Here is a 72,089-nt window from a genome sequence, read left to right as displayed (position 1 = left end):
AAACTTATCTGGGCCACAAAAGTTTTGGATCAAGCTGATGTTTGTGTTTTCCCTTCATCTATGTCTGTGTAGCCTTGTGAACAGGTTTGATGACAAATAAACATCACCGCGGACCCTTCATCAATGGACCACATTATCCCCAATGTTTCCATATTATGGTCCACTTGAGCTTTGGATGTGCTTCAATTTCGGCTTAATACCTTAAAATAAGATGGAAAAAGTAGATGAGTGGTGTGGATAAGACACAAGCATCATATGTGGGCTCCAAGGAGTTTATTCATTATGCCATGGTGCACTGAGTTACTTAGTATGTGACGACTCTAAATTTTTTATAAGCTTATGAACTGAAATTAATACTTAAAATTTTAATTTTTAAATTAAAAATAAAAATAAATTAATAGTTGGTTGGTAGAGACACTCTTGGTTGATAAAGAGGTCCTCATGCCACCGAAAAGAAAGGACTTCATACCTCGTATGAAAATGGCTCTTCTTTTAAGAGGATTCATAAGAAAATTCTCTCTATAAAACCCTAGAGAGAAAGAGACAGAATTTAGGGAGCTTGTATCTGGTAAGTTTATGATCCATTTTTCCTTTTTGTTTATGTTATTAGTGTCGGTGTGGATTAACTGCATGGTCATTGCATTGGTCCGTAGAGAAATCTCAGGAAGAGATGATTTGAAATTCAGATATGGGTTAAAGTTTTTCTTATAGAAATCAGTGTGGTCTTACTTGAGGGCCTTAGATCTGATTGATATAGATCATTTGATCCTAAGGGCCAACGGACCCTAATTTTCAAATAAATCTGACCATAGGTTGGATTTCGTTGATCAGATCTAACCATAAATATTGGTTTACACCCTAGATTCTAAGATGGTGATCGGATGGATCGAATCTGATCTCCACTATTCATGCATATTCTAGATAGATCTAACTTGATATCTAAAAAGTGTGGGTGGATCTGACCACTTGATGGGCCATAACATGCTTACATCTAAAAGTTGATATCATAAATGGTTTGAATCTAAGTGATTTATTAACTCATTCTCAATTTGGGATTTTGTAAGTCAATGGGTTGTTTAGATCTGTCCCTTATGATCAGAGAATCATTTAAAATAAGAAATCTCAGAAAAGTAAAAAGTTGTAACGATTCGAATCATCCGAACTTCGTGCAACATCACCAACTCAATCGATCGACCGACCGTTTCAATTTATCGAAGGAGGCAAAAATAGTCCGGAGACTAAAATAGGATTTTTTTTATTTTGTTTGATCAAACGGAAGGACTGCTCAATCAATCAAAAACAACACAAAAGTATCTAGCAACCAAAGTCCAAAATTCGAAACAAGATCGACCGATCGATAAGGTAGTTCAATCAATCGAATGTACAGTTCGATCGATCTAACAAGCGAAGTCGATCGATCGTAGGGGGGACAAAAAAGTGTCCAGAGATTTGTGTCGAATTAATCTCGATCAATTAAAGTGGATTTCAATCGAACATCGATCGATTGAAGGGATCATTAATCAATCGACAATCCGCCGGATTATATTGTTCGATTGGAACTTCGATGTTTTAATTGATTTAAATTAGTAGTAACCCTTTCATCATTTGAAGACATTGGAATGGTTAGAGCACTTTGGTTAATCAAGCGGACCTCACATGGAAAGATAACTATTTATATATGTTGTAGGTAAGAACTAAAAGAATTCAAAATCTGACGATTGGATTCTCCATGTGGGCGGCCCTGAGTTAGGATTTAATCAACCAAAGGTGAGCTAATCATAAAAGTTTAGATAAATATAAACAATGAATTAATTGAGCTATGTATTTAGGTGACTGTAAATTGATTGATCTCGAGGTAACATCTCAGAATCCACGGCACCAGATTTCAAGTGAGTGATCCCAACATTTTTCCTATCCGTTGTGATTAAAGTAGTTATATGATTGTTGTATTAATTATGATTCCTTGTATTGAATATTTTACTAAATTTAATTATAATTGAAATATGCTACTATATATCTGGCAATTGTTAACGCAATGCATCAATCATTTTCATGCACCCCACGCCATGCATAGCATACCTGCACCGACTCCTGAGGGTATGGAAGACTTGTAGGTACTCACATTACTATATGACTTAGGAAACCATCCTTGGATGCCCACAATATATATAAGGCTACCAAAATGGTGGAAGCCTACCCCGGAAGGGAGATGGGGGTTGACGAAATCCAACTCAAGTAAATGGATTGATCAACCCACTTGATGCATTCACGCATTCATGCATCTCATAACATTCATGCATTTATATTTTAATTATGATGTGCATAAACTATATGGGTTTACTCACTAGGCCTGACCAGCTAACGTTATATTGATGGAAAAACTATATAGATTTAGTAGAAGATGAAATAATTACGCAATTTTCAGGACATAAGGTTGAAGTAGTGGATGATCCACAAGGACGATGGCCCTATCTTAAAGAAGATAAGCTAAATAAGCTAAATCACTAGCTTATCAGGCTAAATTTATGTTATTTTCTTTAATAATATTTATGAGTCGATTTTAGTTGAGTAGTTAAGAATTTTAAACATTTTAAAGTATTCGTTTAGACAATAGTTTAATAAAATCCCAAATGGTTAGGTTGTAGTAAGATGTGTAGTTCATGGTAAATGTTATAGACATGTAAGACTGAATGATTGTAAAATTTTTTAATGGTTGATGTATGTGAATGGTTGTAATAATTGAATGTGAAATGTTGTGTTGAATATTTGAGTTGTGAATATAGAGTACATTTAAACTAAGCATCTGGAAAACAATATGAATATATTGTTTTAATATACTCGATGTACGAGTAATAATCCGTAACTCGAGTCAAAGGAGTGCACATTTTGTATCCGAATTGTGGGGCATGACATAGTACGCAATCCATGTTTTGTTTGTAGTCGTGCACCTTACACCTATTCACTTGGTGTACATGTAACTCAAACTATGCCATTAAAATACTAGGTTCTAATTTGCATATGTGTTTATGTCTTATCTGACTATGTCAACTCTAGTAAGACATATAATGTTGCGTCAGATCTAACGACACATATGATGCCATGTGATAGCGAAATTTCAATAACAAAAAAAATATAAGATCTTATTGGATATTCTAATAGTCGAATTTGATCAAAATTCAAAAAGTTATGAGTAGCCCAAAAATGATAAGCTCAATTGGCTACCACTATCATGGGGATGCGTGTCACATATATTGCTCGTGTTAGTGCCTTGGTTTGTTAATAATGTGAGTTTATGTGACTTGAGTTGGTCAAGCCCTCGTTGAAACATTAGAAGACAATTGACGACTTAATGACTTGCAACATAAATGCTTAAAGACACAGGTAAATTGAGGTTTCTTGGTGAACTTAGTCTTAGACCCTCTTAGTTCTAAAACAACCTACCTCAATTTACTAAAATTCAAATACAAAAATCTTATTATATCATCTCAAGCCTTAGGAATCAATATTATTTTGACCATCAATGTTTTTAGAGAGCTAGAGGTTCTATAGATCCGATTGCAGATTCGACTGTATATCAAATTGAAAATACTATAATTGAATTGAAAGTCAAATTGACAACTATAGATCAAATTAAAAATATTGTAGTCATATTGAAAGTCAAATCGACAACAATAGATCGAATTAAAAATATTATAACCAAATTGACTTGAATCGATGGACTATTGATCGAATCAAAAGTTGACTTGAAAGTGGCTAATCTGTCCAGTGAGCAAAATGATTAAATCAAGAATTGTTCGATTGAATTGAAGGTGCGCTCAATCGAATTGAAATTAGCCATTTTAAATCTATTTGAACTTTTTCTCTATAAAAGGGACATCCAGATCTTTGTAAGGATGATAATTTTTTTGATGATTTAGAAGCCTTAGTATAGTCCATCGCCGAATGGGCTTACCCTATGAGAATTAGTAAATAAAAATTCATTATTAACTCCGAGTTTAGGTTTAATGTAGGTGAATTTTGATTCTAACCTTGGATTGTGGGATTAGGGTTTGCTTTTTCCCCAAACTCTTAATTTTCAGTTGTATGAGACGTCGTTCAGTAGTGAGATTACGATTGGAGCACTTGAACCTAAATATCTTGACCACGATAAAGTGAAGATTTGCCCTTCAGGTTTTTCTCAATATTCTAATTGATGTTTGCTTTATATATAATTGGTTGCATATTTCTCCCATTAAGCATGTGTAGGTTTTATTGATAGACTTAGATGATAATATATTGGGAATTATTTTTCTTTGACAAAGTAATTAAGCACCATGTTTTATGATTGTTAGACATTATTTAGATTAGTCATCTATCAATTTTATAGATTGTTACATGGCTTGATTATTGTTATTATGAACTATGTATATATGTGTGTGTATAATTATCCACCACTTTTAGGAAGTAATCATATGTCTTGATGGTCGTTTCTAGGAATCATGCATATGTGGAATAGGTTGATACTTTTATCAATATTGCACATGGATTAATCGTTATATTTATGAAGTTATTCAAGTGTATTTAATTGTTACCTTTACGAATTGTAGGAAGGAAGATTTAGATTAGCAACCCTATTTTACGGTTGAAAATTTCTCATTTTGATATTTTGTTCCCCGTGGAGGCCCGTTGTTGTTTTTTCATGGGATTTTCTTGACCTAAGTTGCATTTAATTTAATCTCTTTTTATGTTGGAATGTTATTAATCTAAAGAATTTCTTACATTATTTAATAATCATAAATTAAGTTATTTATAATTAGGATTAGTGGCAGTAGGATAAATGCATCTAAGGTGTGTAGATTTTACTAAGTGCCTAACCTATGCGGGTGTACTTTTCTCTATACTTTACCAGTTGGTTAAGCACTATGAGCATCGCACACCGACTAAATGCGTATCTCCAACCCAGGATGGTGAGTTGGTTGAATTATTTGTAAGATATGTTGTTTGTAATTGATTGCTTATAAACTAGGCGTTTATAACTTAGCTTAATAGTAGTTGGACAGATTCATCTAAGGCATGAGAATTTTACTGGATGCCTAATTAATACGGGCGTATTTTTCTCTCTATTTTACCAACCAGTTAGCCACTATAGGCGTCGCATACTGTCGAAACGCACATCTCCAACTTAGAATTTAGTGGGTTAGCTTGCCATAACTTAAGTAGTTAGTGATCGATGATGTACATATGAGTCATATGGATTTTACTAAACTCCTAACTTGTATTGATGTACTTTTGAACATTTTATCGACTAATTAGTTTACTATGGACACCTTTTTTCTGTTGTAGATTTTATCGAATGGCTAGTCAGTACGAACATACTTTTTCGTACTTTACTGGCAGATTAGCGATTAAGGGTCGTTGCATGCCATATAAATGTACGCCATCAACCATGAGTCTGGTTCTCACACCTTATGTACTAGATAAGACTCGCCATAGGTGATCATATGCTATTTTGTTTCATTACAATTCATATGTGAATGATAGGTATGAATTATGTATTGAAAGTTTCTATTTTAATCATAACTATGTTTAGCTATTATATCGTGTGTTAATCTTGGGAGTATTTCTTCATTATGTAGGCCTCTGACACTTTTCATTTGACATATGCATGAATCTTAAGAGTCTAAAGAGGCTTTGGGGCATAACTTAGGGCCAAGCAGGGAGCCGATAATGGTGGAGTTTTCTTTGTGTTAGTTTATATTACGTATATTTTGTTTAAGATGGTGGTGTATCCCCAACTGAGGGATTTAGACCTAATTACATTTTGGATGTTTAACTTGATACTCTCTAGTTTAGTAATTTATGCCCACCTTTTGTTACCATTGTATTGTTATATGCGACTTTTATTTTAAATTGTGAGTTTGGTCACTAGATTGACTACTCATGCACGGAGGTGATGCTCTCACGTGCATCTCTATTTAATGTTCGCACTCCAACCTTAAGATTTGGGCCTTGTTGCTCAGGTGCCTGGGATTGGGGCATGACAAGTGCGCTCTAAGTCATGCGCTCATTGTAGCCAATTAAGTTTTCTCCAAGTAGTCCGATGAGTTTTGAGTCATTGATTCATTGAATCATAAATACATCGGGCCTCATTGTATTCTTGAAGGGTAGTTTACACCTTATGCAAAGTGTCCTCATAAAATCGAGCAAAGTGGCTTGATGACTTAAATGACTGGAAAGGGAAGAGATGCAATGAAATTTCTTCAGCTATATCTAGACGGTATAGGAATTATGAACTAAGCTTAAAAAATGGATTCTATGAGCATGTCGGTCGAAGAAACTGTAATGAAAGCCATTTGTAGAGGAGTTTAAAGATGAGAGATTAAAGGGATGAAGAGCCCAAACAGTTATTTGTAAACCAATCTCTATGAGATAACTCTGCTGTCATGCCCCAAATTCGAAAACTGGGTCTACAAAATTCCTGATCGTCGAATCCGGTGCTGACAGCCTCCATAGTACCACATTCTCAACTTCCAGCGGCATATGCCAGATTCCGATCCTGGGATCCTACAAGGAGGATTTTCAACGTACATTTGTCTCATAAGAAGCATAACTACAAGTATACCTAAATCACAAAAGCAACATCATCATCACAGATCCACTAATATAAACATTTGAATACAGTGTTAAAAGGGAATACATATATCGAAAATTAAAACTCTAAAAGTCCGCTGCATGCTCCAAGCTTGACGTTGCTGCGACCTAACGCCACCTGCACGCATCTATCATGCATAAGCTTCTAGAAAGCTTAGAGGGTGGTGAAAGTGTGTATGCAAGGTAAGTGCCAAGTAAGCAATATTAAAGTAATCAGAGTAAGCGAAAATACTAACAAGTCCATAAATCATACAATATCAGAGTACGCAATACAAATAAGTTATGCAAATGAGGAGTCATAGAGAGCTAAATATTAGATGCAGAGGGTACAGTGCAATATATAAATCCTGTTAAGTTCGTCTAGGCCATATAAGTATAGAAAACATAACAACCCAAAATGTCATATGCCTACGGATACAATATGCGATGTGAATGAAATGACCAAGCTGGAGTGTGAGGTTGGGATGATAGTACGTAGTATCACAGGCTACGGGGTCCATCACAAGGGACTTCTATCCAAACCAGTCTCATACCTAAAATTGGATAGTCAGACTCAATGTGGTAAAATCCTGATCTCAAGTTAGTCGCGCACCTAACCAAAATCCTGACCATGCGAAGGTACACATAACAAATAGCTGCGCACCACCAGCCCGAGTAGATAGTAAATGAATGAGTATGCAATTCCTGCTCAATAAGTCCACATATCAGTACGGTTCCTCTCTAAAAAATTACCGGGGTCTATTACACTCCAAACCAGATTGTCGCCTCATTGCGCAACAAGGTGAGTGGAAGAGACCTTACTATCCGCCTGTCAATATCGGGCCCGGCTCATCGATTACGGAACCATTCCTCGAGCTGGTCAGACTCAGCCTAGCATTGCCCCCTCCTCTCGGGCAGGTAAGGTCGTATCCCCTTCCAACCGACCACGACATAGTGGGAGACGCGGCCTAACGGTATACAGCTCTCATGCGCTCATGCATCCACTCGTTCTAGACGTTGGAACAACTTATGGAACCAAGAGGGTTCTGAAACTTTCACCCAGGGATATTTATAACACCCCATGTAAAACAGATTTTCGGTATCCCATTTAGCCATCTACGATATGCCTGTGAAGGCTACGACCCTAAAGTCGCTAGGGCGTATAGTAATCGTAACACATAATGCAAGATACATGAGTTATACAATCCAGTCATGCATCAATCATGTGCATACCGTGCCTCATGTGAGACAATCTCCGCCCATCAAGGAGTCTCATAACAACCAGTACTATGGCATATGCAATGGTCAATCATATCTTATAACAAACATGTAGATGATGCGTATAGACATGTATCATGATGTTATACTGTCACATACTCATAATCGGTATCAATAACCAGCATCGACAATCGACCTCAACAATGTGGACATTTAACCAGCATTGCCCCCAAGGAATGACCCACATGGAGCCTAACATATAGTGGACCCATGGCCTCACACAAGGGCCAAATATACAATATAATGGGCCTCACTCAAGAGCTTAATATACATCACGATGGGCCTTTCACATGGGCCTAACATACATCACAATGGGCTCCATCGCCTGGCCCTCAAATGCATCACAATGGGCCTCAAATACACCAATTAGTAGAGGGAAGCAACACGACCAATAGTTGTGAACGAGCTCAGCCACGGATGACTGAGCGCGAGCTCCGTAGCCAACTCGACCATCAGCCGTGAGTGGTGACATCGACCACCGAGGGTTCCAACCTCAGAGTTCAGACCTCAGACATCAAGTTTAATTATCAGCATTGTTGGGGAAGACCTCGACCGACCTCAACTAGTGACTCAGAGATCCATCAATCGACCTCGACCTCCTTAGATACCGACCACTAGGAAATTCCTTTCTTATATGGAAAGGGTGCCTTCCCATGATTTTCCCTGAGAATCCTGCCCAAACAATCACAAGGAGATCCCTTCTGCGATACGATCTAGTGGGTATGACCAGATTACAGCATCAACAGCGACAATCAGAATCAAAATCGACAATCAAAATCGGCCTCGACAATCAGAATCGGAATCAGCCTCAACAATCGATCTTGACAATCGGAATCGGCCTCAACAATCGGCCTCGACAATCAGAATCGGCCTCGACAATCGAAATCGACCTCGATAATCGTCTTCGACAATCGGAATCGAAATTGGCCTTAACAATCGACCTCGAATACATCAAAAGGGCCACGCGTCATGTGCCCAATACATATCACAATGGACTTTGTCCATAGGCCACGAATACATCACAATGGGCCTTGTCCATAGGCCTCGAATACATCATAATGGGCCTGACCCATGGGCCTCAGATTTAAGCTGGTGGGCCTCATCATATGGGCCTTAAATATAAGGTAGGTGGGCCCCATTATATCGGCCTTAAATATAAGGCAAGTGGGCCCCATCATATGGGCCTCAAAATACAAGGCAAGTGGGCCTTATCACATGGGCCTTAAAATATAAGGCAAGTGGACCCTATCACATGGGCCAAAATACAAATAGGTGGGCCTCGCACATGGGCCAAAAATACGTCATAATGGGCCTCATGGATGGGTCGCACCAATGGGCCTCAAATGGGCTTGGACCATATCAAAAATCATTTCAATAGTTGTAGGTGTAACATGTGTATCACTGTACACTATCATTCCATGGGGCACATGGCCCACTAATGCTGATCGGCACTATCTAATCATTATCCAGCACCGTCAAGCACAATCTAGATGGTGTGGATGAAATAAATACATCATGGTGTGGCCCACATGGCAAAACAGGTGGACGGCTTAGATGTATCACATACATCAGTGCTGGGTCCCACCCGTCCAGCGTACTGGATGGCGTGGCAAAGCCCATACATCACAGTGGCCCCACATAATTGGATGGACAGTAGAGATACAACACATGCATCATCTGGTGGGGTCGTACCTGGCACACTAGTTAGATGGGCGGCAGGGATACAACACAAGCATCATCTGGTGGGAATCCATGACGTGTCCATTGGATGGATGGTCTGGACAACATATCTGTTGCACCATCCAGCAACTGGACAGTGCAGATAGGATCATACATCATGGTGCGGTCCACGTAGTGGCCCACCAATATAGTACCATTAATATAATATATATATATATATATATATATATATATTATATAATATAATATTATATATTATATACCTACACAATGGCAGGACGCTGCCCATACTCACCGTCCAGATCCATCTGGACGGTGCAGATTTCATATTAAAGGTGGGTCCCACGTGAGAGTGGCCCACCATAAAATTATATTAATATATATATTATACATATATTTATATATATATAATTAATATATATATATATATCATATATTATATATCCACTCCAGTGTCCAGATGGATGGCCTGGACGGTTGGATACAATACTTACATCATACAGGTCACCACCATTCAGATGATGGACGGTGTTGATCATTCATTCAATAGTAGGTCCCACCGTCCATACAGCTAGACGGCATGAATATAAAACACATTAATCAAGGTGGGTCCCACCTGCCCACACATGTGGGGTGGGCCCACACCTCAAAACAAATGGTGGCATGGATATAAACCACATAAATCAACGGTGTGTACCACCGTCCAGCGTTGCTAGAAGGTGGATACAACACATACTTTAGGTGGGTCCCACATCCGGACAACTGAGATTTGAATCTGCTTCATGGAGTAGATGGCGTGGATCAGACCACCCATCATGATCCAGGCCCACAGAACTTGCATGCATCAATACAGCAGCTATCCAGTTGCTGGACTGCTGCCCCAGCGCCCAGTAGATAGACGGCTCAAATAAAACACATTCATCATGGTCAGGAGTTCCACAGACCTGCTGACGTCAATACACAGCTACGCAGCTGGTGAGGTGGCCAGGTCCACCGTCCAAATGGATGTCTGGACAAAAGTGGTGGGTCCCACCGGATGGACGGACGGCATGGCAGAAACAAATACATAAAGGTGGCCCCTGCCTAGCACCATCCAAATGGACGGTGCAGATAGAATACATATATCTCAGTGGCCCCTACATGCTGCACTCAGCACATTATTAAGGTGGGCCCCACGTCCCATGTATGGACGAGGTGGATAACATATAAGCATCAAAGTGCGTCCCACTTGGATGGGGTCCACCGTTAGACGGACGGTGTTGATAAAACCCATACATCAGTGGTCGGCCCTACCCAGCACGTCCAATTGGACGACTGGATGGTATGGATACATCCTAGTGGACCGCACAATCATCACACAAAAAAGGAGAGAGAGAGAGAGGGAGAAAGAGAGATCAGATGGTAGAGGGACCCCGCCACTATGGGCCTCTCTATACAATGCATACATCAAGTGGGTCCCACCATATGTGGGCCCTCAAATAATAAAATCACCCACCTCAAGATCTCTTCTTCCTTCTTCCATCAACACGTTTTATAGCTCCAAAGAATGTGATCCAACGGTTGAGATAAGGCATAAAGGGTGGGATTAGATGGTAGGAAGGTGGGCCACACTAGATTCTCCATGGAAGCCATGGACGTTGGGTGCTTGGCTTGCTTGGGAGAATGAGAGAGATGAGAGAGAGAGAGAGAGAGGTTGTAAGAGAGAGAGGGGTGGGTGAGTGATGGGGTGTGATGGGTGATGGATATATACTTGGCTGTAAGAGAGAGTTGACTTTGGAGAGGGTGTTGTACTTGACTTTTGATGTGTGATGTGATAGTTGATTAATGGGATGTGATGTGATTGATTTGAAAGATTGTCTTAGCTTTGCAAATGCACGACGTTTTCCTCGAACTGAATGCGGGTCCAAATCTTCTGGCCTGAGTATCGCCTCGGCGCATAATACGTAGCATTGGAACCGCGGCGACGATACTAGGGTATAAGTCTCGGGTTGAGCCGACTCTGGAATACGAGACACGACTCAAGGTTGGTGTAACTGCCGATAACAGATCGCGGGTCGTCGGAATTCGACCGGGAGAACCGCGAAAGTCTACGGAACGGTATGTACTAGGATACGGGTCTTACACCTGCATTTAATGTAATGTGGTCATAAATAATGGTTGCATGGTGACATTTGGGAACCATCTCTTCGAATGCTTACACAAGACAATAAGTTCTAACTAGTATATGTATTTATTACTGGTAATAATTAATACTTCAAAAGAAAGTAGAAGAATTTGGCTATAATGCTTGGCCTAATCCACAAAAGATGGTTTGAATGTCGAAATACAAATAAGGCTGAAAAAATGACTTTCTTTTTTATTGAAGTAAATGGTTATTTATAAGTAAATAAAGACATATGCGAAGAAATCATATAGTCTAATTTGGCCAATTTTGAAGTGCTTTATAGCGTGAGTAGTATTCAACAATTATTTCTTCTACTTCCAGCCTGTGCAAAATCCACTGAGGCAGTTCTTCTTTCTCTTGTTCAAGATAAATTCACACATCTCTTAAGGACAAATCCCCACAATCGATGGAAGTACATGCTCGGCATGACACGTGGATAAGTGTGGCAAAAATAATATAATGATAGAAACGTCATTTAAATCCTAACAAATGAGACACATGACACATAATCGAGCAATTAATGCAATATCACTTTTTTTTTATCATCATTTACTGAATAAAAAGAAATGTGAGTGAGGGGCAGTATTTATGTTGAAATCTGATGGGCTAGATCAACAATGTAGAATGAGCCACGTAGCGCAGAAGATATTCAGGAAGCACGCGCCAAAGATATGATTGACAGATCATTTTTGCATATTTGTTTTAATATTTAAATGATCTTTGGATAAGGTTAAGTAACCGTCAAAGCCAAGTTAGCGCCGAAGCATGATCTGGACGTCCAACAAAGACAATATCATGATCAAGAAATGATAACTGCTCTTTCCCATCTGGTTACCTACGATGGTGCCACGTAGATAAGCAATTGCTCTCAACTCTATCCAGAGAAAGCTATAAATAATGGAAGCATATTCAACGAGAATGATCAACTCCTCAATCTAGAAAACAAATCAATCTAGCGCAACGTTGTGTATCTTAGGTTAAATTACCCACCACTCATCAGTAATGGAACCTTAGCATAAGTTAGTTCTAATCCGTCCCCATGCATATGCCGGACCGACTTTTAATCGGTGTAGCCTGTAGTTATAATTCTCTTCCATCTATGCCCATGAATTGGATCTGAAGGAAGAACTTAATTTTAAGACCCTTCTACATACACTCATATACTGGGCTATAATTGTAGTATTCAATTTTTACCCTAATATCTCTTATCAGCACACTACTCTAAGAAGTACTATACAGCTCTTAGTGAGATCGATGACTTTGTTTTTGTCATGCCTCAAATTTCGGGTGTAGAGTGTGCACCTTCATACTCGAGTTTTAATTCGTAACTCATATACAAAGTGTACTAACTTCATTTGTTGATCGATTTAATTAGAGGTGGGAATTATGTTCATTCTAGGTTCCACCCAAGTCTGTAAATTCCAATCACACACACATAACACTTATTACCAATCAACCGGGCATATATAAATCTCCATGACCATTTAAATAATGTAAATCTTAAACATCATTCATTTATTATAACATCTTACTATAAATATGTTTATTCCAAACTCACAATATCTTAATTAAATAAACTTAAACAATCGCTCAAAAACCCATAATCAATACCAATATACATTGTCCACCAACTAAACTATCCTAGTAAATTAATTAAATACTCAAGAATGATCTAATGTTGTCACGGGTCGTGTTCAGATTTAGTAACTCCTTCCGGTTCCCGTGCCACGTCATCTGCTAACAGCTCATTTATATGATTTTTCCATAAATAAAAAGGTAAGGTGGCCAAGCTTAGTGAAATTAACCTAGTATGGTTCATATACATAACAATTAAAAATAGTACAAAATACTGAATATAAAAATAAATGCACATGATCTACGAATGCGCAAGATGGGGACAACATCCATCCAATTGGATTGGAAATCGTCAACCTCCATCCATTTGTTGGGTAGGCTTCCACCTTTCGGTGGGTATAAGCATAGCTTGCATCTAGTAATGATCTACTATGATCAACGTTTCTTTTAAAGAGGGCCTCTGGGATTGACCATGCGATATGCGGATGCGATTGATGATGTATGGATTCATCATTTCATAGTTGTTCATATATACTTATTTAAATTCAAATGTAAGCATTTGATTTCATCATATTTGTAGAAATTACATGTGGAAACATAATTTAACATGCGACACAGTCTCATATATCATCATCAGTTAAATTATAACAATACTCTAGTTAACACATCAATTAATCCATACATTGATTATTCAACACATCATTCAATCAATTATACAATAATTTTATTTTAATTTCCATTAACACGAGACATGTTTAGTTGCTGACCATAGTCCAGTAGTAAAGAATCCACAAGATGATTTGATGGATTTAAATTTGAAAATCTTAACAATCATACAACCATATTATTGTTTGATCCAACTACATCACATAGTGGGTCCCACCTTTGATTTAACACCCTAGGTAGTCAATCACTATGCAACCACCCTTAATGATCACATAATTGAAGTTTACATATATGGTATATTCATTTGATTCAGTTATTAAAGTTCAGATTTTGTCCAGACACATGTTGATTGATACGGTTGATCGATCGGTAATGACCAAGGATGCCTAGATCAATCGAACTTCAAATCGACGTGTTTTTGTTTAAGGCAAATAGGTCACTGGACAAAATTTGACACCTTTGGTCGATTGATCGATCAATGATATACATATAAGCCCAAAAATTTTAAAATTTTCTTTTATTAAGGGGTTTAGGGTCCATGTAGCTACAATGGACAGATTTACACTCATTAAAGACCCCTCATTGGTTAATAATCAGAGAAGGCCTATAGACTGTTAATCTAAATCATTCATATGCTTATTTACATTTAGATTTCTGAAATTGAATAACAAAGGATTGATCAAATTAACATGGTCCATTAATTTTGATTAATTAGATTAGATAATTGGGGATCTTGATATAGTTTGATTCCAATAATTGCTTTGACCAAATGGCCTAATTAAATCATGCATGGACCTGATTTTTTGTGGCATCTAATGGTTAGAGTGGATTTTCAAGGCTCGTTAGAGTGGAGCCCGTAAAAATCAAGGGTGGATGCATATCCCAATTATTTTCATTGGCATGGGCCACTTTATTCACAAATTAGCCTAATTTTTTTTCCTGTGGGCCCAACATGGGATTATACATCTAATGCTCGGTGTCAGTCTCACACACATATCACAGTGAGACCCGTTAAAAGTTGAAAGGTTGAAGTCTGTCAAGCAATTATTGATTTGGAGAAAAGTGTTACATTGTTGAGAATAGATGAGGAGTGCATCAGGTGTTACTCGAGTAACATAGCGGTGGGTGCATCTTTGACCATAGGCCTTGACTTGATATATGTGCTGTATATCCCCACCATCCATTAATTTTTACAAATCATTTTAGTGGATGGTCCAAAAAATGAAGTTGTGGGATCCCGATCCTTTTTAACACCGCTCATACACACATGCGTTCCAACCTACACTGTTGATAGACCGTTCACCACATCCTAGTATACCTAGCAACCCCAACCGAGTGATTTATCCTGGATGACCTTGAAACCTTCAACATGTGAACAACGTCGTCATTGTAGTCGCAATGGTGAAAACCGTGTGTTAATCTAACACTTCGCTAATGAGATACGTCCTAATAAATACACTGCCCAAATTGTATATCTTGTAATACAAGCAACCTTTGTTGTACTAGGCCCATTGGACTTAAGCCCATGTAGGTATAAATCCGACTTTCTAGAATAAAAAAATTATCACAAGATATGACAAGCACTACATGACAAATGAAGAGCTGTCATATATGACACAATGTACTATAAGACAAAAAAAAAGGTTCTACCCCAAAATCTATCATCAGTCCTCTCTCATGCCTTAAAAACTAATCATGTCCCACGTCCACCTCATCCTATACTTGCATCCAATGCATGCATTGTTTTGTGTCACATTACTTCAAACAACTAATTAAAACACTCCACTTTATCATCCATCATGCATCACCTACAACCCATAATCCTTATCCATCTACTAGCCAGATTTCATCCACCTTAGCCAATGCATACTTAGCACCATTCACCTCATTTATCCACTACCCAGAGCATACACTACCTTCCACCTCACTTTTAACACCAATAAGACCCCCCAAATTTGTCACATCATCTTGCTACCTCAACCCTCATTCTCTATGAAAGAGTATGGGCTCTCTTACACTTATATTTTTGTTACACTTAGAAAATTTCTAAAATTTTGAGAGAGAGATATAGAGATTGAGAGAGAGTGGGGCTAAGGTGTGGCCCATCATCAAACCTAAAGAGAGTGGACTGCTCATCATCATCCAACTGTCTATCCATTTGAGATGAGTCTACACCTCCTCCTTCCCTCATCATTCTCTTCCTTTCCCTGTGTGCATGTATGGCTGGACATGGTGGTCAGCAAGGTGACCCATGTTGATATGGTCCATCAAGATGAACATTATATACACACCCTTCATTTGTAATCTCGTTTTCTTATCTGGATAACAACTTGTAAAAATTGTATAAAATCAACTCTGTTAATATCAAAAGTAAAACTTTGTGATAATATGTATTACCCTATGAGGTAACTCTGGACCGAATTTTGTAGCTATTTGACAGTCCGATCTCCTTTAGTATCAATTTTACTTGGTTGTTATCCAGTAGCGCACAGATGGTCTTGATTTATAATTTTTAAAAAAAGAACTATTTTTGTCCCTTTATTGAACCTAATAAAAATATATATTCAATTGAGTTCATAATAAATCGAAGTAGCTTTCTAACATGTGGGATATTTATTCACATGTATAAGTATTAGAATATCCCACCACTTCATCAAAAATGGCCCACAAGTGTTTGGAGAGTGGGTCCAAAGTTGTGGTGGATCCCATTGGTGAGAACTATTTGATTTTTGTGTTTTGATCCAACTTTGGGCCTCTATGGTGGACCCCACGCATAACATATGAGTGGGCCACCACTTAGAACTTTTAATTTATACCAATGAATAAAAAATAGTATTTTACTTGGGCCATGTAGGACCCCACATGATCGGAGAGCGAATCTCAAAATGGAGTCAGGCATAGCTATGCAAAAAATTGAAATGCACATTTGGCCTTACGCCAAAAATTATGTATGCTCAATCAGCGGGTTCCACCTTGTGAGTTTTGAAGTCCACAAATAGGACTAGCAAGGGCACCTGAAGGTATGCCAAAAGGTGGCCCTATACGATGGGCGTACTCAAAATCGGGACAAAACTATTTCTGCACTGTATTTCCTGCACAATTTCTCCAAGCACTTATGTTTGCGCCATCACAATAAATTGTATACATTCAACCAATGAGACCTGCCTTATGAATTTTTAAAGCCCATACATAAAACTACTAGATGGATATTTTCTTTCACCAGATGTGAGCTCCACATGATCATTGAACTGACTCAAAAATGGCCTGAAGCTACTTTTCACTGAAGATCTGTTTGACATAAAATTCATGTAAGGCCACATCAGTGGGATCCGCCACCTTCCCATATCAGTTAATGCAGCATCTAAACCCTGAAAATGAACTCCTAGGTGTTGATGGGCCCAAAACCTTAAGTGGGGCGTTTAGTGTGGGCTATGTTATATGGGCCTTAACATTGCCTAGTGAGGCCCGCCTTGCACATTATGTAAGCCTATCATTTTTGATGGTGTGGGACATGAGATGGATAACTTTGTTGCCCATTTTTTTATTCCAAGTTATATGAGGCCTTGGGCCCATCCAAATAAAGCAAATCTAAGGTCTAGTTGGGACCAATGCCAAAGGAAACACCTGGGAATATGAAGCCCATCATGGCAACCTTTCTTACGCCCGTTAGGTTGGCCCATTGCCTAGTGGGCAGTGTGCCTCACATACTACCACTAGTCATTGGGCCACACTTAGTGAGGCCCATTTGGTTTGTATAAGTCGCAATAGTTGAGCTTTCTTGTTTTACTTATATATAAGGCTTGTGGGCCCAACATGACATGGAATTTGCATAATGTTAGCATGTAAGTTTTATGTGTTGAAATTGTAATTTATCTTCTAGTTAATGGTGGAATGTGTGGGGCTCACTTAGTTGTGGAATTGGATCCACACAATAGAAAGCTTTGTGGTTAGAAGTTTATCACTCTGAGTTGGTCTAGTGGTTCACCATGCATGTGAGACTCATGCTTGACCTTTAGGATTGCGTGACTTGTACGTAGTCCAAGGTCAATGTGGGGGTCACACCTTGGTGGGACTCACCTATTCATAGTTAAAATGATAATATATGTGTCGTGACATGCTGATGGTGGTGGTTGTGAATTATTAGTTGAAACAATAGATATGATCTAAAATATGGTGATGATTTAATGGATGGTAAATTGATGGCATAAGTATTGATGATGTACTAGTAGTCGTTCGTCGCAATTATGACATTTCTTATGTTAATCATGAAGTGGAAACGATCCGATCCTCATTCTAATGATGATAATAATATGTATAAATACATATATGATGACAAAATATGCTAGTTGATCACCATGCTTTACTTGATGATGGTTACATGGATGATAATGTTAATATCCTAGTTGATAATTATGCATGCGTTGATGCTCATGATGATGGTATGTGTATAATCATCATGTTCTACTTGATATTGGATACATAAAAGATGATATTGATATCCAAGTGATAGTAATACACACGTTTATGATCACGATGATCACACGTATGTGATAATCATGTTTTACTTGATGCATGGATAAAAATAACATAGATGGAGATGATACACATAAGGATAACCATATGCATGATGATGAACATACACCTGACACCAAAGGCATGTGTGATGATGGTGTTGGATGATGGCTATAATAATGAGAAGGGATGTAAATTCCAACATGCCATGCATTAGATGTACATGCACGTTGAAAAACACACAAGCTTGTTATGATATATATTAATGGTGATGAATTAAATGTGATTGAGGGCTATGAAATGATGATGCATTTTAATACTTAAAATTGTGAACATTAACATTGTGTTGGCTATTCTTAAGTTGGGCATAATGCGTTGGGCTTATGAAAGTCCACTTGCCCATGAAATTTGAAATACAAATTGCTTACAAATAATCGTTGGATGAGAAGCCAAGTGAACCCACTTCCATGGTCAAGGGAATGATGTTTTGATTAATATTAATTTGCTAGTCTACCTGGCCAATTGACACTAATGTTAAGTAAAGCCCATGAGAATATGAGATGTATGGTAGATGTGGTGTATGGTGAAAGCATAGTGTCATATAATACATAAGAGAAGTATGATGTGATGTGATATGTAGTGAAGAATAATAGTGTGTGATGTGTAGCTTACAAACAATAATTATGACATGTGTTATGCAGCCAATATGTGATGGATACGGTATGAAATGTGTAGCCATAAACAATATTAAATTTCATAAGACTAGATTATAGATTGACGATTAATCTTAGATGGGCCCAAGTTAAAGCCCATTGCTTATGGGTATTAGGGTCATGATTCAACCCGTATCAAGACAAGATTAAGGGTACAGATGGACATCCCCATGGACGATGTGATATGACCTGATGGTTTACTATTTAACATTCATGTGCCATATACTTGGCAGTTTAATCTACTTTTCCTTTGTTTATGTTAACACAAACTTGATAGTTTGATACACGTGGTTGATTCATGAACATCCGTTTTATGCATGCATGACATATCATGAAATTGGGCCCTCGTGTTGGTCTATATATTTCGATGAGATCCACATATGTACTATGTTTGAGCCCTCGAGTTGGTTCGTATGGCAGTATATAGGCCCTTATGTTGGTCCTTGTCCTAGAAGAAAGTCTAAAGGATTTGGGGTATGTATATGCCTTTGCGATTTTGCATTCGCTTATGTGTGCTTTCATGTTAACGTATTTCACGAGTGAATGTTTTGTATGATGGCCACGTGATGGTTAGTTGGATGAAATGATTTGTGTTGAGTCCTTGTGATGGCCAAGTTGTTGATATTATTGAGAAAGTTTGAGAAGTATTCATACTTGGGCTTGGATCTCGATATTGGATACGCCTATCCTCCAATGAACTTGCTAAGATTGGCCGTTGGGTCATCTTATGTCATGTGTCGAGTGAGGGTGAGCACAATAGGATATGTGCAAGAATCCTTTCTACTGCCGGGACTGGGAAGGGAAGAGGTGTGACGAACCTACCCACCGTCGTGTGTTGGGTTGATGTGGGTGATATTTTAATTGCTGAGGCCGGGTAGGGTGAAACAAATCAGGTTCTCCCATTGTTAAGCTGATGGTTAAATAGGTAGGGGTTGACACGTCTAAGACTTTGCTTTTTGAAAACACGTTCCATACTTGTGCGAAGATGTTAGATTACACATGTGTGGTATGTTTGTGATTCTTGAGGAGATGTATCATGTGGTATGGAGGTGTACTGGTAGAGAGGAGGGATGTTCAACATTTAACTCATGCATTCATTCATCAACTATTCACTTGGGTTGGTGGTGCGTAACTAAATCATTACGTGTACCTTCGCATAGGCTACGATTTCGGTTAAGTATAAGACTTGTTTAGATAGAAGTCATCTGTGATGGACCACACGACTCGTGACACCACGTACTATCATCCCGACTACACACGCCTGCTTTGTCATTCCTTTCCATAGCATGCCTTATAATAGGATATATAATTTAATTATCTTACATATGATGATTGACTAATCTCATGATTTATGGTTACTTGTTTGAGTAGTATGCCTAACATTGATTATATGTTCATGATAACCTGTTTATCTATAACAATATACAAGACTGATAACATGCTCACCTATGATAATATGATTGGTTGAAAACGTGCCTCTGGTTGTTTCGGATATCTTTACAGGAGCATTCTAATAAGCTGTGTTTTATTCCCGGCACGCTTAGACTCACGAGTTGTGGTTTGATTATACATATAATTTACACTTTTTTTCAGGATGCGTTTAGTAGTAGGGTGCGTGCATAAGTTATTGGAGCTTCGTTATCTCTTCTAATTTATTGCCAAGCTTATGCACCATCTTATATATGATATGTTGAACATGTTCGTATCTTGAATGTTTACGTTGATACCATGTATATGATGTGCAACCGCCTAATTAGATTAACCATTTAAAAAAATAATAATCCTTCGCCATAAGCTGGGTTTGGTGTTTGGGGGGTTCGCTAACCATTTATTAGGTTTGGTAAGTGTCGAGGAAGTTGCTACAATCCGAATTCACAACTTGGGAAGTAGTAGTGCTCAGGTTCCGAATTTGAGGCGTGACAAAAATAAATCCAAGTATCAAGTGAGCCTCACCATAGGAAATAATGGACATTAAACGCCCACCAACCTTCTTAGGGCCCACTAATGTTTATTTTCCATCCAATATGTTGATAAGGTCATAAAGACTAGATGAAGGGAAAATACAAATATCGGCTTGATCCAAAGCTTTTGCGGTCCCAATAAGCTTTTAGTGGTCAATCACCGCTCTTTCTTGTGGTGTGGTCCACTTGAGATTAGATTCTACTTTATTTTTTGCACCATAAAATAAGGTGAGCTGAAATAAGTGATGGGTAGTATGGATACACGGCACATATATCAAGGTGGCCCTTGGTCAGGAAACATCCACTGCGGTGTTACACTGTATACCAAATAGGCTATTGAATAGTGGACTGGTAAGTAAAAATCTTGGCGTGGCAAATTATGTGTGCTCCAATATGATACATGTGTTATATCCACACCACCCATCCAATTTTCTAGATCATTTTAAAGTAAGAGACAAAAAATGAGGTAGATTCGAAGCTTAAGTGGACCATACCATAAGAAGTTGTGGAATAATAATGCCCATCAGTAAAACCTTCTTGCAATTTGGAGGATAAGCTTTTCTTATATACTGTTTTTAATTATGTGGTCCACTTTAGCCATGGATGAGGATGATTTTTTGGCCCATAGGTCCAACATGGGTTGACTCAACCGATGGTTGGTGTGGATTTTACATTAACTCCACCGTGTGTCCCACCCAAGCCATAAGTCATTTTCCTCTTTGAAACAACTTTCCCTATGACAATATTTATTAGCATTAATTAAGCAACGAGTTAGACGGTCCAACTAATTTTGTTCTCTCTCACACACACACACACATATATATATATATATTTATTTATTTATTAGAAGTTGGATAGTAACTTAACGGGGAATAATCTATTGGCCGACCGTCCGGGGCATCTCATTTTCATGACTGGACAACTCTTCTTGCAGGACTAGATTTCATACAACACCCTAGTGGGCCCCACAGGCCACATGTACAACTAGTAGTTGCGTGTGATCTTTTCTCATTATTAAATAAGAATCAAATGAGGTGTAGACTCAGTTGACTTGCTCAATACCCTTTATTGCAAAATGTAATGTAAGTAAGCTTTCAATCATTAAATACAAAATTCCAGCGTGGGCACTTCCTATATGGCTCACACGTGCGAGACTGGACAATCAGAGAAGATGCCGTGCCCGAAAACCATGCAAGCTCCTAGTGCCATAATTGACCGTTGGCCGTTTTTTCTAACCGTCTGTTTCTCTTATAAATGCGTGGCCCCACTGATGAGCGGACTTAAGTCGTTTTTGGACAAGGGACGTTCGCGCTTGGGCCGACCTGATAAATGAATGGCCTAGATCTCCCTCACATGTGGGCCAGCAGATCTCTCATCTCATGTGAACAGCCGAGATCGAGGAAGCAACCTCTCTCTCTCTTTTTAAAATTTAAGAGGATACGAGCAATAAACCCTTTTCTGGTTCGAGCAAGCAACCATTGTCACGAGGGAATTACTTGATACTCCTGCAGCATATGATAGCTGATACGCAGGCACTGCAAAATTCCGTACGAGGAGTACAGAAAACCAAATAAAACTGCCGAATTCGTGATCCTACAACTACTCCTAAAACAGAATGGTTGGATAATCTAACCTCTAATTCGTGGAAGCTTTCTGAAAATAGAACAATTGCATTACTTTTATATCAACCGTCCAATAAGTGTCCACCAATCCGAAAGTCAGGTGATTAAATAGATATAGTTTTTATTTTATGATAAACCTAAGTTGGGAAACACAACTTGGATAGTTAAATTCGAGTTACTTGGGGGACACCTATTACAAATTTTTACGTGCGTGTGTATCATTCGTTACACTCATCAAAGCTTCCTCGTTTGATTCAGTCGAGGGAATCGGATTGCCGGTGTCTGTGACCCCTGGCAAAGAGCAAGCGAACTGCGTACTTACTAACTCAAGTACCCTTAGAGCCCAGAACATAAGAATATCCAAATCTCAAGTAAAGTATGTGGGGCCGCTATTATTTATTTATTTTATCCATGCTGTTCTTCCATTTTAACATACAGACTTAGAGCCCAGAACATAAGATTATCCAAATCTCAAGTGTACTACATCATAGGAAACCGTGTGATTGATCCTCTACCATCCAAAATTGTATGGACGACACGGAGGTTTTGGACTAAGCTGTTGTTTGTATTTTCTCCTCATCTTTGTATTTTTAATCTTATGAATAGGTTGAATAACAAACAAACACCATTGTGAGCGCTAGGAAGGTTTCAACGGTGGAAATTATTATTCCATACTGTTCTATAATATGGTCCACTTGAGCTTTGGATATACTTTAATTTTGTGCATAACCCCTAAAATTAGTGAGAAAAAGGATGGACGGTGTGGATAAACCACATATATTCACAGTGGGCTTAACTGAGTTTACTCGGTAGGCAATCTGAGACACCTGTCTATGGGTTGTGTGGGGTCCACGGATATATCCCTGGTAAATCCACTCCGTCCGTCCAACTTTTTGAAAAACCAGACGACAGGAATCTAAAATTCAGGCAGATCCAAAACTCAGGTAAGCCCCATCAAATGAATCAGTAGGACTATGAACACCATTGAAACCTAGAGCTGACCACAATGTGTTTATATGCCATCAAACTGCCCGTAGAGTCACTATCGCTAGATTTATCTGGGCACATGCAATCCTCCCATGTGAGTACATCCGTGCCTGGGTCCAGGCAATCCATTTCCATGCATTCGGATCTGTTACCCGGTAACACCTAAGTGGGTGTGTTACCTTTACTGTGCGTCCACCTTAAGATGTGTTGTATATCCATGCCATCTATATGTTTTCTAAGCCAAATTTAGGACACCATGCCAAAATTTAAGAAGATATAAATATCATGTGGACCACACCATATGAAACAGTGGTGATTAAATGCCCCACCATAAAAAACTTCCTAAGGCCTATATAAGTTTTTTGTAATGTTTATTTACCATCTAATCCATTGATAATATCAATCAGACCTGGATGAATGGAAAATACAATGAACAGATTGATCCGAAACATTTGTGGCCAATAAAATTTTTTAATGGTTATTCACCGTTCTTTCTAGTGATATGGTCGACTTGAAATATTTATATTTGGTTTTCCGGTCTAAATTGAGATATGGAAAAACAGATGGACAGCGTGGATATACAACAAATACATCAAGGTGAGCCCCACACGGTAAGGATAGCACCACTAAAGTATTACCCGGCTAACACCATCTGCTCCCATTCGGATTCGAGTCTTTGCAAAGTACAGGCGGCGCGGATTGCGTCCTGCCCCTGCCTTACGGACTCCGTCCAGGAAGGATCTCTGTAGAGCCCATCTTGATGTATGGGTTTCATCAACGCCGTTCATCAATTTTTTCAGATCATTTTAAGATCTGACCTAAAAAAATAGGCAGATCCAAGGCTCATGTAGACCACACCATAGGAAGCAGCGGTGATAATGACACTCCACCGTTGAGACCTTCCTAGGACCGCTTTGTTTTTATTTACCCTCTAACCTTCTCAAAGTTCACATATACCTGGATGAATAGGGAAAACACGAATATCAGCTTGATCAAAACTTTTGCAGCTCCCAATAAGTTTTTAACGGTGATCGTTGAGTATCCACCGAGTGATCCACTCAAGCGATGGATATACTCATCTTTGTATCCATAATCTAAAATGATCTACAAAAATGAATGGACGGTGTGTATAAATCCCATACATCACGTTGTACTATACCGTCCCGCAATGGACCATGCCCAAAACAGCTTCCCAGGACCAATCTCTGTGGCTTTTGTCAACTGAACGTAGACTGCTCGCTATTTCTCTTATTGACCGTCAATTCGTAAACTACAACTTCTATCGGAAAGACTCTCTCTAACATAGCCCATCCATAGTGGGACAGAACAGATCAATGGCCCAGATTATGAATAAATGGGCCCCACTGGTCATAATTAAAAATGCGAGTGCAACGTGCATAACCTCGGCTTCGTAGCCTGTAACTCTTTTTTCTTGGTAGGAAGTCGCGTCGTACGCGATTCATCTCTTTCGCTGTAGTAGATTTGTACCCTCGTTTTATCGTTTTCTTCGTTATTCCAAAATCCGGTCCGGTTAGACCGGTTCGGTTTAGCTGGTCTTGAAATAGAGGGCCGGTCGAGGCGAAACATAACGTGGCCGGTTCAGGTCCGACCGTTCAAGACACTCCTTTTGTTTTTCATTTTCATTTTTTCTTGTAATAATTTCCCGGCAAGCAGGAGTATTTAAGGAAAGAAAGGAAGAGAAAGCTTCTAGCCTTTTCAAACATTTCCCCCATTAGAGAGTGAGAGATCTCCTGCTTCCAAGAAAACCCTAGAAAGAGGGAAAGAGATCTACTTTGGAAATCGGGTGGGGTTGGAGAAGAAGGGGATCGATTGATCGATCTAGGCCGTCCGTTCGGCTCTTTTGCTTTGTTTTTTTGTTTTGTTTTTTCATTTTTCTGATGGAGGACGGGCAGAAAGAGGATCATCACAGCAGCGAGAGCGGAGGCGATTTCACGTCGGAGGATGAGGGGACGGAAGATTACAGGAGGGGAGGGTACCATGCTGTCCGGATCGGTGATTCTTTCAAGGGTGGGGCCTACATCGTCCAGAGCAAGCTCGGCTGGGGCCATTTCTCCACCGTCTGGCTCGCTTGGGACACTCAGAACAACGTACGTACGGCTCTTCTATCTTCTCTTCATATTCGTATTTTTTTCTTCTAGCTAGGGTTTTGTATTTCTTGTTTTCTCTTAATCTATGTTGGTATATGTGCGAACAAGCTTTCTTCTTCTGCAATGATAAATGCTAGTTGGATTATGTATGGAGGGCTGATGGGTGTGGGGCCCAACTTGGGTCAAGGCCAGCCATTGGATCAGGCTGCCCAGTCCGCATCAGGGATGGTATTTTTTTCAGTGGCAAAGATAAGATCATCCTTCGTTGGGCTGTCAGGACCATCCAGTCGGTGGCTGCAATATATGGCACCCCTTGTCCCATGATTGACCTTGGCTGAAGGTGCCCCCCCCTCCCCCTACCCGTGGGAATCAAGTTTGAGCTTTTTTGCACTGGATCATTCCCCTGGTTCTGTTCGAGGAGTATTGGCTTTTTTCCTTAAAAAAAATAAATATTTTATATACTTTTTTCTCCTTACACACAAATGTTTCTGCATGACACAACAGCGATATGTTGCTCTGAAAGTCCAAAAGAGCGCTCAGCATTACACTGAAGCGGCCATGGATGAGATCACCATTCTCAAACAAATTGCGGAGGGAGATCTGGAAGACAAGAAGTGTGTGGTGAAGCTGTTGGACCATTTCAAGCATTCAGGCCCGAATGGGCAGCATGTCTGTATGGTTTTCGAGTACCTGGGAGACAATCTCTTGACGCTTATCAAGTACTCCGATTACCGTGGGATGCCTCTCCATATGGTTAAGGAGATCTGCTTCCATATTCTAGTTGGTTTGGATTACTTGCATCGAGAGCTTTCAATCATACACACGGATCTGAAGCCGGAGAACATCCTCCTCCTTTCTACAATTGACCCTGCCAAAGACCCAAGGAAGTCTGGTGCTACCCTTGTCCTCATGAACAACAAGGACAAATCCATTTTTGAATCTGGAGTACCAAAAGACGTCAAGAGCTCCAATGGGGATTTAACAAGGAGCCAGAAAAAAAAGATCCGAAGAAAGGCAAAACGAGCAGCACAAGGTTGTGCAGGGAAGGCAGTTGCCGAGGAATCTGAATCCGATCCCACAAATCTAATAGTAGATTCTGCTGAAGCTTCGGAAGACCAACATGATGGTTCCACTAGCAAAAACAACTCAACTAATTCTGATGAGATGAAAGATGATCGGCATGGGAATCAGAGTAATCGGAGGGGGAGCAGATCCACGAGGCAGAAGCTGTTGACGTCAGTGGACCTCAAGTGCAAATTAGTCGACTTTGGTAATGCCTGTTGGACATACAAACAGTTCACGAGTGACATCCAGACGAGGCAGTACAGGTGTCCAGAGGTTCTTCTTGGATCTAAATACTCTACCTCGGCAGACCTATGGTCCTTTGCTTGCATTTGTTTTGAGCTTGCAACTGGTGACGTTCTGTTTGACCCTCACAGCGGCGATAATTTTGATCGGGATGAGGTATGTGCACATTTTCATGTCTTCTTGGTTACTTTAAATGTATAGATGTTGTCCTATTTTACCTTGTATTACATGCTGCTTTAAAGTCTGAGTGCTTTCTGGGATTTACATACCAGAACACACTTCCCTAGAATTATAACTCTTCAGAACCACTGAATGACAATGTTCTCTGTTATTCTGGTAGATTTTACTGAATTTAATTAAAATATTTCTATCACCTACTGAAGGGCACTTTGTTTTGTTTGGTAGACGCTTGTGCTTACTGAAAAGAGAGGGGGGGGGGGGGGAATTTTGTCATTCACAGGTAAAAAGACTCGGTATTGGGAATTGACTCAGCGTCACAAGAGCAGAGTCACTCAGACACTCACCCTGAATGACTTTCATGAAATTCCTTTTTGGAAAATAGTAGCAGAATTAAAAAAAATGGTAATAAAGAAGACAGACACCTCTCAAAGAGCAAAAGAGACATAAACAACAATCCTGAGCTAGATATATGTATCTGTGTTTTTTACATTGTTACTTTATGCAGATTTCTACTCTCAACTTCTTGATGAATCAAACTCTACCTTTTTTGTTTTTAGTATTTTTTATCAGCTACAACAAATTTATTGAGAAAAGGAGAAAATGGCTCTAGCTGCTAACACAATGGATAGGAAGCACCAACATCCAAAGTGTGCCTAGCCACACCTGATTTAGTTGGATCATCTGCAATATTGTTAGTTTCGCGAGGGACTAAACTCAAATATATAGAAAGATGGACCGAGAGTCCTTTAGTTTTATTTATGCAAAAAAGTTCTCTTCCATGAGAGAGAGAGAGAGAGAGAGAGAGAGAGAGAGAGAAAACCATCAAGCCCAACACTCTAACTCAATGGAGATTGATCTAATAACCTCCTCAGCCCTACCCTGAATATTTCTAAAGCAACAACCATTTCTCGCTCCCCAAATTGCCCAAAACACCACCATAATGGGAAGCCTCCACCTCCCTTTTCCGAATTTCCTTACACCTTCCTGCTATGCCCAAAGAAGATCTTCCACTGTCTCTGGCATCACCCATATCATGTGGAATAGCGATAGATAACGACTCCAAACCTTGCCAGCGAGGGGGCAATGGATAAAAAGGTGGTCGATAGTCTCTGCATTAGCCATACACATGAAACATATATTATGAAGAATCATTGCCCTCCTCCACAAATTGTCTATTGTAAGAATTCTTTTTCAACAAACCAACCAAACAAAAATCGCCACCTGAGGAGGGGCACCATAAAACCAATGATGGAAAGGATGAAGGGGGGTACACTGCCTTGGTTATGAAATTACACCAAACAACAACTTCAATGGAAAAATTCCCCGAAGCATTTTTGGCCCACACAATAGAATCTTCCTCTTGAACATCAAACGTGACTTCCTTAGGGCCTCGAAGTGGTTAGAAAACTCCTCAATTTCTGTGTCCAATAAATTTCTTTGACATGGAGGCACCCACGCCACCGAGTCCCCCATAACTGAGAAATAATCTACTATGATGATGAAATGGTCGGGAGCAGACGAGCAATTCTCGGAAACATAGCCTGCAACGCTTGATTGCCACACCAAATATCCACCCAAAAGCGAATATGAAGCCCTTGTACCCATGAAAAAAAGATATGCTCCTACGAACATATTGCTCAGTAGCTGCCACCGCTTTCCAAATAGCAGAAGCCCGGTGCAATGAAGATGTTTTCACATACCATTCGCTTTCCTACGTGCCATACTTATTGGCCACAACTTTTCTCTACAACTTCCTTTCCTCCACTCCAAACCTCCAAACCCATTTATCCAATAAAGCGGTATTCATATCCCCTAAAGATTTAATACCTGCCCCACCTTCCTTAATCGGCCTGCACACCTCATTCCACTTGAGAAGATGAAGCTTCCCCCTTATTAGTGCCATTCCACAAGAATCCACGTCTCAATCTTTTGAGCCTCATAAGAACCAACTTTGGGCATTGAAATAAAGATAAGAAATAAATCGGCATTTTCGAGAAAATTGTCTTGACGAGGGTTAACCGACCTCCTAAAGACATATATCAGCACATCTAGTAAGCAAGCTTCCTTTCTATTCTCTCTCACCCAATCTCAAAGGTGAATGGCTGACTTTCCAATGCATATCAGTAGTCCAAGATAGGTGGGAAGGAAACGAACCGTTTTTGCACCCAAAAATAACCGTAAGATTCTGGAGTTCTTCCTTCTCCACATGGATGCCAAGAAGCTCCGATTTGGCAACATTAACCTTCAAACCTGAGACTGCCTCAAAACAAACTGTCAACTTGTGAATATTGTCCATCGCACTTGCCTCTACCTTGCAGAACAGTAACATATCATCTGCAAATTGAAGATGAGTGACCTGGGGCCCATTTCTCGCTACCTCGAAGCCTTGAAATAACCCAAACTTTGCTCCTCTACGAAGCATCACATTGAGAGCTTCACCAATATCTAGAACAGGTATGGGGAGGGGATAAAGGGTTCCCTTGCCTCAACCCGCTGGAGGACCTAAAGTAACCTTTAGGAGACCCATTGATGAGAATATAGTAGGCAGGAGATTGGGCACAAGCCTTGATCTAACCCCTCCACTTCTGACCACAACCTAATCTGAGAAGCATGTAGTCCAAGAAATCCCAATCAACGTGATCGTAGGCCCGCATTTTCTCCTGAAATCTTGCATCTATACATTCGCGAGCTATCATAACACTATCCAGGATTTGACGACCAACTGCAAAGGCTCCCTGATTGACCGAGATCACTTTTGAAAGAACCTCCTTGAACCAAGAGGTAAGAATCTTATATGACGCTCTTATGGGACTAATCGGTTTGAAGTCTTTCAACTGCTCGACACCTTCAACCTTAGGAAGCAAAACAAGAAAGGAACCCCCCATTTCGGAAGATAAAGCGCCCCCGCTCAAAAAACTCCGCCAAAAAATTTATAGTATCTTTTCCGACGACATGCTAAAATTTCTGAAAAACAATATAGGGAATCCATCAGGGCTTGGGGCTTTATCACTGCATATCGAATGCAACAATGCACGAATCTCTTCCTCAACAATAGGATTCTTCAGGGCCAAAGTTTTTTCAACCATGATCTCATTAAAGTGAATGTTGTCCAAAGTCAGTATTCCCCATTTATCGGCGGAAAGGAGATTCACATAACAAGATGTAATAGTTTCAGAAATCTCATCCTTGTCCAAAACACGAACCCCATCAATCACTAAACTCCCAATTCTATTACCCCTTGCCTAGCATTGGCAATACTGTGGAAGAAACGGGTGTTCTTATCGCCTGCTTTGAGCCATAATGTCCTGGATCTTTGCTGCCATTTGATCTCCTCCTCTCTGGCCTTTTGCGCATATCTAAGGGACAAATCGTTCTTCCACTTCCTATCGGTGTTTGAAAGGGAACCATTGTCTTCTAAAGGATCCAACATGTGAATCTGTTTGACCATCTTCTCAAATTCAGCCTCCCTTACCCCCAAAACTTCCTTCTTCCACAACTTGATATTTTCTTTCAAAAACTTGAGCTTCCTACATAATCTGAATCCAACATAGCCCTCTACCACAAAAGAACCCCACCAATCTGCCACCAATGGATTTACCAATTGCTCAAATCCATTGATCTCCAACCATGCTTCTTGGAATCTAAAGGGTCTAGGCCCCCGATTAACATCCGAAACTAGAAGAACAATCGGCCGATGATCTGAAGCCACTCTAGGCAGACCACGCTAAAGAGGTAGCGGAAATTTGTCGACCTAATCAGTTGAAACGAGAAATCTGTCTAAACGTGACAGAGATGTGTTCCTGGCAGTGTTTGAAATATCGGTATCGCACTATGTATCGCACCCTTGGGATAAAGATACGTGTCGGTTATCGCACGGGATATATCGTTTGTATCGCATAATTTATCGCACTTTTTGGGAAACATGGGGAAACATTGGGAAAATGGTTGAATTTTTTAATGAAACTTTGGGGATTGTTAAAAAAGCCCTTAATACACACTTTTAAATCATAACATCTCAAAAAAAATATGCACATAATAAGTTTCCTTTGTATAGGTTCCTAAGTTATGCGATATTTAACTGAACTAATGCAACTATATTTAAATTGGATGCATGATATTTATAAATATATCATAGTCATGTATGAAAACACAACCAATTCATTGAAAAACAAAAGAAGAATTGAAGAAGTAAAATTTGAGAAATATACAGTGGAGAGAGTGACGCCCACCATTAAAAATTTCTAAGGGCTACAAAAGTCTTTGATTAAGCTGAAAGTTGTTTTTTTTTTTTTTCCCCCCTTTTTCCATGTCTGTCTTAACTTATAAATAGGTTGGATCTCAGATAAACATCATAGTGGATCCACGATCAGGGTTTCAAAGGTGGGCGTCCCTCTCCCCACTGTTTTCTGTGGTGGGGTCCACTCCAGATTTGGATCTGACCCATTCTTTGTCTCATGCCATAAAATGATCTAGCCAAATGGATGGACGGTGTAGATACAACACATACATCATGGAGGGCCCCATAGAACTTGGTGACGTCACTTCAGTAGCTGGTCTGGCTACGCAACCTGCCAGTATCGCGTCTTGACGCGGATTTCTTGCACAAGCCTTTTGCAGGAAGTTCCTGCGCTGAAAACTTAAGTGGGGCCGAACGTGATGTTTGTGAGTAATCCACTCCGTCCATCCGTTTTTTGAGATCATTTTAGAACATGGCGCCAAAAATGAACTATATCCAATTTTCAAATGGGTTGAAAACGTAAGGATTGAACATCCACAGTCGAAATATTCGTGGGGCCATAAAAGTTTTGAATCAGGTTAATATTTGTGATTTCAGTTCGTCTTAGCTCCGTGGGCCCCCCATAATGGATTTGTTTCATCCATTCCGTTCATCCATTTTTACGGATCATTTTAGTGCTTGATACAAAAAATTATAGGGATATAAATCTCATGTGGACCACACCACAGGAAAACAATAATGATTGGATATCCACCATTAAAATCCTGACATCCAATCTGTTGATTGGGTCATAAAGACCCAAATGAAGGGAAAAAATAAATATCAGGTTGGATGACAAATAAACATCACTGTGGCCCTTAAAAAGGTTTCAACGATGGAAATTAACATTTCCACTGTTTCCTGTGGTATGGTCCACTTGAGTTGTGGATATGGTTCAATTTTGGGCTGAACACCTAAAATGATTAGTAAAAACGGATGGACGGCGTGGATAAACCACGTGCAATCACGGTGGGCCCAACAGAGTTTACTCAGTATGAGCATACCCATCTCGCCCGTCATTGACAGAAACGGATTGGCTACTCCACCAGCCAATGGCTGATGGTTGGTGCTCTGTGGGCCCCACCATGATGTATGTGTTTCATCCATGCTGTCCATCTATTTTTCTAGATCATTTTATGGTATTACAAGAAAAATTAGGTATATACCAATATCAACTGGACCACATAACAGGAAACAATGTGGAATGAATGTTGACCATTAAAAACTTTTTGGGGTCCATAAAAGTATTTGATTTAGCTGATATTTGTTTTTTCCCTTCATCTGGGTCTTTATGACCAAATCAGCCGATTTGATGTGAAATAAACAGTACAGTGGGCCTTAGGAGGATTTAAATGATGGATATGCAATCACTATTGTTTTCCTGTGGTGTGGTCCACCTGAGATTTATATCCCTCTCATTTTTTAGATAAAGCCCTAAAATTATCTTTAAAAATGGATGAACGGAATGGATGAAATACATACATTATGGTGGGGCCCATAGAGCACTGACCACCATCCGCGGGGCTGGTGTCAGGGGGAGTAGCCAATCCGTTTCCGTCACTGACGGCCCCAATGCCACATGACCAACTTATGTGGGTCCCACCATGATGTATTTTTTGTACCCATACTGTCTATACATTTGAAGAGATCATTTTATGGCATGAGCCAAAAAATGGGTCAGATCTAGAGCTCGAGTGGACCCCATCATAGAAAACAGTGGAGAGAGTGACTCCTTAAAGGTGGGCCCTTAAAATTCCTAAATTTAGGGATCAACCCCTTAAATTAGATGGGAAAACGGATGGACGGCGTGGATAGGCCACATACATTAAAGGTGGGTCCAACTGAGTTTACTGAGTACGATAAGAGCGTACTCCGTAACCCACCGCACGCGATCCAAACCCCTTTTCACCCCATCTGCGCTCTTCTTCTTCATTTTCCCTCTCCTTCATGCACGCAGGAGGTTTTGACGATCGCGGCGGCGACGATTCTTGTTCCGGCCTGATTTCTCGCCGGAATCTCTGAGAAATCCCCACAGATACTCTCCAATTAGCGATGGAGGAGGGAAATTGAAGAAAATTGCGAGAAAATTCAAGAAAATTGTACTTACCTGTCGAATGGCCCACCTTCGATCACCAATCTTCGCGGGTACTCTCCGATTTCTCTTTTTTTTTAAAATTTTTCTAATTCAATTTTTTGTTTTTAAAATTTATTCTCCACTTATATGCATGGCTATTTATGGACGGATGTGGGTTGTTGCCTACAGTGGGACCCATGAGTCCCCTGCAAAGCGTCCGTGAGTGTGCGATATTGACGATATATCGTGCGATATTTGGATTTTGGCAATTTTGGTATCTTCCGGGCGTTATCGCCCGAGTATCGTCTCGCTGGGGGCCGATAATGATAATATCGGCCGATAGTATCGATATTTCGAACACTGTTTCCTAGCCATGTGACCAGGTAAATCTGGCTTCCTCCATAGGCAAGTCCACCAATTGATGCCGATTCACCCAATTAGAGAAACAAGACATGTTGTTGGTGATTCTTCCCCCTTTGGACTTCTCGTAGGAGAAGTGGACGACGTCAAAATCGCCGCCAATACACCACGGGAACCCCCATTTGTGTCTGACAATGTCTAGCTTCTCCCAAAACTGGCTTCGAAGATTTTTCGTAGACGGGCCATAAACCGACGCCATCACCCATTGAAATCTCGTCGTTAGGTCGCGTAATAGAACCAAAATAGAAAAGAACCTGAAAAAGACTCCTCTTTACACCATTTGTTAGAATTCCAAGCAAGAATAATCCCCCTCGTGGAACCCACAACTTTAACCGAGACCCAATCTTTATGCTTCACATTCCAAATAGAATTCAACGTACCTGGGGGGATTGCCTGAAGCTTGGATTCTTGCAGCGCGATAATGTTAGCCTTTGAATCCCTGCAGACCTTGACCTGGGCTCTCTTGACTTTGCATCCCAAGCCTCTCATATTCCTAGATAATATAATCATTGGTTGCCCCCCTTCCTCGATCTCGCCCTCTTCCCACTGCTAATCTGATGCTCTTGCTGATGTTGAACTGCCCTTCCCTTAACAAACTGGAAGAAATCGTGGACGTCCTCAGCTCTGGCGCTGGATGAATGGCTTACTTGAACTCCCACTCTCCAATACATCTTTGGCCCATAGAAACTGCTAATTCAGTATGAAACTACTCTTGATAGTGACTAGACTTGTGCAATTGATCATTAAAATCCCAGACCTATTTCCATTTTCCCCCATTGCCTCTTGATCGATAGGAAATAATCGCGAAACGCAGGGAGCTGAATGGAATTGCTTCTTTTTTGCAGCGAGGGGTGTAACAACCAGAGCTTCTTCGAATAGATCTCCCTCTCCCATATCCTTTGCTGAGATGAGCTCCCCAGTACTTGATACCGAAGTCTCCTCGGGGAGCATACTCTCTGCGTCTCTGTACTTTGAAAGCACCCATGGATCCCCCTTCAACGCTTCTGGCTGGACAACATCTCCACCTTGCTTTGACGGCGGGGCTGAGGTTTGATCTTCATGTGTGACATCGTCAATTCCTCTTTTAGTAACTCCCTCCGTTGCTTCACCAAGATAAGAACTGGAAATAAGAACGGGGACTTTTGGTTTTGAGAGCATTGACTTTGGAAGACTATCGCATGTGACAACCAAAGGTGAACGTGTGTTTTTACTATAAGTAATAGCACGTGTTGCAGGGGTGAGAAAAGCACTTGGACCGGAGTCTTCTACAGCACGAGTCGCATGAGCCAACTCATCGCACGTGACTCAAAGCAATGCTGCTTTGGATCCCGACTCCGAACTAGAACGAATTAGCTCCGTCTCCTCATGACAATTGTCCTGGCTTGGGATACTAACCTGCATAGTGTTAACCGACACTTGGTTTGGAAGAGGCACAAAATTTGAACCGGGCAAAATCTCCAGTCTCAGGAGAAAAAACAAGCTTTTGTGCTCCTCGGGGAGCAAGATACGCCACATGTCATGTTGCGAATCGAGCGTCCCCCACCTACCTCCAATCCTCCACTCGAGTCCCAAGTTTCTTCCCCAACTCTCAATACTCTTAAGGAGCAACCAAACAAAGCTTCATCCTCACCGCTGGATTCAAGATCATGGTCGCAGCCCGTCGTAGTGACCTCCCTCGGTCTCCACAGATCACTCGAGCGTCCCCCACCTACCTCCAATCCTCCACTCGAGTCCCAAGTTTCTTCCCCAACTCTCAATACTCTTAAGGAGCAACCAAACAAAGCTTCATCCTCACCGCTGGATTCAAGATCATGGTCGCAGCCCGTCGTAGTGACCTCCCTCGGTCTCCACAGATCACCCCACAGGGAAGATCCACAACCCTTCTCCTCCCTCTGGACCGACATGACTATCCTTTTGTCGCCGACAAAGTCCGAGACGAAGTTTGGAACTACGATTCCTTTCTTCATACGAATGCAAACCCTAATGTCTCCTATCTCCTCCCCAAGCTCCATCCTTGAATCCAGTTCATCGATATCTCCCAAACAAGACGTGCCGCTACAAAGAAATCTTGGAACCAAAATTTCTACAAGACCACCCAAACGAGAAACCATATATCTTCACTCCCAAAGGAGGAGAATTCCTCCAATGTTTGAATATGGAGGATTGGGCCACCCCCGTGAAGGGCTTCCACTATGACTAGAAGGTTTGCATTCACCCCCAGACTTAGGCGAATCCAAAGCTTGTTGAAGCTGATAGGCCTAATACTGTACATTTTCGGTTTTAGTTTGCAACAATTGTCCAACCATTCTCTAACTTGGGGAATTGTGGCCCCTTCTTTGGTTGTGGCTATTGCTGAGAAATGCAAAGTATCCCACGATTGGGATATCACCCCTTGACTCAGTCTCATCACTTTCACCCCTTCATGCATTTTCATCACAATCCATTTACTTGAAGCTGTAATGGGAGACCGTCGATTTCTTTCTTCTTCCACACACCGAGCATCATCATCTGCCTTACTGACCACCACTTCCTTGAACGAGATCACCCCCTTTCCTTTCGAAGACTCAACGACTTGGATCTTAGCTTAATTGTCTAGCAGGATTTGCTCCCTTCCTCTCATATTAGATCTTTGCCGTAGAGACAAGGTGGGGCTTCTCCTTTCTTTGTGCTTTCGATTAGGGCCGAATTGGGCTATTTGGACTCTCAACTTCATGCCCCCAAAACTCTCTCTGTGCAACATTTCAACAGCTTGGCTTAGTTCCTCCTCTATGCTCATGCGCACAAAGGTGAAACTACGAGGCGTCGCCGTGCCCCTGACTCTGGGAAGAATGACATCCATAACCGCCCCCGCCCTTCCGAAAACCTTGGAGAAATTCACTGGCAACCTTCCCTTCAGGAAGCCTTGAACGTAGAGGGTCGGATATGCCGAAATATTGAATCGAAGTCTCCCCTTCTTATACGGCTCCTTTCTTCTGCCATTAATTATCTTCCAAGCTTCCTCTTCCTCCCCTCCGAGAATTCCTTTTGCCCTTTCATTACCACCTTTCCCTCCCACTTCGGCGTTGCTAATTTCGTCATCTGCCATTAATATTGTATATATCTAGTAGTAAGTACTGAAGTGACCATGCCCCTAGCTAGCCATGCATTGGAGGAAGTAGCGTATTTCGTGCCTGTTCCCATACCATGTACTAGAACAACTTGTGGCTTGCTTTATGACCTTAGCCTCGATGACTATTGCAATCATTATCAATACCCTCAATGTCATGGACAAGCATCACCTCTGTATCATTGCTGTCACACCATCACCACCACTAGCATCATCTCTATTATTGTCATTGCTATCATCCCCTTGATCTTTAAAAGATCATATGCATATGTGTTCGCACCAATTGCAAGCTTGGTTCTTCGTCGCTTGGCCTTGCTAGACTAAGCAATTGATGTCCTCTTTATGGGGGTGGTTTGTTGGGTGACTTGTCCTTAGTAGCACCTAACTATCTTTTTCGGGTTATTCTCTAGATCTCATTCTCTTTCTTTGTCAATCGTGGATCGAATGGGTTGTCTACAATGAATTGTAGTTTCATTGCATCGGACTAACACAATCATCCTTCATTTCTGCCATACATTGGTTTTGGATCTGCAATTTTGATGCATAAAGATGGTCTTGTAGCATCATTGATGTTAGTTCTTTGGATTTCATGTTGATTAGTGTAATGTATACATAACCGTTTTGAAAGCAAATCTAATCAAGTTTTGTCCAAGTCTCTACCTAGTATGATATTTGTGTCATCTTTAAACTCAAATGGGTTAGCAGTTATGGATGAACAATTTTGACTGAGGATCCTTTTTTGTTCCAAATCTTCTCCTAGAATCATGTTTTAGTGCAAGATGTTTTAAACTCTAATGTGAGTTGTTTGTTCCAGATCAGCCATGACAGATAACTTGCTTGAGGTAGAGGGCTAGAGATTTTGGCACTTTGTGATGGGCAATGTGATGTAGGATGGGTTTGAGAAAGAAGAAAAGAAGTGGAGAAGAATGGATTTTTCCACAACCCACATGATTCCCTAAGTTCACAAATTTTTTTCTTTCTTTTTCTAATCTGATTGCCATAAAAATCTCCCAAGATATAAATATATCTTATTAAAGACCCCCAAGATATTAATATATCCTATCAAAGATACCCAAGACACATCTCCAAAAATGGAAAATCTACTAATGACTTAATGACACCTAAGACTTTCTAATACCAGGCAACTATTACTAAAGACAGTAAAAACTAACTAATTTGGACTCATGGCAAAATCCCTTAAATCTTTACAAAATGGAGACTCCAAAGAATTATGCTAGAACCACGCAAAGGATCCATTTTTCTTAAAAATCTCCAAGCACCACTTAACATGTGGGGTCCACATTGTCATTGCATGCCCGTTGCTGTCATTCCCTCTTGCATTATTATGCATGATAAATGGATATTTTGTTGGTCCTATTATTGTTGAAGGCAACACATAATGTTCTACTGAGCCGAATTACTCTATTACTGAGCCGAATTACTCTATGAATGCATTTATTTATTTGACTTTCACATGGAAAGGGTTGAAGAGGTCTTAAACTTTTATTTTTTGAGAGAACAAAATTTATTAAAAAGCATGCCAAAAGACAAGAAAAGAAAACAATGCAAATCAGGGCTCTATAACACAAAAAGAAGCAACCGAAGCGGCATTAACGATAGGGTCCAACCCTTTATAAGATCCAAGATGATCTTAATCACCCCGACTACTGAGGAACTCCCATTTCGAAAACATCGCACATTTCTTTCTTTCCAAATTGCCCAAAAAACTGCGATAGCAATCAGCCTCCAAATGACTTTAGTCACCTTCCTACCCCTTCATGCCACGCCCAAAGGAGGTCTTGCACCGACTCTAGCATAACCCAGACCACATAAGAATCAATGAGGAAGAAATCCCACACTTCTCGAGCAAAGGTGCAGTGGATGAATAAGTGATTGACTATCTGTCGTTCATGCACATTAAGCATATATTTGGGAGGACTAGGGATCTTCGTTGGAGGTTGTTGATTGTGAGTATTCTCTTTTGGATGACTAACCATACAAACGCCGCAACACGAGGTGGGGCCCCATAGTGCCAATGAAGATAGGGGTGGGAGGGTCCTTGGGGTCTACTAGAAGCTGAGATGTAACAGGAAAAAAAGATATGACGGTGAAATTCCCAGACTTGTGCCACTTCCAAATCAATGTGTCCTCCAAAGGTGATGGCGTCGCATTCTTGAGGTGATCCAACAGACCAATTAGCTTCACGGTTTCATCATTGGACAAACTCCCATGGCACGGAGGGCACCACACCGTATCCCCACCACATATAGAGAAGCGTTGCGAGACTAGAATATATCGATCCGGGCTAGGTTAGCTAGACAAGGGAAGGAGTCTTGAAGCACCTGTCTCCACACTACATTTTCACCCAAAAACGAATTCAATCCCCTTTGCCCAAAGCAAACGTTATGCCTTCTTGCACTAAGTGTTCCGCCAACACAATGGCTTTCCAAATACTAGACGCATAGTACAAAGAGGATCGCTTAGGGTGTTTGGATGGCTCGAGTTCCATGATAATGTAGTGTAAAACTCACATCATCACTCCATGTAGCTGATTGGATAAACCAAGCCGTCAAATCATAGTAATCCGTTAGAATTACCACCGACTTGGATGGGCGGAGCTGCGTTGATGTGGCATAGTTTTGTGGGCCCACCATGATTTATGTGTTATATCCACACTGTCTATTCATCTTGCGAGATCATTTTATGGAGATAGATAAAAAATGAGGCATATCCAAAATGGAAATTGACCACACCACAGAAAGCAATCGGGATTGAATGTTTGTCATTACAAACTTCTTGTGGCCCACAGAAGTGTTAGATGAAGTTGATATTTGGGGTCATGCCCTAAAATGATATTGCAAAATGGATGGATGGTGTGGATATAACACATATTAGGAAAGTTACATCTAAATGCATGTAATCACGTGAGTACATTACATGCATATCAAAAAATTGAAGTTGTGAGAATGGTATTGGTATTTCATACAACTTTACTTCGGAATACTACGGTAGTGATAATCATTACCCATTTACATATCATTACACCACATTACGGTGGAATCCGGTCATCCAAACACGCCCTTAGTGGCCCAGTGATGAGGACATTTGTGCGCTTGTTCGAGTGTTCGCAAGGAGGAGGAGAGCATTGGTGTCCTTGTGGTTGGATGACCCATACATGGGGCCTGCTAGTAGGCCTAAATCTTCGTGAAATCCTCCTGAGGAGCATCAGACCGTTGATTTTGATCAATATTTTATTCTGACCATTGGATTGTGATTGGGACCATCATCACCGTCGGATCGTGATTGTGGCCATTGGTGCGGTTGATGGAGGATACATAGGCTTAGGACTATCATAGGATTTATTTTTCATTTTGATTTTTGTTTTTGAACTATTTGTGAGAGGTATTATTTGTTTTTTTTTCTTAGAGTAGGGTTAATTTGATAAAAATACATGAAATAAGGACCTTTTTGTAATTTCGAAAAGTTTATGAGAGTAGGGGGAGTGTCGTGTTGGAATCTCTCTCTCTCAAAAAAAGAAAAAAAAAACTTTTTGTTTTCTTCTTCATGTGATGTGAAGTCCCGTTTCATGCAATTTGGAATGAAGATCGGTGAGATGCCCTTCTTCAATAACGGGAATGCGAGGTCTCCAACTATCTGCCGTTGAATTTCTTCTCTATCCAAGGTACTCTTTTTAGATCTTCATCTTTCCCATTCCAAATCCTTTACACCTTTTTTTATGAGAGATAACTGCGAAATTCATTAAGAGCAAAGGAAGCAAAACAGAACTGAGAAGAGGACCTGCTGAGGTAGCAAACCACTCTACTAGCAAAAAAGGGAAAAATTACAAGAGGAAAGATTAACAACATTAGAAGCCCATTCAAACAAGAGAAGATGCACCCTTGTAACTATTACTTCCACGGAGTTCGACACGTCACGAAAACATTGATTATTTCTTTCTTCCCAGATAGCCCACCAAACGGCTAGAATAGACATTCTCCAAACCACAACAATCTCCTTTCCCATAGCTACACCATGCCAAGTTGCAAGCAGATGGTTCGTAGAACGCGGAAAAGCCCAGGAAACCGAGAAGGAAGAAAGCAAGATTGACCAAACATGTTGGAAAAACGGGCAATGGATGAACAAAACCTTTACAGCTTTCTGGAAACCTAATCTATTCTTCTCTCTAACCTTCCCTATCTCTACCCCACCTTAGAGGACACGAACCCTAGCCGTCCAAGCCCACACGTGTGACCGAAGCCCACAGGCTGGTCCACATGGTCACCTCCTTTTCCCTTTGCATCTCTTTGATTCCCCATCAAAACCCTAACCATAACCCTAGATTCCTTAACTTCCCAATTTCCCCCAAATCTTCCAAACCGTAATTCCCCTAATTCACTTCCAATCCCTAACATTCAATCATCCAAAACCCTAATCCCTTTTAGTTAAAACCTAAATCCCCAAATCTCTTTAGCCAATTGAACCGATTAAGTCCTAATTTCAACTTTTTCCCAAATTCCCTAAACCCTAGATTTAACTACATCTTAATCAAGCAAACCCTAAGCAGTATTAGGTTTTCCCTTTTAAAATAGACTTATCCCATGCTATTTGGATGTCTCTACATCCATTAGATCCAAGTTTTAAGTATTTAATGACTCCGCGGGACATTGTTTGTTAATTTAGCTTGAGCTATTCATAGTTTCTTATTGGATTTTGAGTTGTGTGATGATTTTAGTGTGTTTTGTGATTTTTTAATTAATTAATTTAATTTGCTGAATGATCTCCACTCATTGTTTGGCTTTAGAAATTGGTCCTACATCAACCAACCACCATCTTGAACTTCATATTTGCTAGCAATGACCGCCCTCCATAGACTTCCCCACTCGGAACTGAATCTCCAATGCCTTTTGCCGAAAAGAGCAATATTCATGAGCCCCAAGTCCTTGATCCTCGCACCTCGTTCAGATTACAGTCTATAGATCTCCTTCCAATTAAGAAGATGGAACTTCTGACTGTCTTGCACCCCTTTTCACAAGAAATCCCTCAATTTACCTAGGCGCTTTAACACAGAACAAGGGCATTTAAAAAGAGATAAAATACATTGGTGTGTTCAAAAACGCCGAGATGATGAGAGTTGGCCTCCCTCCCAAAGACATAAATCGGCATTTCCAACTAGCTAGATTTCTTTCAATTCTTTCTATCACCTTATCCCATGGATAGACAGCAGGCTTCCTAAGCATAGGGGCAAACCAAGGTACGAGGTGGGGAAAGAACCCAGCTTGCATCCAAGCACGTTCGCGAATCTCAACAAGTCCTGATCAGAGACGATGTATTCCCAAAACATTTCACTTTTAGCCACATTGACCTTAAGCCTAGAAACTGCTTTGAAGCAAAATTATAATTTTGCACAGATTGTCCACTGCAATCTCGTCTGCATTACAAAAGAGAATCATGTCATCCACATATTGGAGGTGACTGATAGTAGGTACGCTATTAGCAACATGAAAGCCATTGATGATACGTTGCTCCTCTCCCCTAGCTAGCATCCTACTAAATGCCTCACCTACCACCACGAAAAGATGCGGAGAGAGGGGGTCTCCTTGTTTAAGACCTCTGGTAGCCTTGAAGGATGCTTTCGGCGAACTGTTAACCAAAACGAAAAAAGAGGCTGATTGAATGCACGAATGCATCTAGTTCCTCCACTTCTGGCCACACCCCATCTTGTCTAGCATCTAATCTAAGAATTCCCATTCAATGTGATCATAAACTTTATGAAGATCAAGCTTGCACACCAAACCACTCTTCTTCTGTCTAAATTTGGAGTCGATGCATTCGTGAGCTATAATGGTTGTACCTAAAATTTGTCTTCCCATAACAAAAGCCCATTGATTTGCAAAAATGACTTCAAAGAGCACACCTCAAAATCATAAAGTAAGGGTTTTCACTAGGATCTTGTAGGAGCCACCCTAATAGGCTTATCGGGCGAAAATCTTTCAACTGTTTTTCTCCTTTGAGTTTGGGGATGTGGGCTATAAAGGAGGCTCCCACTTCGAGCAACAGTCTACTGCGCTTAAAAAATTCTCCGATATAGTCCATCGCGTCTTTTTCTACCAGATGCCAGAAGATTAAAAAAAAGGCAATGGGAAGACCGTTAGGGCTCGGGCTTTATCGCTCCCAAGTGAATCGATAGTAGCCTTCACTCCTTTAACGGTGCATTGGACCTCAAGGGAGGCAGCCTCCTCTTCCAATAGCCTCTGGAAAGGGAGATAATCGAGACGCGGCCTGTTCCAACTATTATTATCGGATTGAAGATTCTTATAAAAGGAGACTGTAGTGTCACAAATCTTGTCTTTGACCATAGTTCTCTCACCATCAACAATTAGAGAGCTAATACGGTTGCTCCTGGCTTGGGCACTCCCGATACTATGGAAAATTGAGTATTTTTAACTCCCGCTTTAAGCCACACTGCTCTTGATTGTTGTCTCCACTTGTCACTTGATTTCCTCGTCCTCAGACTGGGTGACGTACTTGACTAGCAAAGTAAACCTTTTCTCCCGATCTTCCTTTGAAAGAATGTTTGATTCCTCCTGAATATCCAACTAAAGCCATTTCATCACATTCAGCCTCCCGAGCCCCTAAAACATCTTTTTTCCAAGCCCTTAACTTTTCTTTCAGCAACTTAAGTTTTCTGCATAAATCCCACATATCCTTCAACAACTATGGAGCTCCACCAATCTTCTATCAAGTCCTTGAACCCTGAATTTTTACCCAAGCCAATTCAAACCTGAAAGGTTTAGTACCCCAATTATTTGAAGGCAATTCCAAAACAATTGGGCGATGGTCAAATACGGTCCTTAGCAAACCACGTTGACACAACAAAGGATATTTGTTGATAAAATTGGGGGATACCTGAAATCTGTATACTCTTGACAAAATAGCGTTGTGTTGACCATTTGACTATGTATGTTTAGCACCTAGTAACGGAAGGTCCACCGGATCGTGTTTGCCCACCCAATCTAGAAACGTCCTCATGCTGTTGTTGAACCGACCACTTGTAGACTTCTCATGCATAAATTGAATCACATTAAAACCCTTGCCTATGCACCACAGGAGACTCCATTTCTGTCTGACACTCTCCAATTCCAACGAAAACTCATCCCTTAAATTGCTAAAGCAGGGACCATAGATTGTAGAAAAAATGCACTCAAACCTAGTAGCAATCTCTCTGAGTAAAATAGAGATAGAGAAGGAGCCCTACAGACAATTTGTCTTCTTCTAGACATCTTCATTTTGGGCCATTAGGACACCCCTCGTGGATCCAACAACATTAATAGAGTCCCATCCCTTGTTTTAACCCCCCACAAGGAATCTAACATACCTCTATCGAGATCCCTTGTCTTCGTCTCCTAAATGGAAATTATATCCGCCTTGGCCTTCTTGCACATCTTCCTCACTTGGGCTCGTTTAAACTTGCAACCTAATCCCGTCTCATTTAAAGAGAAGAAAATCATTGATTATATACTTTGTCCAATCTTCCCCTCTTTCCTCCAGAGACCTTGCCTACAAAATCATAGTTGATAGAACGCTCCAAACTCGAGAGCTCTCTCCAACCCTTTGGAGGTTTTTTAGGCTTCACAACTTGCACACTTAGATGACTTGGAACTGCTTTAGATCTAATGAAGTGAAAGACATTGATAATGTCTATGTCTTGAGCTCCGTATGACATGCAAATTAAGCCCCCCACCCTTTCGAGGACATCTTTAGTTCATCTGTACTGTTCCTCAATAATTGCTTCCCTTCTTGGAAAAAGATCAGACTTCAACACTGGAAGTAGGGGACGAGATTGCCTAGAGGCATCATAGTGCGACTTGGTAATGTATAAGGGTGTGGCAATAACCGTATCATCTAAGGTGGGCTTAGAGTCGCCCCCTTCAGCTCCTTGATTTGTTTTTGTGCTTCCTTGAGTTGATCTTCCTCGAAATGATTTGCATCAACCTGTGACTCCTCAAATGTGTGGCTAATCTGGCTTAGATTCTTCATCACCAACTCTCTGGAATTTGCTGAGATGATTTGAAGGGAAGGAGTTTCTTTCGGAGCAGCCTGAACCACTGCGAAATCACTTCTTTGGAGCCCTAGACTGGTTGTTTGTTGAAAAATGGTGGAATGACCGAAGTTTCTAACTGATAGATATTGGGGCGCACATGCCATTACTTATGAAGTGTGCGGGCGAAATATCGATCTCCGCACGAGACACGTGTTGGGGATAAGACGATAGCCTTTGAAAAATTCTTCTCTGCCTTGCCACATGTTGAAACCAAATTCGTTGAGAGGACCAACACGCTCTTTTCTTTAAACATGTCAACAAATGAGGAGACGACAGTGACCACACTCTCTTTGTGACACGTGCCCTCGAGGTTCGGTTTGAGGCTACTAGGTGTCTAAAAACGAATTGCCTTAGAGATAGGTTCGGGCGCCGGACTTGAGGTTGAGAGTGAGTACTCAGGCAAGCGTTCATCCGTAGAGCAATTAAAACCTTTCGAAGCAAGGAGATGTGATCGCCCTCCGCCTACCCCATCTCCATCGTCCAACAAGTGACACGGAGCCAGACGAATTGGTAAAGGTTCGCAGGAGCACAACTCCGGTACTCCTTCACTGCTTCACAAGCTGCAACCATGGCCGCCCGACGCGCCCCGTTTCTCTCTAGAAAAGCCCTGATCTCCCCCCATCTTGCAATGCACACCCCTTCCTTTTTCCCTCTCCACCTTGGCTTGCAACTCGTCATCTCCTATAATGATTTTGATATCTGGAGGGTTCGACACATATTGCTTCTTCCTGATCTTGATCCGTCACCTCATCTAAAAGAATAGTCTCACCAACACGAGCCGATCATTAGAAAAACCTCAGTGTATCTCGTCTAAGAGAATAGTCTCCCAATACAAGAAACCAAGCTTCTTCACTACCGTAGGAGTGCTCCCCATGCAAGAGGACTTACTATCACTGTCTCATTAAAAAGAAAAGAGACTTACCATCATTGTTGCACTGGCCAGCAACTTGTGCTCCTCATGATGGACCTAAAACTTCATACCTACCAACTAACTGTTATCTTTTTCTTGCAAGATTCACAAGCCTTCCTCTTTTGCAACTGGTACCCCTTGACCCAAGACTTCTTTATAATTCTTTCATTTCTTCATTGATGCACAACCATGCATTTGCGGGTTCTATAACTACTTCTTTTCCATCACGGTGTTTCATGGCTCAACCCCAACTGTGTTTTGCTGTAATCTCCACTAGATGCATGTTTAGTGGTGGTAATTGGAGTTGTACACTCAAGGAACCTCATCGTGTATGGCTACTATTAGATGTGCACTTGTTGGACAATTCATGGTGTGCCATAATGGCCGCTATGAGGCTGTAACGGCCATTCCGTAACGGTAATGGTGCCAACCGTTATGCATTACAGGGTCGTAATGGGTGTAACGACCATTATGGAAAAAAGACCTGTATCAGCCCCGTTATAGCCCCCATCACGGTCTGTTACGGGGTTGATACAAGTTTTTTCTAGCTTTTTTCTTTCCGCAAAAAAGAGAGATTGTAACGGCTGTTCTGGCCTGTATTGTAACGTTAATGGTGGTGGCCATTACGACCACCGTTACTATTATGACACCACCTTGTTGGACATCCTTTATGATCCCATGTAATTTGATATGTGGCATGCAAATGGATGGTTAAAATAAAAACTTCCTATTGTCTTAACTATCCATTTGAATGCCACAGGTCAGGTGGTTAGGAATTTTTACTAGTTTTGAATGGTTGTCCATCCATCCATAGTGGGGTCCACCGCTTGTGTTTTAGTCTTAGATTAGTATGTATGAACCACATATATAGAGGAGGTGTGGGAAAACAAAATTTGTTGTTGGGGTGTGAAACTCCTAATACACACACACACACACACACACACACACACACACACACGGAAACGCTCACCTGCGAACCAGTTCGTACGTACTACATACGAACTTTTTTGAGAACTCATCATATCTGATGAGTCTCGCAAATCTGAACGGTCCACATGAAGCAGAACCTCATGAAACCGCCTAGTATGAATTTTTACTTTGATCCAAAACTTCTGTGGGCCATGAAAAATACAAACAGTTTCTTCCCTTGATTTGAATTTCTCTTTGCTATGGCCCACCAGAATCTTAGATCAGGGTGAAAATTCACCCCCAAGGTTTCATGGGATTCCGCATCTTATGGACCATTCGGATTCAACACCCATGACATGTGTGCAAAGGTGCGCACGTGCGTAGGTGAGCATGCCTCTCTATATATATATATATATATAGAGAGAGAGAGAGAGAGAGAGAGAGAGAGAGAGAGAGAGAGAGAGAGAGAGAGAGACTCGGTCTCCTATGAACCGTGCCACACCAAATTGTGTGCGGGACAAGTGGGGGGCTTGGGTTCAAGGTGGGCCTCACCATAGTCTACACATGAAATCCACTCCAACCGTTAAGTACGTGATGAAAATTTAGTGATAGGACTAAAAAATTGGTCGGATTTGTGATTTTGGTGGGCCACATAAATAGAAACAATGGGAGTTAGGGCTAAAATCGATCGGCTACTGCTGTTGCGGTGGGGGCTAGGGCTAAAAGGATGATTATAGAATGGGCTGCCTCTGTTAAGAATTTCTCTAGTGCTGATCTTACTTTCTTAGGTTGTTAGGAGCTCTCTGCTACCTCAACAGTTTTGCTCCTTTGCTTTTTTCCTCTTTTCGCTTTGTTGCTGTTTGCTTTCTTTTTAATGAATTCTCTTTTCGTTGCCTCTAAAAAAAACATAAATAGAAACAGTGGGAGAGGGGATGCTTACCCTTGATTTTTATGAGGCCCATCGTGATGTTTATATTAAATCCACTCCGACCATTAGTTGTCTCATAAAATTTTTTGCATGGGCACAAAAATTTAGGCCTATACGTGATTTATATGGGCCATATCAAGTGAAACAATTTGAATGGTAGGCATCCCAACACTCTTTCCACTCATGTGGCGCACCTAAATCGTGGAAGTGAATGATTATTTAACCCTACAGCTAAATGAACACCACAAACCTTATAGTCAGAGTGAATTTCACATATACACATCATGGTGGGGCCCACCCTTAGCCCTCTCCATCTTTGTTTCACCGCGGCGAGAATTACATAGTGAGGAGTTCACAACGCTCATGAGGTCTGGATTCTCTATAGGGCCCATTGTGATGTATGTGTTTGATCCACACCATCCATTCGTTTTTACAGCTCATTTTAAAGAATGAGACCAAAATCAAAGCATATCCAAAGCTCAAGTGGACCATACGACAGAAAACAGTGGGATAAACGTCGACCATTGAAACCATCCTAGGGCCTACCGTAATGTTCATTTGTCATCCAAACTGTTCATAAGGCCACACAGGCCTGGATGAAAGGAAAAGACATATTAGCTTGATCCAAAACTTCTGTGGCCACAGGATAGTTTCAATGGTAGGCATGCAATTACCATTATTTCTTATGGTATGGTTTACTTGAGATTTGGAAATACTTCAATCTTGGTCTCATGCCCTAAAATGAGCTGGAAAAATAGATGGACAATGTGGATACAACACATACATCACGGTGGGCCTCACAGAATCTTCATACCAAGGTAAAGATTGGTTAGGGCCTCATACAGAATCCACATGAATTAAAGTAAGGGGTCGTCTACTTGGGGTGGGCCCATTATCATATATATACATATATATATATATATATATAAAATCCACTCCACTCATTAGGTGAATTGCCTAATTTTAGGCCAAGAGCAAAAAAACCAGTTTTGTCTGTGTTTTAGGTGGACCTCACATTTGGAAACAACAAAGGATGACACTTACCCTCTAAATTGTTTCCCTTGGTATGGCCCACCTGAATCGTCAATGGACTTGATTTTTGGGCCTTATGCCTGAAATGGGCTAACACATCTTGATGCATGGAGTGGAATTCACATACACACCAAACTATTAGACCATAAATTGGCTATTTACGGCCTGGTGTGTAGGAGACCGTCGCCATATATATATATATATATATATATATATATATATATATATATATATATATAGGGAAAAGGTACTATGCGCTCGACCTCACGAGTCCGTCCCATGAGGTCGAGTTGTGTGGGCCCCACCATGATGCGTTTTGAACATCTACCCCATCAGTCAGATGCACCATTCCATCGTGGGCCTAGGTCTCAAAAATCAAGTCAATCCGTGACTTGTGTGGGCCACACCACATACAGAAGTGGGGAGGGGCCGTGCACCATTAAAACATTCATAATCATTTTTTGGGCCCACCGAGATGTGGTTTGCAAATCCAGCCCATCCATTATGTGTGTCCCACTTGGATGAGGGTTCAGACCAAGTTTCAGCAGCATTCAAAACTCAGGTGGGCCCCACCAAGTGCTTTTATATGTTTTAACGGTGTCTTCACATGATTTTAGATGGTATGGCCCACCTGAGTTCCGTATACGGCTGATTTTTGGGATATCCCATAATTTAGAGGGGACCCATCAAATGCACGGTGTTGATGGTCGACACGCATCACGGTGGGGCCCACATAGCTCGACCTCACGGGAGCTTATCGTGAGGTCGAGCGCATAGTACCTTTTCCCTATATATATATATATATATATATATATATATATATATAGTTCCTATTTCATTGTTCCATGGCTATTGGCTAAGTGCTTTTTATTCTCAATCTTGTTTCTGCTGCAAGACATTTTGTGAATCATAACTTCACATTCCAATAATAAAATGTGTAATTACTGGACAGAGAAGGCGAATGATCACGTCAATTGGAAATTCTTGGACTACTTGTTAGGTCAAATGGGATGCGGGTTGAAGTGGAGAGGTTGGATGAGGGAGTGTATCCGGTCGGCCAAATTTTCAGTTAGACCTTTCTACTAGATGCTTCGGGAATCTTCAATATCATCATGCTAGGACTTCTTTTATAGTTTCTGGTTTTATGGAGCCTTCTAAGGTGGCTACTTTTGTATGGTTGGTAGCGAGAAAGGGAATATTAACTATTGACAACCTACAGAAGAGGGCTATAAGCCTATAATTCTGCCAAATATTTGCCTTATGTGTAAATCAATTGATCATCTCTTCATTCATTGCTCTTTTGTGAAGCAAGTATGGTCTGCTTTTCTAGCTAGCTTTGGAGTGAACTGGGTTATGCCTCAAGCTATAAAAGACCTACTAAGGGCTGGCATGGTAGAAAGCTTTCTAGGACGAGTCAATGGGGTGGTGAATGGTCATAATGGTAGTCTTATGGAACATATGGGGTGAACTTTATAGGCGGTGCTTTCAAAGCAATAAAGGGTCATGGGAGGAGATAGTTTGGAAATCTAAGCGAGATGTGATAGAATGGATATTTGGGGCAAAAAATGTAAATGTTGATGTAGTGTTATCCTTGCTTTTTGTGTAATGATCTTGGGTTGTAATTTGTTTATGCTTAGTTTAGCGGCGTAATAATAAATTTTTTTATTAACCTTAAAAAAAAGAGGTGTAAATGTTGATGTAGCCTTGCTTTTTGTGTAATGATCTTGGGCTGCAATTTCTTTCTACTTAATTTAGCGGCATATTAATAAAATTTTCTTGTTAAAAAAGAGAGGTGTGTAGATCTTATGGAGGAGGGATTAAGGGATTGGGAAAAGATGAACTTCGCACTTTTGGGGAAATGGCTTTGGTGATCCGGGACTGAGGACTTGTGGTTTAGGGTCATAGCTGAAAAGTATGGGTGTCACTAAGGGGGGTGGGGCCGTGGGGGGTTAAGGATTCTTCTCTCTATAAAGCCTCATGGATATGGAAAGGGATAATCTAGGCTCAATCATATGTTTAGTAGGAGAATTGGTTTCGCTATTGGTAACGAGGAGAGAGTTCGCTTTTTGGAAGATGTGGATCGGAGAATCCTCCCTCCAACATGTGTTCGCTAGAATAGCTCATCTCTCCTTGGGAAGGAACATTATAGTATCCGGCTGCTGCTAAGGCAATATTGTGGTTTGGTCTCCACCATTCTGAAGGAACATGACGGATGAGAAAGTGGAAGAGTTTGTGAGGCTTCTTGATTGTCTTCACCTTTGTATGTTGGTGAGTGGAGGGGAGAAAATGCTTTGGCTAAAGGAAAAATCTGGTCACTTTTTGGTTCGGTCCTTCTACAATCTCTTGTGGCACCTAGACAAGGATGATTTTAGAGTGGTCACGGCCAAGGTGTGGCACTACAGGGCTCCCCTAAAAGTTGTGGCCTTTGGATGACTGGTTAGAAGAAGGCAGAGTCCTCATTGTTTGCGACCTTCAAAGATGATCGTCGATCAATGATGTTACTTAATGTGTGCGTGATGTGTATGGTGGGCTCCAATACAATAGATCATTTCTTCATTCATTGTCCGTTCATTAGGCACATGTGGAGTAGTTTCTTTAGAATCTTTGACATGTCATGGGTGATGCTTGAATCCGCTGGGTAGCTATTCTTGCTATGTCATCGGGTGGGGTTAGTAAGAAATGGAACAATTATTTGAGAGATTGGTTCTCCTAGGTTCCTTATGGGCTATTTGGGGGAAAAGAAATAGGAGATGCTTCTGCAATGAATCCCTTAAGGTAGAGGTCTTCCTAAAGGCTCATTTTCTTGTGGTGGAGTGGGCCTCTTATATTAAATCTATGGAAGATTGTAATTTTTCTTTTTTTCTTCGGTTGTAGCCTTTGTTCCATCTTGGGCCGACGCTTCTTTAATAAAATCATTATTACCCCTTAACAACAGAAAAGAGGAGAGAAGAAATGTGTCATTACATCAACAAATGCAACAATGTTCAGAATGTAAAAAAAATGCATGCACACTTATCATTATCCAACTATACACATTGTACAATGCATCCAAGCAAATAAACCTATCGTACTCACGGGAACACATACTACAAAAAGAACAAAAAAATAGAACCTAAGACATCCACATGCTGGTATATGCTTAGGTTACTGATATTGACAATATTCAATATTGTTGTTGCTACTGAATGCTTGTGGGATACATGTAGAATGTGTTATAGCTATTTCTGTTATGGTAGGGTCATTAATTTCAAACTCCTAAATATTCTCTAATATATTGTTAATTTGCTGTGCTAGCCCAGTGCCTTTTTAATAGAAGTTCTCATTACCCTTCAAAAAAAAAAAAAAAAAAACTCTAATATAGCAGTTATAAAAAATAACCAAGAATAATGTTGTAGAATGTCTTACTAAAAAAATCTCTATAGACATTTGCAGTATTGTCAATGACGTTCCAACACTCCTAGGCATTTCGGGGTAGTTGCGCCTTGCTTGGACCCTGGGCGTGGCAATGACACCATGGCCCAAGCGCACTTGCGGCTTGGTTTTTATGTGAGGTACCCTTATGGGTATCTCAGAAGTACATTTTTTTTTTTTTTTTTGGGTATTTTGTATTTTAACAACCTGTAAGGGTGGGAACTTATAAGAAGGGGCTTCTAAGCCTCTTTCAATGATTTTTGTCAATTCTTTTTAGATCAAAGCTTGACATCTCCCAAATTTCTTACCTGTTCCAATAAATTTATGAGATCTTTTTTTCTTTTTGATTTCTTTCTTTTAATGGTGTGTTAAGGCCATCACATTAGACATCTTGAAAATTTTTTATAACTTTTATTGGTTCTGTATAACTATAAGAGATTGATGATGAATTGGGGATTTTAAGGGAATCAGAAAATTTAGGTTAGAGGATGTGGGGGCTTTGAAAAATTGGATTTTAGGGTTTGGAACATTTAGGGATTTTGGCAAAAAACAAATCGATTTTGGATTTGTTTCTTTTAATGGTGTGTTAAGGCCATCACATTAGACATCTTGAAAATTTTTTATAACTTTTATTGGTTCTGTATAACTATAAGAGATTGATGATGAATTGGGGATTTTAAGGGAATCAGAAAATTTAGGTTAGAGGATGTGGGGGCTTTGAAAAATTGGATTTTAGGGTTTGGAACATTTAGGGATTTTGGCAAAAAACAAATCGATTTTGGATTTGTGGATTTGAGGAGTTGGGGAAAATGGGAAATTTAGGGTTTAGATTTGGGGGAATTAGTAAATTAGGATTTAGAATTGGGGAATCTAGGAAAATTGAGGATATATTATTTTGGGCTGAGGGGAATTGAATGGTGTTGACTTTGATTGATTAAATGAAAAGAACTTATATCTATAATAATTAAATACACTTCTAAAAAAATCTATAATAGTTAAATATTAATACTTTTTTGAAAGATAATAATAGAAAAAATAATTTTTTTTTATAGAAGTAATATTTATATTTAATATTTTATTTCTATAAAATTAACATTTTGAAAGATAATAATAGACCAAGAATTGTGCTAGTTAGATGCAGTGAGTTGGTACAAGTTGAAGGGTCTAAAAGGGCTAGGAGAAGGCTAGTAAGAAAAGACCTATGGTCTAACTGAAGTTGTGGACCTTGATAGAATGGAATGGCAAATACGGATTCACGTAGCCAACCCCAATTTGTTGAGATCAATGTTTTAAATATTGACGATATCGGCCGATATATCCCACGATATATCTTGTATCCCACTTGTGCGATATGAAACACACAAGTAGTGCCGATATATCTCACATGTTCGATTTGGTGAGCATTTTCAATTTCAGATCTTTTTTTTTTCCTTGTCGAAATTATGTTAAATTTGTGTCAAATGGTTATAAATCCATTGGTTCTTCATGTTTTGCATGAAAAATCATTGAGTTGGAGCTTTGATTTCGATATCCATTGGTTCTTCATGTTCTCTATGTTATTATTATTATTTTATTTTTTTTGAAAATTTTCTTCAACCAGTTGTCAATTGAGACTAATTTCGAAGTATTTGATGAAATGATTATCACATACACTCTAATTTCAAAATTTGAGTGTAGCTGGTCTGATTTGGGGGAAATTAGGGAAAATTCAAAATTTTCCCAATTTCTCCCAAATTGCTTGCAATGTTGCACTCCAAACATGAAATCAAGTGTGTATAAGCTCTGATCTACTGATTTGTTAAGTCCTTGTCAATTTTCGGAATAAATAAATAAATTCTAATTAAAAATTAATAAATTTTTTTATTAAAATATTATTTTTTTGTTCAAAATTTTCCTTCAACCAGCTGTCAATTGAGACTAATTTCGAAGTATTTAGGAGTGTTTGATGAAATGATTATCACATACTCTCTAAATGTTATGCATTCAATTTGAATATAGTTGCATTAGTTCGGTTAAACAACACATAGCTTGGGACCCTATACAAAGGAAGCCTGTTATGTGCACTTCTTTTTTTGAGATGTTATGATTTAAAAGTGTGTATGAAGGTCTTTTTTAACGATCACTGAAGTTTCATTGAAAAATTCAACTATTTTCCCAATGTTTTCCCATGTTTCCCAAAAAGTGCTATAAATTACCTGATACAAACAATATATTCCATGCGATAACCAATATGTATCTGTATCCCAAGGATGTGATACGTAACGCGATACCGATATTTCGAACACTGGTTGAGAGGCTTAGGTGATGATGATGATGACACCTGGAATTTCCAGACGTGTGCCTAAGCACCTCGGCATTTCTTCCACTCCTGCTTTGTCCCTTGGGTGTGCCTAGCAGCTTTTAACTCTACATTGAATATTTGTAGCTTGGTTAAGTATGGCATTCTTGGCTGGAATTTGGGCCCGTGGGAGGAAAGGAACAATTGGTGCTTTAAGAATCGAAGTAGAAAGGCAGTTTATATCTTCAAAAGACCTTTAGCAAATGTAATGGAATGGGTGAATGCTTGTAAAGGAGTAGGGTAGTTTTCTTTTTTCTTTTTTTGGCTTTTTTCCTTTTTCCTTTTTTTTTCTTGTATATCTTTTAGGCTTGGGCCTGTTATAATAAATCATTGCCTTTCCCAAAAAAAGAAAAGAAAAAAAGATTGGTGTATTCCATAAAGCTAAAAATACTCTATTTAATAAAAACCAAATTTAAGAACATGGATAAAATGTCTAGAATAAAACTAAAAATGAATATGATGGAACCAATGGGATACTTCTACCTGAATCCATATCTTGAATGCTACGAAATGGGGAGTGTTACCCTGGTAGCTGGTACTTATTTTGGTATCAGATCTGTAGGTAGTCACTTTAGAGTGATGCAAACTAGATTCATAGGTAAAATTAGTTGCAGAAAATCAGCACAGGCATGCCACATTTTTTATTGAAGAGAACTAATATGCAGGATGGATTCACAAATGTGAGACAGGATCGAAAGATGCCCCCCTCCAAATGCACAGTCACACATTCTCAGCGATTACAAAAGTTTCACCATAACATGACATGCATACGATCTGAGGTGATATCTATAGATAACAGTACACTTCACAGTTTCTGTATCTTGAAACAACTCTATCCTAAGGATGCTAATCTGGACTTTCTAAAATTAAAAAGTGACAAATAAAGAAAGGCTTCTAGAGCTAGGATGCTCTAAAATTAAATAGCAGCAAATAAGGAAAGACTTTTAAAGCTACTGAACAACTAAACTTGCTACCATATCATGCATAAAGGTGTATACTCAGCCGTTTGTTTGTCTTTACAGCTGTAGAGTTGCTTGTGTACATCATAACAGTTGTACACATCAACATATGACATATTTTGGGCATTTTATTTGCATATACACCCTAGGCAGGACATAGTTGGCACACAAAACTGATTTGCTGAATGAAGGGGCTACACTTGTGACCTAGTGGGGCCCACTTTGAGCCACACATCTGAACCGGGGATTTGACTGCATAAGAGTAGGAGACAACTACTAAGGATTGAAATTAGTAAATAAATGCATGCACAGTATATGAAAATACTAAATTCATGAATACTTATAGCAGTAACATTGATTGTCTCCTCTCCTAACATAAGTTTTATTAATAAAATTCTATCACTTAGACACTTACTCTCCTAACATTGAAATTTTGGTTGTATTTAAGAAGATCATCGTAAGCTTTTTTCCACAAAATTTATCTTTTTTTGAGATTACAAGCTTTTCCATAACACTTTTTCATTATCATTTCTGGAAAAATTTATTGTTTACTAGGACCAAGAGTGGAGAGCATGCATTCGCACAAGTGATAAGGGTGTGGCATCATTGGAAATCATGATGGAGGACTTATAGCGTGGCATCATTTTTATAGTATTCCTTCTAGAAGTTGGTATTCTTTGTAACTATCCTTAAAATTAGTTGATGGGCTCTGAATCGGCATAGCAATCTCCTGGATGAGCTCTTCTTTTACTTAGCAATCTCAATCAGTTTAGGTTGGCAGTTTACATAGGCCTACCATGTAGCCCAATAGTACGTCTGAGGTTCTCCCTTTTTTATTGCTAACGTGTGGGTGTTGGTGCGTGGGTGCGTGCTTTACTGGTAATGGTTATTATTAAAGAAAGAAACACATATATACAATAGCAAGGACTGAAGTTCCAGTTGTTTTGAAGTCCCAGTAACATTGAGGTGTAGGTTGTTATTTTTTGATGTTTGGAGGTGTGGGTTGTTATTTTTTGATGTTTGGTTGGACAACTAGTTACGGTCAGGAGCTGAGATAACAAAACAAGAGCAGCTAAAGCAGTAGAAGTTAGTTTTAGAGTTATCGCAATATCAATTGTAACTAGAGACTTTTTGGAGGTTCGCAATAATAATGGGACTCAATATTTCCATCATTCCAACCAACATCAGATTTTAATTATATGATTTTCCATTGTTGACACTCCAATTAACAACCATTTTTAATGATATGATTCACCTTCTCCAATACTCTATTTAACATATATGTTCAATAACAGGATTTGCAATATCTGCTGCTCCAATCAACATCTTTCTTCTTTTCTTTTTTGTTTTTCGAAATGCAACACAATTTTTAAAAAAAAAGCCAAGAAGTTGAGAATTCAAAAAGGAAAGCCAAAAGAATCAAAAGAAGCAAAATAAACTCCTGAAAATTGCTTAAAAACCAAAGCCTATGCAGTTGCATCCAACTTGGCCTTCCTAAAGACTTTGTTTGGAAGTCAATAACAATTACAAAAGCATCTATTGTTGCACTCGGTACCAATCTCTATTATTTCTCCTTATTCTATTTAATAGCATGTTCAATATCTCTAGTCGAGGCTCAAGAACTACATCGGGAACTCAACATTATGTTTCACTGGGGATAGTTGATGTTTTAAGAGTGACATTGTAAAATCAGTCGTGTCAAGCAGCACTCTGCCAAAAGTCACACACTTCAGAGCCAGGAACTAAAATCCACCAGATTCATCAGTTGAGATTAAGGAAAAAAAAAAACTGTCCTGGTTTTAGGGAACAGGTATTTCTTGAAGACTTACATTTCGAAATTGGAAAATCCTAGAAAAATGGCCAAAGAACTTGATAAATGAGTTTTCGCCAGAAACTATCTTCCTTGATCATTATTGAGCAGAGATAGATGGGCCATAATGATGAGTGTCTATGAACAGAACTAGAGCTATGAAGGATCAGATGCTAAAGAATGTTTCAGAGCTTTTAAGCATCAGAATATTGGGTATATTGCAATATGAGAACTAATATAAGCTAATCATTATTGTTAAGAATGGATGAAAAGCAGCTACATTAGAGAGAGATTGAAGAGAGATAGATGGTTAAGAATGGATGAAAAACAGCTACATTGCTAGAGAGACCAGATGTCTGACTCATATTACACTCAATACCCATATTGGGTATATTGCAATATGAGAACTAATACAAGCTAATCATTATCGTTGTCCTATGATACATGATTTGAGTTCAAATACAAGAAATAACATGGTAAATTGCAGGTGCAAAACTGCTCTATTACACTCACATAGATCCTTTTTATAGCCCCAGTTACTGGTGGGTTTTTGCAGAATATATCATTGATGTTTTTGTTAGTTGGGTGGGAGACCTGTTCAAATCTAGAGGATCTTGTGGAAGCAAGGGGGGTATGCAAGTGCTTTGGGGTGATGAAGGAAAGGAACAAGAGGACTTTTAGTGTCTTGAAGGCCCACTTCATGTAATTATTCATTGCATCAAGTTTATATCATCATATCTTCGCTAGTCATAAGGAGTTTCTTGGAGTTCGGGTGGCTGCCTTCTCGAGATATTAAGGCTCTTTGTTGGTTCCCTCATCTCAATGGTCTCTGGAAGCTTAACTTCAATGGTTCTTTGTTGGGGAACCAGGACCCTCAAATATCATCAAATGTGGGAGTTTCTGTATAGATGCTTCTTGGGGCTTATTGGTATCGTCACTTGGTTATGATGGATACCTTGGGGCTTTGAGAGGGATTAAATTTTTTTGTCTTCTTCAGTGGGATCATTGTAGAAGGTGGTCCTAAGGTTTTCACTGGGCAAGCCTCAGTTCCAGATTTGGAGCTGTGGAGCCTAGCATTCATTTTTATGAAATTTGGGATATCTCTTCAAGGTTACATGCATCATTTAACGATATAGGCTATGCTTTATGTTTAGGATTCCTAGTGCTTAGTTTAGTTCTCCTCCTTTGCTTCAATAAAGTTTTGTTTTCCATTAGGAAAAAAAAAAAAAACTATAAGATGAGAAGAAATCTTAGTTTTGGTAAGTGTTTGAATATTAAGATGTTTCTATGAAGTCATACCTTGATATCAAGTTTGACTTGGACTAGTCAAGGGAAAAAGCACCTACTTTTTATAAACTATGCGTTAGGATTCTATTACATGGTGGTGAGAGAGAGAAATTTGGGTCTTCTTTCTGTCATGGTTTTGTTTGTCTTGGACCTTCAATGTATCCATTGGGGAGCTATTGTTAGAGTGGTGATGTGGCCCATTTAGAGGTTTCAAGAACACTATTTGGAATCTCTTGTTCTTTGGGGTCCTTCGGAACCTGTGGAAGGAAAGGTGTAGGAGGATTTTTGACAAAAATTTGCATCAGGCAAATCTTTAAAAAGAAGAATTATATACAGGAGCACCAGTTGGGTGCTTGTGAGAACGAAATTCTGTGTTTGCTCTATTGCAGATCTTTTGGGGCATTTATTGGGGATTTTGGTAGCCAAAGTTATCTGGTTTCTTAGGTTCTTGGGTCTTTTGTATTCTTTGTTTTACATTTTCTAGTTGGAGTCTTTGCTCACTAAGGAAGTGATGAGAGGGTCACCTGACTCACCTCTTGCTTTGGCTATTGTTTTTCTTGTTTCCATTGTGGTTTCCTTAATAGAATCCGTCATTGTAAATTTAAAGAAAAACCCAGGCATTTAATGTTGGCTGAGCCTCACCAAATAGAGTTTGACTTGATTGGAGCACAAATCAATTGAAGAGTTTCTAATGACGACTTAGATCATTAAACATTTCTGAGGCAACACTATACACAATTCAAGTATCAATAAACTGAAAGAGTTTACGCATGGCGGAAGCAAAACAAGGTAAAACTGGATCTACTTCGAGGCATGCATAGTTTAACACACGTAAAACCATGTTTTGAAGATGATTGGAAGACGATTGGCGTGATGCTTTTCCTCCTTTCCATGATCTCTGCAACTAGCATGTATTGAGTTTCTACTCTCTGTGCTAAGAAAGCTTTTCTAGGGCATGGGACTCTGTGGGGCTTCCTAAACTACTCGCCCATATTTAAAAACTTGTAGCCTATCACAACTTAGCTTTGCCTGCCAATGCCATAGAGGGATCTCTCTAAGGCAATCCTTGTAGGTTACTTCATCAACAAGTAACACCCTCAATGTACTTGCCTAACGATGTAGGGTCTTTGACTAACTCAACCGTCTAAGGATGTCCAATCAAACTCAGACGTTTCCACATGTACACCGTACATGGATGCAGTCAACTACCCTGTCTCATCCTATTATTCACATATCCTCTTACATACTGCCTTAAGGTTCAACCAATTTTTTTTTATTTTTTTAATTAATTAATTAATTAATTTATTTTTTTTTTAAAAATCTTTCACGATCACGACCATGGTTGTTCAATAAAAAAAAATTACCGTTGGTTTTATGAAACAATGCACATGATTTCAAAATCAATTGTTTACAATTTACAAAAGCAAGTTTGGTGGGCTATGTCGATTAATCATTCTGATTCCTGATATAAGACTAAACCCATAAAGGTCGTGGAAATTGGCAATTGAGACTAAAACTCAAAAGGTGTGGAGCATGGATTTCACTAGAAATTCATGTCTATGTATGATTGTCATGCATTGACATGGATTTGAGTTAGAAATTTCAACATTTGGGTAGTGGAAATTGGGGAAGTCTTAATTTCCTCCATTTTCTCCCATAAAATTGGTAATTGAAGAGTGGAAATTTGATATGTTGATGAGAGGTGGCTGATCTATTGATTTTCAAAATAAATTTCATTTTCTGAAAAAATAATTTTTAATTATTTAAAAAAATTAAGAAAATGTAATGAAAATTTTGTTTTATTTGGAAAAAAATAATTATGTTGTTTTTATTAAATATTTCTTAGTTGTATGTGTTTATGGATGGATATTAATGAGTGCAAAAAAAATTATTTTTGAATGATTTAAAAATTAAGAAATATAAATTAAAATCTGTTTATTTAAAAGAAATAATAATGTTGTTTCGTTATCATTCGTGCATGTGGATGGATGTATCATGTATGTATGTGTGGATGCATGCAATATTGTATAGTTGTTTTATTTTCATTATAAAGGCCTCTATAAAATGGAAACTTATTATGCATATTTATTTATTTTTTGCAATATTTTGATTGCTAATATGTAAACATGTCTTTTAGCATCTGTTGAAGTTTCATTGAAAAATTCCAGTTAACGATATTTTTCCAAACATCAGTGATACCGATACATGTCTCTGTGTTCTTGGTCATCGATACATGCAGTGATACCAATACTTGGAACATTGGTGGGACCTAGAATTAACCATACTCAACAAAGGTGGATTGGGAGAGGTTTCGGTGCATGTATCATGCATTTCCATCATTTATTGGGATCAGAAAATTCGTATAATTGTAGAATAATGTAACTATATATTTCAAATCACTTCATGAATAAAAAGAAATAGGTAAAATAGGAGAAAGTTGAAAAAGAGAAATTGTTGGGAAGGAAATGTAAATGCAAGAAATGGTTGGAAAAAGTGGGGCAGCTCATATCTTATTCCTCTGATTGGGGTTGGCAGATTATCTGCATTTTTTCCGGTACTGAGCACTGAGGAACTATGAAGAATGCTGTTGTCGGCAGGATGCCACGAATATGAGATCTATATCATGTGAGAAGATGAAATTGTCAAATTAGAAACTTATAATAGTTCTGTTTCTCCCCTCTTCTTCTCTAGGGGCGACCAAGAAGTTGCTACAGGGAGGAGTGCATATTTCTATATATGTTGTATCATGGCAAGAAAAACCTGACTATTGGAATTTGGCAGAACATGATACATTTGAGAAGCATGTTATGGCATAGTTAAACATGGGTGGGGGTGATAAAATTTCTGTTAGTACCTCCAGATTCAGTAAAATTCTCAAATGTATATGAGCGCCATACTCATGGTTTTGAAACTCTGTTACGATACAGATGAATAAAAAATGGCTGTATCAGTTGATCCACCTATAGTATCAACCGGCACAGCCATAAATTGCCCATTTAAAAAAACACTTCTCCAAATCTTCTCTCTCTCTCTCTCTAGTTGTATCTTCATTTCAACCGTGGGGGAAGTTTTAAAGCTCATTTTAGTCTTTAGAGTAGATCAAGACTTATTTTAGGGGGATCACAACTCAGGATTTGAGTGATTTTTAATGAATTGAAGTGGAATGAACTATTTTGAGAAAAAAAAGGGAAATTGTATTTTTTTTTTTTTTCAATATCTTTTTGTTGTATTTCTAATGGCCTATAATCTATCAAAGCATTCTTGATCTGTCGTTTAGGGCATATTTGGTCGACCTTCCGCTGGTCAAGCGGGAGCCAACATTCTTATCAAAAAATGGTCCAAGACACCATTAGACGCATGTTAAAAAGATAAAAAAAGATAGATTCTGGTGTTTTATATTTTTTTCCCCTATTTTCTGATATATATATATATATATATATAAAATTGGGCAAATAATTTTTTTTTGGCTGATATGCTGACCAGTACCATTATTCAAAACCAGTGTTTTAAATAGCTACGCTATGTAGCGTGTAGCTTACGCTACGTAGCATAGCATAGCTTTAACGCTACATAGCTCATGAAAATAGCTTAAGTTGCATGTAGCTTACACTACATCATAATTTGCATACGCTACACACTACATAGACTATGCTACACGCTATGTAGCTCACACGATGTTTTCAATGATTTGATACATTTTTCCTTTTCCAATAAAAATTAGCAGTGTTTCAAATAGCGCCCATAGCGTAGCGTGGCCGTAGCACTACGTAGCGTCCCAAATAGCGTACATCGTACGCTACAGCTACGTAGCGCGTAGCGTCCGTAGCATAAGCTACAATGTATTTTTTTTAAAACTATTTTAGTTTTTTATTATTTTTTCACGTTTTCTTTGTTTCTAGTGTTGAGGAATGTGACACTTGTATTGTACTTGATACTTTTAACCTATGGGATTTTTATTTCTTTTCATAATTGTGACTTGTGGTTTCAATTAGACATTATTAATTAAAGTGGTTTGCTTAGAAAGTTGTTGATGTGATAATTATTTGATTTGGCTTATATATGTGGATTGGCTTTTGATAAATGATAACTAATAACTTTTTTGAACATGCTTATAATTGATAAAATGAATCATCTTTTAGGCATTTTTATATTTTTTTCCTCTTTTTTTTTTTTTTTTTCACTATTTATTATATTTGTCCTATTTTAAAATTAAAAAATAGAAGTCTCGTGTAGCTTACGCTACACGCTACGTATTTATGCTACACGCTATAGAGGGTTGAGCGCTATGCATCACGCTACCGCTATTTAAAACACTGAAAATTAGTTAACCTTTGTAATGCTTTTAGTAAAATAATATAAATAACAATATTAAATCAGTTTAATTGCTCTTTCTTCACCTTCATGCTTAATCATTGCCCTTTCCTATTACTTTAGGTTGCATTTTGTTGCACCAAATATCATGAAATTTTGCTAAATTTCATTATTAATCAGTCTGATCTGGCATAGAATATCATGACATTGGTGCAACCAAGCACCTTGATAAAAAATCTAGAAGTTGTGTGTAACTTAACGCTACACGCTATGTAGCTTATGCCTCATGCTTTGAGGGGGTGAACACTATGCGACACTCTATTCACTATTTAAAACACTGTTCGAAACCTTGGTAATACTTAAAAGTGGAAAGATAGGAGATACTTTCATGCACTTTTGGTCTGTGTTCGAATTATCTCCAATAATATCTTTATCTTCAGCTCAGCGATACCAATAACACTGGTAGCGATACCGATAACGCTGGTAGTATCAGAAATTCTAGGTATTAGCAATGTATCGCTAAGTATCGCCAATGTATCAATATCGCTAATGTAATCGTCAATATTTTCAACTATGTAAATTCTAGGTGTCACTTGTATTGCCAATGCATCAATATCACCAATGTATCGCCAATATTTTTTACTATGTAAATTTTAGGTAATGCTTGTATCATAAGTGTATCAACGATATTTCAATAATATCGCCAACGTATTGATATCATCAGAATTTTGTTTATTAGAATTTTTTTTCAATATTTTTTTCATGGGCACATGGTTGTATGTAGTGTTCAATTTGTCATTGATAATATTAATAATATCTCGATATTATCGATATCACAACATGCGTGATATTGGGACCACAATCTTCCGTTTCATTTCCAATTGTTGATGATTTGTTGGTGAAATATCATGTGTTGTTGATATTTTGCAATATTGATGGATGTTTGGACGGAAGGTTGGATGGTTAAATAGGCCGGATGGGATGGTTGGACTGATTTCTTACAACAACACATGCTTTGAAGGCCTCATTAAATGGAAACTTGTTATGTATGCATTTTTTTACAATCTTTTTTATTTCTAAATATGCAAATATGTACATTTTAACATCTCCTGAAGTTTCGCTGAAAATTCTACCGTTTTTCACATGTTTCCCCGCATTTCCGGTTATCAGCGATATTATCGGCGATATCGATATTGTTTCCGTACCCCTGGCCAGCGAAACTTGTAGCGATACCGATACTTCAAACACTGCTTCTGGTTAAGTTGCCTTCTTTCTATTCCCCACTAACAAAACCACAAGTTTGAGAAATTCTGGACAGATGTTACATGCCATTACAAATTTGATCCTTTTTGCTGGTCCCTTGGCTTCACAGCTTGTATCACGAGTCCAAATTCTCAATATTATCTGCTCATAGTTATTATAAATCATGGGCAGGAAATATATCCTAGACTGATTGTTGGCGCCGAAGATGTTAGGTGTATGATTGGAAAAGTTCTTTAAGTTTTTTTGAATCATACAATTCCTGATTTCTCAACATATCTCTTTTATTACTCATCTGGCTGCATGTTTCTTTTGTAATTCTTCTCCAAGGGTCCGTTTGGTTTCAGGGAAATGGGAATATGGATTTGGCAAATCCATGGATTTGTCTGGAATTTGGATTTTGCAAATCCTAAAGCCTGTTGTTTGGTAATCAAGCTACAAAACCATGGACTGGGGGTGCGTTTATTGCAAGGCAGAGTTTAATTGTTGTTGGGAGACTGTCATTTTGTGGATATGGCAAGCAACTTCTTTGCCAAATCCATGGATTTGCTAAATCCCTGATGGCTGCCAATCAACAAATTTCTAAATTCATGGATTTGACAAATCCGTTGGAGCAAATCCCTGATCTCAAACAGACCCTAAGGGGTTTTTGAGCATTAGTTGCCTACTGTTTTATTTGTTGTGTTTCCAGGACCACTTGGCACTGATGATGGAGCTTCTCGGGATGATGCCTCGGAAAGTAAGGGAATTTGTATTTGCCACTAACACTTTATTTTAAAGAGGTGATGCAAAGAATATTTACAATCTGGGAGACTTTTAGTACACTGACAGTGGGGCCCATAGTATCAATGTTTGGAACCTCACTTATACCAAATGAAAAGATACGTGTATTGTAGATATTCTCTGGTCAAGCATCATATTTTACCTCTCTTGTTATGATTGATTCAAATGTCCAATCATCACATGTTCTCTCTTTCAGATTGCCTTGGGTGGCAGATATTCGCGTGACTTCTTCAACAGATATGGGGATTTGAGACACATCCGCCGTTTACGTTTCTGGCCACTAAACAAAGTGCTCATGGAGAAGTATGATTTCAGCGAGCAAGATGCGACCGAGATGGCTGACTTCCTGGTCCCCATTCTGGATTTTGTTCCAGAGAAGCGGCCATCAGCAGCCCAATGCCTCAACCATCCATGGATAAACAGTGCCAGAACTCAACTTCTAGAACCTTCACCTCCGGATCAAACCCAAGCTGCCGTGGATGGTGCGACTACTACTGCAGAGAAGAAGAAAAAGGAGACGGATGAGAGGGAGGCAATGGAATTGGGAGTGGGGAACATTGCCATTGATGGAGTGTCCAAATCTGTAAAAGATCCTCAACCTAGCACCAAACCTGTTAAGGTTGCCGCCATCAAGCCCTCTAGGTAGTAGTAGTGGTGCCTTTGCTTCAACACTTGCATTTCTCCTGCACATATGCCCTTTTCAGCAGCGGCCAAGGGTTATTGCTTTCCCCCCTCTGATTTGAGGTCATTGACATGAAGTGGGTTGGAAGGAGGGCATACTTGCCATGTATTGAACTGAAACAGTGGCTAAAACAGGTTATATATATGGCTTGTGGTAGTATACTGTTCACAACCATTTTGTCAAAGAGCATTTTTCCATTGGGACTGTTCGCAACTCCTGGCCTTGGACTTCATTCATTTCTGCTTAAATTTGTTTTTGTTTTTGTGTTTTTTTGTAGGCATTGTTGTTGGTTGTTGTTGTTGTTGTTGTTGACTTGTTGTACAGTTCTCTTAATCTTGTTTGTTGCTTGTGGAATTCATACATGGCACTTCTCAATTAATCTTGAAGTGTTTTTGCAGATTCTATTATTGTTTTTTGCTCTAGGTGCCATCGGATCTCTATCAAGGGCCAGCACGTTAATCATCTGCACCAGCAGCATCAAGGTGGGTGCCTACTGAGATATATTTTGGTTCCTAACCAAACATAAATAAATAAAAAATCCTTGGGTGCATCTGTTTTGGAAGTGATGTGATCAAGGGGGGTGTAAATGTTTTGGTCTTCTCCGGGAAACTATTGGTTGAACATGTGTGGTCTAGATCAGTGCAAAACAGAATTTGAATAAAATGTATGGTGTAGATCAGAGAAAAATGCATAATTGGTTCACTTACAGCCTACCTCACAGCCTGTGTTTCCCAATAGTAGGACATCCAATCATTGTCGAAGGTGAGCTCAATCATGAAGATCACCTGGTGCAAAATCAGACAAACGGTCTGGTTTGCCAGCAAACAATGGTAGTTTAAACCAGACGTGATGATCTGATTCAATGCACTTCGTTATGCCTGCCTGATGAATGGACCTGCCTTATTTTTGGGTCAGGTGATCTTAGGGCTGTGTCCCGCCTTTCAAACAGTACCTGTTACACAGGACATGAGAGGAGGCTTTGTTATAAAGCTAGTCTATGAACGGTTGCAGGTAATGGTAGTTGCTCATGATCTTCTAAATTTCCCGAATATGCATGTCTACTGTTTTTTTTTTTTTTTTTTAGAATTTCAATCTTTCATGTCTGTGTGATATGTAACCTGTCCAATAGGTTGGGCTTATCATGAGGATCACCTTGTGCAAAAACCAGCAACATCCACCCACCTAGTGGGCCACACTTCGTTTTTGCTATTTTTAATGGCTATAAATTGTTTCCTGTGGTGTGGCCCATCTGATGACTAGAGAGGTTTAATTCTTATACTAGGAGGCTGTTTGTGGTGGGGTATTTGGATCAGGGGCTTTTGAAATTCATGGATTTCAATTCTCTCCTATTTGTTTTTTATTGGGAATTTGCCAAATCTATAGACTTCATAAATCTACACATCCGTGAATCCAAATCCGCCAGAAAACTAAGGGCGTGTTTGGGCGGTGGGATTAGAAAGGATTAGGTGGGATGGGATTCAAAAAACATAATTATTACCAATGGCATGGCAGGGATTGTCTCCTGTTGCCAGGGGATAAGATTAATTCCATGCTTTGTTGGTAATATGGTGGTACATTGAATGGATATACCCACCACACGTGTTATATCTAAACCATTCATTTGTTTCGTAACCTCATTTTATGGCATGGGCCTAAAAATGAGGCAGATCCAAAACTTATGTGGCCCCAAAGAAGTTTTCAATGGTAAGTATTCAATCCCTGTTGCTTTCTATGGTGGGGTCCACTTGAGCTTTAGATTTACCTGATTTTTTGGCCCATGCTCTAAAATAATCTCGAAAAATGGGTGGACGGTGTGGATATAGCCCACACATCATGGTGGGAACTACACAACTTGCTAACATTGAGTGAAATTGGCATGGGACCCAATGCAATTCCATCTAATCTAATTCCAAGCTTTTCCATTCTTCCCAAACATGGAGTGGAATTGGCACAGGACCAGATGCAATTCCATCCCACCTAATCCCTTCTAATCCCACTGCCCTGGATGGACGCAGTGCATTGGCTTGAATTGAAATATTGCAATGATTTCAGCAATTGAAATAGTAGTTGTCTCCTAATACCCTGGAATTTGGACCAACCAAACCAGGGCTTGGATAGTAACTGCTGAGAGTGGGAAAACACCTATATTCTGTTTGTGGCTAATGTTCTGTTTGGATTGAGGTGGTGTTCAGCCACAAATACCACATATAAGTTATGGTGCTATACACCTACATATCAGTAGCGTGTCGGAATCAGTCCGTGTGCTGCACTAGCATGCCAGGAGTCGATCCCTGGCAAGCGGCTCTTGGGGTCCATTTCAACACGAAAGTAGGGAAACAACATCTAACACGCTCCTAATACTTGCGCAGGTGCTGTAATACAACGTTCTAGAGTGTAAGGCCTATATCTAGGTGAGGATGAAGCAGTGGATGAAATTTCAGGCCTATATCTAGACGAGGATGAAGCACCAGATGAAATTTCTCAGCTCACGCGCAACAAGAGACGGGGTTTCTCTCTCAAAGATCTAAGCTCGGAGTCTCTTTCATGGCCTTGGAAGATGAAGAGTACTTGTGGAGCTGGTGGTCCATCACCATCATCGACCTACAATAGATGAAGACGGCCTTATACCAGAACCACCTCCTCTCGCAAACTAGTGGATTTCCGACATCCAGCTGAAATACCTCCAAAAGGCTGTTGTAATTATCCATCAAAATACCTCTTAAAACTATAACTATCCAAACTCTCCTTCAAACGTAACGATAATAAGAATTCCAGACAATGCAGTGCACTACCACAATCCAAACACGCCCTAAAAGACTAAGCAAATCCTCAAAATGAGAAACTCTTAAAAAAAAGAAGCAACAAGCTGTAGATGTAATTAGTTGAGGGCATCGGGCCCATGGTGGTGTATGTATGGCATCCAACTAGATTAACATGGTCTCCACATAACGAAAATGGGATGCCATAAAATCAAGCTGAGCCAACTATTAGGTAGATAATCAGGTCAATTTAGGGCCCGTTTGGTCGGGCGGATTGGAAGGGATTGGATGGTATTGGAAGGGATTGGAAGTTAAATCTCGGGATTGGCCGGGCGTGCCAAACAGACTAGGTGATCTAATCCCGGGATATAGCAATCCCATGGATCTTATGACAATCCACTACAACACCATTGTTACCTTTAAATCCCATCCAATCCACCCTAATAATTTCAAATTTGCCTGGGACATGTTTGGTTTGAGGGATTGGAAGGGATGGGAAGGTTTAATCCCAGGATTGGCCGGGCGTGCCAAACAGACTCGTTGTAGCAATCCGGGGATATAGCAATCCCATGGATCTTAAGACAATCCACTGACAACACCATCATTACCTTGAAATCCATGCCATCCACCCTAATACCATTCAATCCCTTCCAATCCACCCGGCCAAACGGGAAGGTTTTTAGGTGGTTGTCCATTGATTTCTATCGTGTGGCCGACATGGTGATTGGATCAGTATGATTTTTGGACAATCACCCTATGTGGCAACCTTGTTAAATGGATTGGATATTTAAAATACACCAAAAGTGGGCCTCTAGGTTCACTTTTTCCATCCACAAATGGTTGCCAAGGAGACCTTCCCAAAAGGTTTTTCTTGCAATTAATACTCTAGCTTTCAAATAAATGCTTTCATTTGTAATTTGGTTGCCAAACAAGGACTTTAAAATTTGCCAAATCCAAATCTAATTCAAATCGATGAATTTGACAAGTTCATGGACTTACTAAATTCATATTCTCATTCCCTGATCTCAAATAAGGCTCAAGTGATCCCCATGGTGGTATATTCTATTGAAAAGGTTGGATGTCACATGCACTTAATAGATTAGATTAGATGTTATTTGTTAGGTGAGTTATACCTTGTAGTCAACGTGTTGTTTGTCAGAATCGTTTACATTTTTTGTCCATCAATTTAAGCTTGATGGTCCAAATGCATGGATTAAAACTTCAGCATAAATCTATAATAGAATAATAAAGAGACAGAAGAAAACTTACAATTCTATTCATGTCACATGCACCACATGCATATTAGTTATATGTATTAAAAAAACAAAGGACTTCGAGCTAACATCCCTAAGCAGCAAGAAACCCACGAGTGCCTAGCAATGGCCATCTAACAGTGGACTCTGAAAACTCCTATTGCACCTGAAAAACAACCTTGGATGAGATATTTTTTTTTTTTTCCTTCTTATTTTTTACAGACACTCACACCCACGCATACCACATGGGCACACGAACTCATGATCTTGGTATTGAAACTCAAAGTCTACCACTAAGCCATGAGTAAGGACTCCCATGGGATGAGATTCATTGGGCCATATTGAAAGTGGTTAATGAGAGTACTATACTCCACTCAGGTGGACTTGAGACTTCTTTAGATGTAGTAAAGATAATTGGTCGGCCTAGACGGCCTAGACATAGCTCAAGCTCGCCTCATGCCTTAAAATAATCTAGAAAGATGAATAGATGACATGGATATAGCCATTGCACGGAGTATCCTTGATATTATTTGTATCTCCAGCTCAACGATATCGATAATGCCGGTAGTGATACTGATAACATTGACAGTCTCAGAAATTCTGAGTGTTACTTATATCGCCAATGTAATGCTAATATTTTTTATGGTGTAAATTTCAGGTGTCACTTGTATTGCTAGTATGTATTAGTGATGTTTCAATAATATCGCCAATGTAACAATATAACAAAAAAAATATTTATTAAAAAAATTCATTTCAAAATTTATTATTATTATTATTATTTTAATTATCTTTTTTTATGTAGTGTTTAAATTACCGACGATAATATCAATCATATCACAATTATCATTATCATAACATGATGCTATCGAGACCATTGTTTTTCATCTCCCTTTCAGTTATTAATGATTTCTCGACGAAGTATTATGTATTGTTGATATTCTGAAATATTGATGAATGTTTGGTAGAAAGGTTGGATGATTGTATGAATAAATGGGATGGATGGAATGATTTAACTGGTTTCCTATGACAACACATGCTTTTAATCCTATATTAAATGAAAACTTATTATATATGTATTTTTTTTTGTAATTTTTTAATTGCTAAATATAAAAAAATATATACTTTAGTATTTCTCGATGTTTCACTAAAAAGTTTCATTATTTTTCTACATTTTCAATCATCTATGTTATTATCAGCTATATCAATATTATTTTCGCATTTCCAATCAACAAAACTTGTAGTGATAACAATAGTGTTTTGATAATCCCAACATGAACCCATGATATGGCACATACATAATGGGGGGGCCCAACCCGTTGTGAGGTTGAGTTTTGCTTGATTTTTGTGGTGAAATTCCAACTTTAAACCAGGCATAATTTGTGATAATTACGTATTTATGACCATTTACATGTATTTACAAAGGCTTTAAAAGGCATGCTTAGATGTGGCCAAAATACATACCTAGCCCAGCCATTGGTAAAGATGTGGTTTTCATGTGAAATTCCTATATGGGGCCCATCGTGACTCACTCTTCTTGAGTTCTGGATCTGTATCATTTTTGGATTCGTTCCCTCACATGAGCTGGTGATACTGGTGAGGGGAGTGGATATCACACTGACTACGCGGTGGGTCCCACATATTCCTCCAAAGAATGAATTCCCAGCGACCAAATGTGGAGGAGCTGAGACGCGTATGTGCTAGTATAGAACAGACGTGAGATGAGAGATCTGAGTTTCCCACCCGGTGAGAAATAATGATGAGAGCTTCTGATTGAGTTGGGCCCCACCATACAAAACAAATGAAACGTGTAGATTGAGGTGGGCCACAGCATGCAAAACATTCAACGGTTAGTCTACTTTGTACATTGTGGCACGCCTGAGGTCTGAAGTGGCCTGTTTTTTAGGCCACACGATCTCCACAGTGCAGCCCATCTGATGGAAAGAAATGTTCTTATACACGTGTCCCGTACTGGCACGTGCGGGTATGGTAGTAGTAGCATTGGCCGGAGGCGGATTAGCTTGACCCCGGACCCAGCGATGTGGGTTCGACCCTGACAGTGGGGCCAAATTCCACGTGAGTTGTATCCAGGCCGCCCATCATTTTTTTTCTCTTACGTA

The 72,089-nt window shown here is 39.5% G+C and overlaps 1 protein-coding gene across 2 annotated transcripts; it reads left to right on the top strand.

Moving 5' to 3' along the window:
* The first annotated feature begins 25,373 nt into the window (after positions 1 to 25,373).
* Positions 25,374 to 66,357, top strand: LOC131223562 (uncharacterized). Of its 2 annotated transcripts, XM_058219001.1 has the most exons (4): positions 25,381 to 25,875; positions 26,380 to 27,339; positions 65,187 to 65,234; positions 65,475 to 66,357. In XM_058219001.1, the coding sequence occupies exons 1-4, from the start codon at positions 25,666 to 25,668 to the stop codon at positions 65,922 to 65,924; spliced, it is 1,668 nt and encodes a 555-aa protein (XP_058074984.1). In that variant the 5' UTR covers positions 25,381 to 25,665; the 3' UTR covers positions 65,925 to 66,357. The 2 variants fall into 2 exon arrangements, with proteins under 2 accessions (XP_058074985.1, XP_058074984.1); XM_058219002.1 differs by lacking the exon at positions 65,187 to 65,234 and having other exon boundaries at positions 25,374 to 25,875.
* The last annotated feature ends 5,732 nt before the right edge of the window (positions 66,358 to 72,089 follow it).

This window comes from Magnolia sinica, chromosome 13 (assembly GCF_029962835.1).
Source record: "Magnolia sinica isolate HGM2019 chromosome 13, MsV1, whole genome shotgun sequence".
NCBI lineage: Eukaryota > Viridiplantae > Streptophyta > Magnoliopsida > Magnoliales > Magnoliaceae > Magnolia > Magnolia sinica.
Note: the sequence above shows the minus strand (reverse complement) of the source record. Positions and strands in the feature narration are given on the sequence as shown.

Bases quoted from the DNA above. Each gene is read 5' to 3' on its own strand.
- LOC131223562 (XM_058219001.1), top strand. From the start codon at position 25,666: ATGGAGGACGGGCAGAAAGAGGATCATCACAGCAGCGAGAGCGGAGGC. The intron at 25,876-26,379 runs GTACGTACGGCT...ATGACACAACAG, and splicing joins CTTGGGACACTCAGAACAAC to CGATATGTTGCTCTGAAAGT. The intron at 65,235-65,474 runs GTAAGGGAATTT...TCTCTCTTTCAG, and splicing joins TCGGGATGATGCCTCGGAAA to ATTGCCTTGGGTGGCAGATA.